The sequence below is a fragment of the Triturus cristatus genome, chromosome 1_2 (assembly GCF_964204655.1).
Source record: "Triturus cristatus chromosome 1_2, aTriCri1.1, whole genome shotgun sequence".
Taxonomy (NCBI): domain Eukaryota; kingdom Metazoa; phylum Chordata; class Amphibia; order Caudata; family Salamandridae; genus Triturus; species Triturus cristatus.
In genome coordinates this window covers 143,121,775-143,193,863 of record NC_140580.1, presented here as the reverse complement: position 1 = coordinate 143,193,863, position 72,089 = coordinate 143,121,775, and positions in this window count along the sequence as shown.

Genomic DNA, 72,089 nt, shown 5'->3' with positions numbered 1-72,089 from the left:
CATGACGTCATGTGCATAAATGACTATAAAATATTGACTTACAGGTATATTATGAGGAATCATAAATTATTGTAAAACATTATAAGACACCATGGATTATTGCATAAGACGCACTGCATTGCATTGTATGGTGTAGAATGCAATAGTAGGATGCCTTGTAGACTGCATTGTAGGATGCAAACACTGAGGACTCAAAACCTAAGTGTTCAAACATTTTATAGGCATTGCATAAGCACATTATAAGGAATTATAAGAGATTAGTGTGCCCATATCTTATGACAAACCATATGGTTTATGGAGCTTATGAGGCTTGTGAAACATTATAGTATTCTGAAACATTATGAAGCATTATAAAGCATTATGAAACAATATAGGATATATTATGAGACATTACAGGACATCCATAGAGTATCCCACACTGCACATTAAATCAGATTGTAGAGTGTAAGGCTTAAGGGTCAAAACCATATATGAGAATGTAAGTATCTGGGTGGTTATAAATTGCATATTGGTTTCATTGTATATTGGTTTCAACCGTGACCACTCTGGGAGTCTTCCATGTGGGTTGTCTAGGAAAATGTAAGTCACTGGGATATGAAAATAGATGAGTCTTGCCACGATAGATGATCTTGAATTTGGATGGGCCTATAAAAGAATTTTGAATTGCACTGTCGATCAGTGGTTTCTTAAAAGTTAGAAAGCCTTTCCTTTTGATGACTGTGTCCATGGCGTAATTCTGGGAGATGTTTATCCTTGTGCCCTGAACTCACAACTGAAGCTGCTCCAAGTACAGTGACCGAAACTTAGGAAGTGTTAAGTTTACAGAGAGCTGGCATCTCACAAAAAGTGAAGGACTGTCCTCACACACCACCTGATGTCATGCTTCATCATCGGCATACCTCGCTCTCTAGAAACTTGGGGGGATAGGTACAATAGAAGTGGCGGAGCGTGTCGTTAGCCTCCTGGACTTAACGACACGCTCCACCACTTCGGAAACGCAAGGCTGCACCATATTTACAAGAATGTGGTTCAGCCTTGTGTTTTCCCCTGCGAAGGCGCTAAGTTTAACAACTTAGCGCCAACGCAGGCACCCTTGCACCAGAGTACAAGGGTGTCGGTGTTGTGTGCAGGGGAGGATTGGTTACGTGTAGGAAGGTGTCCCTTCCTGCATGTAAACAATCCTAAAATGCCATTTTGTAACTTTCATGTGTGCTGCTTCATGCAACACACATAAAAGTTATAAAATGGCAGTTTTTTTAAAAAGGTTTGTTTATGTATAGGAAGGGACACCTTCCTGTACATAAACAAACTATGCCAGTTTGCTTTTGCCGTGTGTGCTGCACAAGGCAGCACACATGGAAAAACCAAAAACGAGGAGAAATAATGCATTTCTCCTCGTTTCACCAACTTAAGACCAGGGTTTTCCTGGTCTTAATTTTGGCGCTGCCTCCTATGTACGCCACCCTTGTGTATAGGAGGCAGCGTCAAACACAATGGGTGTTGTGGTGGAACGCCCACCACAACACCCACTGCACGCCACTTTCACGCTAAACATAGCGTGAAAGGGTGCCTTGTACATAAGGCAAGGCCCCTATCGCCACGGGAACGTCACAAAAAGTGACGTTCCCGTGGCGATAGAAGCTTGTACATATGCTCCTTGGTTTGGTAGAGAGCGGGCCTACACCGGGAGACAGGGAGGCACTTCTAAAACTAAGTTGGGGCCCGTGAACATGAGCGAGTTAAAAAAATCTGTATAATCTCCAGAATGCATTTATTCAGATAGGAAATTATATTATATTAAAAAATACAAGAACAGTGAGAAGGGGAGTTACTGCCCCATCACCATAGTGGTTAATTTTGTCGACATGTTTCTGCCTTTGTGACCCTGGGGGTCCGCGGCATTCATCAGGACTGATAAATGAAAGAGGGCTCCTATCTTACCAAAATATTAGTATGAAGTTACCACTGTGTAGGTTGACCTATGTCATACTCTACCTAAGTTGATTTCTTGACACCTGTAAGGGTGATAGAGAAGAGAGAAGAGAGATTGCCATCAAAAGTATTTGGTCACAAGAAAAAGAATGCTCAACATGCATCATTAATACATATAGATCCTTGTGCCCTGCCAGGAGATTAATTTAGTTTTTTCATATGTGATGAATTCTGTATGGTGGTACCTCAGGGGTTAAAAACATAGTGTCCGTGGGGTAGCCATGTTTTTAAGTTTATAGGGGGTACCCTGGGGGCATGCTCAATTTCAAAGTCCTTGTTGAATGTGATTTCCAGGGTCAGCAGAATACATGTTTTAAGGAAGGCGATCGTAGAAGAGCCATAGTCTTCTCTTCCTTCTGGCAGACCAAATATTCTGAGGTTCCCTGTCCAATTGCAATCGTCCAGTTTGGTGATTTCACGTTTGAGAGTGGAGAGAGTGTTGTTGTTCTTGAGTAGGTGTTTGGATAGCGCTGCAAGGCAATCCTCCATTATGCTTATTCTGCTTTTGGTGGTTGACACTCTCAAGTTTAGTTCTTTGAGGTCCCTTCTGATTGCAGCTACTTCCGTATGCAACATGCCAGTGTTGCTTTTTGTGCTTTAAGCAATGTCGTGGACGCAGTTTAGTTTTCTAAGAATCATTTCAAGAGTGGACCGGCTCTCATGTTTGTCTTTAATAGATGATTCAGGGTTCAAGGCTTCGACTTTTTAAATCCAATTTTGCCTTCTTTATCTTTCTTTGTCTTTGAAGGTTTTGTGATCCCTCTTGTCTGCCATGTTTGCAGTGTATCAATGACTTCTGAAAGAGCAGGTAAGTGACGTATTGAGGCAGTGATAGTGTCAGATTATTAACCAAGTAGGAAACCAGTTAGTTGTTTCACTAGTTATGTGATTGTGAGAGACAAGACCAGAGCTTGCGCCGGTCCAGATGATTCGACAAAATGAGTGACTGTGGCATGCTGTCAATTAGTGGGAATACAAATGATCTGTTATGGTGCCGCATCACAGTGTCTACTATATCAGGGCTACAACTTTAGTGTGTTATAGATATGGGTCGCTCCTTCTAGTACATAAGGGATGGTTCCACTGGTGTGGTTGCTTGTGAGATTAGATTATATCAGGTTATCTGAGCTTACATATCCATCACATATCCATTGTGTATCCATCAATTATCCATACAACACATATACATCAAGGGGTTGGTCAGAGTGTTGGTTGAAACACTAGTAGTGCATTGTGCTACAGGGTGCTCTAAACAGTGGGTTCTCTCCTTAATGAGCTCGTTGTACCTGTGTGTGCCTCAATTTTATTTGTGGTTTGCTGGTTTCACAGGTTTACATTCTCTAGTGTTGCTCTCAACATAAAGCATACTGTTATGCACTATGCACTATTCTCGTATGGGTGTCAGATTGAGCAAGTATTTGGGCTAACAAGTGCAGGTAGAGTAATGATTTTTTATTGCTCGGGCTGAGGACTAAGGTCCATGAAGTTCACAAATTGGGCCAGCAGGGCTCGCATAGTGAAAGAAGGTCAGAGCGTTCCCAGTGGCTCCAGCATAAATCATCACAATCAAAGTAAAGATCACAGTCTTACCGCAGTTGAAGCTCTCGTTGCATTGAGAGTATTTGGGCCAGCGGTTGCCATCTAGGTGTTGAGTCTGAGGCCTATGGGACAAGAGGGCCACTCATCGGGCCGACAGGGGCCACGAAGTGGGAACAGGTCAGGGTGTGCCATGCTAGTTGAAAGCAAGGATTCAATATCTCACTGGGGTGATAAACACATTAGGTATTGATGAAACCGTTGCAGTCGCAGAAACGGCTAGAGCACTCATGTGCAGTAGTGCATTTAGATGCTTCACGCTCAGTCTCCAGGCAAAGAGACAGGTGCCGCCATCTTCTGTCCTTGTGGGTATCGGTGTAGTTGCAAGATCCCCCAGGATCTCGAGACCTCAAATGGCCCTAAATTGTTACACCAACATATCAAGGCACTGATCCTCATGGGAGAGTGGTGGAAAGGTGCTCAGGGCCAAGAAATCAGGCTGGCGATGCGGCAGGTTCGGCGGAGCTTTGCAGGGAACCGCCATCTTGCGTGGATGCTAGCCACACCCCTTCTCTAGACTCCATTTTGAAACCTAATGCAGCCATGATGTGTGTTTTAATTTCTCCTCAGTTCACACGCAGCTAAATGTGTAGTATAAAATTGTCTCTGTTGACATTCTGTTTTTAAAGAACTCCAGAATAAGTCGCCTTGTTACTTGCATCACTCTGGGTTTATTCATTTTGGGAAACTGTTATTGCATTGACTGTAACTATATTTGTACTGACATGTCATTTGACATTAGGTCAAAGGAGTAGTTTTAATATTCATATTATGGGATGGAATTGGCATAGTGCTAAATGATGCTGTATCACATTTTCTCTACTGATTTTCACTGTAAATGTATTATAAAAGGGGCTGAAATTGGAGGGGAGCCAGCCTGGTTTGTTCTGACTCTTTAGGAGCTGAACTGCATCAGTCTGTCTTTTGATTTTTTTTTGCTCTGTGATTTGACTTGACGTCAGGCTCTTTACTGCATCTGAGTGACCCTTATGCTAATTCCCTATATCGATTTATTGATTTACCATGCATTTTGACTATTGTTTTTGCTTTCTGTATTAGACTTTAATTATTTAATAAACCATCATGGTTTGAACTTTAGAAGTCTTGTCTCCATTTTTTGATTTAAGACTTCATTAACTATGCTGATTTATTTGCTGTTAAAACTGTTATCTGCTGGAGCACTTTGCCTCATATACTCTTGAGGTTAACACCCCTCTGATCCTGCATAGGCGTTTAATCTTTAATAATCATATCAGATAAGGCAGAGTGAACACTATCAAGCTCCACGTACAGCCAGAAACTGGCCACTGTACCTGTAACCAGGCAAGGGGTGCAGAGTTGAACTTCACGTTTTTCACGCCGGCCTACGCAATCTGCGAGACAGGCATGCCTATAGCAGAGGACATATCAATGAAATGGACAGCGTCTTTCTCCTTTCATAGGTCCTTCCTCTAAGCATTTATTGGATAGTTGGGTATCTCCTCAAATAATGGCAATGAGTGATCCATGCCCCTAGCAACCACACTGAGCGCTGACCATAGCGACACAGTGCTATGGAGGAACTCTGCAGTGTTCTTGCCCCATATGAAAGTGACCCCATCTGCCTTACTAAGCAGCATACCTCAGAGCTGCAGGTGTCTCTCATATACATGAGCGTTCACAGGGCGTCCTTCGGTGATATACTAACAATAATAAAAATGACGGTGATGATAATAATAACACCAAAGGACATCTCGTTTATTAGACACAAACAGATCATTTAACCCCTTGTGTGCCACGCCCTTTCCCCGCCCTGTGCCGGGCGTTCCATTAGCGGGCGGGGTTCATGACGAGCTGGACTCGTCATGGGCACAGCGCAACCGCGGCCCATGACGAGTCCAGCTCGTCATGGGCACAGAAGGGGTTAAACACTACAAAACATGACTGCAATTTTTCAAGTAATGAAACACATTAATTTGCACAGTTTTAGACTTCATTATTTCTTATAAACAGTGTCCTGTCCACAAAGCAATCTAAGGGGTTTGCAGAGAGACTAATATTTTGTTTGCAAGAGCAACTAAAAGGTGTGGTTTGCACCCTAAAATGGACATAAAAAACACTTTGAGGGGGTCAAGTATTTTGGAAAAATGCAAAGCATTTGGACGAATTACATTATTTACAGCCTGCTCCCTCTCCTGCTAATGGGATTTCATGGTGCCTCCAAGGCAAACCCAATGCCACTCGTTAACAAAAGGCATCTAGATTTAGCATCACGGATAAACGACGGGTAGACTCGTCCCTAACCAAAGATGAAACTTTGAAAAATAAAATAGATTATATTTGTTAGATGTTGCAGAGTTCAGTCCGTAAACAGCAGGTTTAAAAAATAGATTTCTCTAAGATGTTGCTTTGAAACAATCATGCTATGAGGTTGGTGCGCAGAAGAACAAAGACAGTTCATATTTAACACACAGATATAACGAATGCTAAGAAAGGCCATGGTCCAATGTGGCCGAAGGTTCCAAACCAATTTAAAACAAATAATTCCTTTGAAATTTACCAAAGATGTTTAGCCTGAGCATCTGCCTCAGAGTTAAGTGAGTGAACACCCAGCTCGAGCCCAGGGTATTCACCGCCACCCCTTCGGTTCATGGCGGCAGCGTGAGCATTGAGCAGGGGTGATTCACAATAAAGCGCCATGTGAAACTGCTTCCGCTCTGTAAATTGTTCCTTATTCACCCACAGGAGCAAGTTGAACCCGTGACAGGGTGCCTCCGGGTGCCAATAAGAAGAGCTTTCAGCATTAACAGTTTATCAAAGGGCACAGGCTGGAGGTCCTCGTATGCCCTTCCATCTCATGTTGGCGTGGAGTCATAGTGAGCTGTTCATTTATCCTTCTGGTGTCTCCCACTTGGAGCCCTTGGGGAGCGTATTGGTAAGAAGCCGAAATGAGAATGTGGATATCATTTGTAGAGATGGTGCAGGGGCACCAGAGACCTGGAGGGTTGGAAGCCCCCTATCCCTGTTTATGAGATACTTTTGCCATCCAACCAGGGGGGTGAGGGTAATGTGGGGGTAGGCGGTGAATGTCCTTGCTTGCATTAGGGCCAAGGACACCCTTGCTGAGCCAGTGAGCCAGATGGTCGTTCACCAAAATACAATGGATCCAAGAGGACGAGTGCAGAGCCAGCGGTTTTGGGGAGGCACTCTAGCCAGACACAATATGATTAACAACCAGCAAACTGCACCAGTCCAAGGACAACTAGACCAACAATCCACATGAAAGAAAGACAATTTAATAGAAAGAGGAGCAGCAGGCATCAATTCCTACAGTTTTTAGACACTGGATCCGAATTTAGGTTGGGGAAATGTCAATATTTCAATTGATGAAAAGTCATAGCTGGTACATAATTTGTTTAATCTGTTGAAACCTTGGGTTCGCACAGCAAGCTGGTGGCCTAACTCACAAAGATGACGAACAGTTAGATATAGTTTTAGATTGGAACATCACCCTCTGTTGATCCCCCATGTTGATTTTTTGATTCTGGTCAAGTCATGATTTAATTTAGTTTGACCTCAAAATTCTTTCAAGTAAAAAATTACTAAACATGGCATAAATAGGGGGGCGTGGCTAAATCAGCCACGACGGCGGACGTGCTTTCCTGAAGCTCCGCCATCCATCTGCCACGTTGGGGCCCCAAAACCGACCAAAGGGCTCATGCAAGATCCCACAACCGGACCAGCAACCGGAAACGCTGCCTGAGAACGTAGGAGGAGGAGAGCGAACAACAGCATCTAGACAGCCACGAGATCGTCGCGTCTGACCCCAAAATGGCGGCTGCCCGTGAACCACTGTGAGCAGCCTAACAGGGCTGACCACACAGCCATCAATCCATGGCGGTACCAAACAACAACGGGAGTGCCCTACCAGCGGTCGCGGCAGCAGCAGAAGCGACACGCATCCCTCCATGTGAACGACACATTGGTACAGGCAGTGATGCAACCACCATGGAAGAGACTGCAACAGCACCACCACAGAAGGGAGAAAACCGAAACCCGGAGGGAAAACATGCAGCCGATTCGGAAGCCTCACCACAGCACAGCGGGACCGTAACACGCCGGTCCATGGGTGAGTCCTGAGGTGTGGACGAAGAGAACGTAGAGGGAGCACACCCAACAACGCTGCGAGACCTGGCGGCTCCTAACTTGCAGCCGGTGGACAGAGAGGACGTCAACGAACGAGCGAGCAGTGAGGATAAAACAAAGAGGCGAGGATCCACGCGGCTGTTGGCCGGCAGGTGAGCCCCAGCTCTCCCACCTTTTATTCCCCCCGCCTCAAGCATCAGCGAGACCCAATGCCAAATATGTGACAAACACTGGGGGGGGGGGGGTCATTGAGAACTCTGGTGCCGCAAGAAGGGAGGGAAGGGCAGGTTTTTCCCCTTCCAACATTCCAAGCAAGAGCCAAGACTTGCACCAGATAAGACCTCCAAGAGAGTGAAAAATAGCCGCCACTGGGGGTGAACCAACAGTAAAAGCGGGCCTAGAGAACCCAAACTACAGCCACAACCCACCACAGCCGAGCTGAACCAACGGAGGCACTGCACCCGTAAGCGGGACTCCCAACACAACAGGCGCGGGGGAACCAGGATGAAAGAATCACCTTTCCACCCCCAACGGCACCACCGCACGGTGAGAGACTCCCCTCGGGAGCGCCAAAGAGCAAGGAGAGTAAATCAAGGGCTGGCTACTCTTTGGGGAAGGCCCAGCCAAGCAGCCATGGGGCGGAGGGTGTCCCCAAACCCATTGCTTCTTTGACCAACGACCCATCAAATCTACTAAAGAGGCCCACCAACTGTATCAGTGGACATAAATTACCCAAACTAGGTCTTAGCCACAATCAGAACACCACAGAAGCATTGAGGTCCCAAACAACAGACAAGAGCAGCAATCCCACCACCTGCATACGACCATGGGAAGACCACAAGCTACTGGAGGGCCCCAGCCTCCTAACAAGACACACAATAAGTCTCCAAACCCCCGATAATCAGCATCTGACCATAGATCCAGATCTCAACTCCACCATGTCAGACAAGCTCGATAGAGTCCTGGCAGCCACAGAGCACGTGTATGTCATTATAGAAGAATGCTTCGGCACTCTCACCTCCGACCTAATCCTGCTGCGAGACAACCAAAGGAATTTAGCATACAAAGTGGCAGATGGAGAGCAAACCCTCTCCACGCTACAACCCATGGCAAAAGCACAACAAGACTCCATGAAAGACCTACAGACCAGGGTAATGCTACTCGAGGAGAAAGCAGATGACTGAGAGGGACGCTCCAGGCGTAGCAACCTCCGTATACTGAACCTGCCAAAGGGGTGATACATGGAAACCTGGCGCAGATCATTCACACCCCAAGAGGAGCTGACCGCCTTCTTCTCGATAGAAAGAGCGCACCTCTACTGGTCAAACTCCTCCACTTTTGCAACAGAGACATCATACTCCAAGCCACCAGACAAAACGGCCCCATCACTGTGAAAGACAAACAGGTCCTGCTCTTCCAGGACTACTCCAGAGCAGTACAGTGACGAACATCATCGTTTCTGGAAGTGAAAAGATTTGTACGCAAAAAGAACGTCCAATACTCTCTGTTATTTACAGCAAGACTCAAAATAATACACGATGAAGGGACCGTCTTCTTCACTGACCCGAAGGATGCCCTAGATTGGCTAGAACTGAATCTGCAAAATAACCCTAACCCGAGAAATAACCGAAAGCACCAAACAAACACGTCCCGACTCCCACGTGACGGGTAAAGGGCACTCAGAGTCAATCAGAGCCACAATCTCAAAATACAACACTGAAGTTTCCGTACTTAGAGCAAATTATAGCAGAAAGACAAACGGCCCAGCAGGTAGCAGCGGAGCTGGGAGCGAACTTGTCAGCCTCAGAAAATGAAGACGGCCCTGTGGAAATGTGGATTTTCCTGATCAGTTATGTCCCCTATCTTGGACCCCAACGGTTCTATGTGCATGTTACAAACACATGTATGTTCCCTCCAGTTCCAGTTTCGAAGACGCAAACACATGTGCGTCCACCATCAACATGTCCTCTGTCAGATCCGCCATCAATGGGCTGGATATTTGATTCCTAAGTATGAAAGGCCACCGACTTTATATGGCTAAGTTACTCCATTTTTACAGTTCAGGCAGAGTAGGCCCGATTCTGTCCTCAAAGCCTTTCCCTGCTCTCTGCCTCTGACAGCATCAGTTTGAGCCCGCATCTGTATCCATGAACTTTGTCCTATTTCCTGTGCAGCTAACGGTGCCTGCCTCGGCCAGTTTCGCCTGCCTGCCAAGAAGCTGTATTTCACCTTCGAATTATCTACTTTGCTCCTCAGCCGATGCATTCCTGTCTAGTAGTTTGGGTAAACATTTCCTTTAGCTCCCAAGCAAAGGGCTCGGCCTTTCTGTCCTCATGCAAGTAATTCATAGCCCTGTTGCCATGGAAAGTTTCTGCCTCTCGCATCTCATATAGACACTTAGACGCTTGTACACGCACACACAGTCAGTATAGAATAGATTCTGTCCGAGAGTCCTTCCTTGTGGATAACATAGTTCTTTAAACATAGGATGTTAGATATGATTTGGGATTAGGTTGACTTGACCCCCCAGACTTTTTGTCTCCACATGTAGAGCTAAAAGTCAAGTCCCCTTCACCCCCTAGTTGCACGTCAATTACACGTCATGCTGCTGCGCGCGCATCTATGCCAAGTATTATCTTATAGATCCACCTATGCATGACATCATAACCAATCATGTTTCTTTTTACTCCTTATTACGCCCATTTTCGGTTACGCACTTACAGTATCGTTTCTCTTATCAATTGTTACGCCTTCTACATTGGTTTCATTGTAATGTATGTTCTATAAAAGCAATTTCCTGTCAATAAAATATCGTACTTCACTTCCTGAACCCCCGTGGTGACGGAACCTGAAGGCCGCGACTCGAGTCGGCCATTTTGGAATAAAGCCCATTCAGAAACCTCTTATACCACGGATTCTGCCTCTTATTATTCTGAGCTATTTTATTTAAGACTCCGTATGAAATTCAGTCCAGGTAAAAGAATATTTACCACATAATGGCGCCCGAACAGGGACACTTTCTCATCTCACGCGCCGGCGGTGCGTTGCAGGCCCGGTCTCCTGCCACAGCTGGACGGACCATAACGCGTACCAGCAGGATTTCCTGTAGCTCCCTCCGGTCAAGCGGGGGCGACTGAGGCTGCGATCAACCCAGATGAGGCGGTGAGAAGTGCGAAGTATCCCGACCAGAGCCTAGCTGAGAGAGCAAGATCCGAGGTATACAGAGGCCCACCAGGTTTTCGAAGTCCCGATGTCCAGAGGGTCCGATGTCCGCAGTCATCGAGTCCAGTCCATTCTCCGAGGCCTTCCGTTTCAAGGAGCTACCCGGTGAGTACCATCGCCGGGGAGGCGTGTTGACGCGCACATAGGTTGTGCCGGTCAAGACGGATTTGGGTACACAAATCCGGTCTGCACTGTTTAGCAGTGTATATGTACTGTTTAGCAGTATATCAAGTATTCCGAGGTATCTAGTTATTGTCAAGAATTCTGCTTGGTGATTAGTTATGCAGACGATCATCATTGCTGCTTATTTTAAAGGTTAAAAAAAAATGTGTTTAATGTTTAATGTTTAATGTGTTAAACGTCTTGCATATTGTGGTATGAATGGTTGTTCATTAGTGTGCTTTTGTATTAAGTGTGTTCAAAATTAAGTATCGGATCAGTTGTCAATATGCCGCTCTTTTCGAAATTAAGACAGATCACTACTAGGAAAGGGGTACTTGAAGAAGCCGTCCCTATTCCTCCTAGGGATACTCCAGGGCACTTCATGTATCACAAACATGGCTTAGACGCTATATTATTTCTTGATTTATGGGTAGATTACACCAAGGGATTGCCAGAAAGTCAAAGGTGGCCCGCAGCGGGAACCTGGGATGCAGAGTGCATCATGAAAGTCGAGGAAGAATTATGGAAAAGAAAAGTCAGACAGTCACAGAAAGACGCTGTTGAGTTATGGCGTAAAGAATCTCATAGACGTACAGAAAAAGCACGTAGACAGGAAGAGAAGAATAAAGAAAGTTCAAATAAAGTTCAAGAAAATCTATTAATTGAGGAAGGTACCCGAGTGAAATCAGAACAAGTAGATAGACAAAGAAATGCCCTTATGAATGGTATGTATCCCCTTCTAGCCGAAGGATTACCTAAGGCTGCTCCAGAGATACCGAAAGACTTGCCACCCCCATTATTTCCAATTAAGGTACATCCTAAGGGGCACCCTAGAACAGCAGAAGATGTTTTTCTTTCCTCATATTTAGATGACGTAGCTCCCGAGTATGCTAATTCCGCCCCACATAGATCGCATACCAGGGAGATCCAACGCCAAGATCCAGCACTCGTATCCCTACAGCAACAAGTCGAGTCACAAGTTCCGGCAAGCACATCTGTTTCCGCATCTGTCCCTACAGGTACTTCCATGGCTGTGTCCACACCTATAGTTGCTGTGTCACGTTCGACGAATCCATTCACACCCGACGCCCCAGATGGGGCCACGGGAGGTGCTAGCAATACTTTTACGCCACCTAGAATAAATAAACTTGTTTTTCAAGAGTCAGCGCATTCACGTACACCCAAATTCGTAAGTGAACGTGCGCTTAAGGAACTTCTTATAGATTGTAGATATGACCCGGTGGTCGGTAAAGAGGACGAAATGGTCCTGGCATCATTACGTATCAGACGAGCCGCAGGGTATTTAGCGAAGTTACCAGGAATGACTGCGCATCTAGATAAAATATATCATTTTGTTCAAACAGGGCGAGATCCAGAATGTATTAATAGAGCTATGGAATTCCAGAAAGTAGAGATACAGGGGGAACTGTTACGTTTCCTCATAAACTGTGTGATCAGAAATCAAGACCGACCGGGGGTAGACCCGAATGCAATGCATATTCTTACAAGATGGAGCCAGAATATATCAGAAGGGAGACACGATAAGCAAAATTGTATAATAGCCATGTGCCGAAAGATCCGTAAAGAAATAGAACGTATTCATGAAGAAAGATTGGAAACAGACGAGTTCGAGCAAGATGAAGTGTCCGAATCAGGGGATTCCGTAAGACAGTCAGACACCATAGCCTATGTAGGTAGAGGAAGATCCTGTAATAATACTAGATGTTTTTCTGATCCAATACACTCTGTATGTCCAAATAATAGCAGAACGTATCCGACGCCTATAATAAATCTGAAGTCTCCTGAACATTTGTTTCAAGCCGCAGATAAAATACTCCGAGAACGAAGGGGTTACCACCTCCTCGATTCCATGGATGAGCAAGAATTAGCCAGATCAGCCGTCCACTGGATTGACAGTCCTGGAAAATACGGTGATGAGACCGTAGCACACACGTTTTTAAACCTCAGTCCAGATGAACAACGTTTAGCTGGAATCTATATGATTCAGCAACTCCTTATATTATATAAGAGCCAACATGCTGATCCTGGTCCTTTACCTGATATATTAACTGAACTACTCGCGAATAGATGGAGAGGTTCTAGTAACAAGTTAATTAAAGAAATATTAGTGTCACGTAAACAGTACGTCCTTTTTGTAAGCCCAGATCCTTTCTCGCTGCCCAGCAAGGAAAGAATGCCGTATTACATGGATAGACAAAATCCCTTACGAGAAGTGCACCCAATAAAAGGCGAAGACAATCAGTTTCACCGTGTATTTGTATACACACCCATAACAAAAATTGAATTGTTAGAAATGAAGAAAGTAGTACCCAGTCATGACAAAGACCCAGCGGGTTTTCACCGAGAAATTAAAGACATGTTACTGATGGGAGAGTATACCTATCCTGATATTATGACGATATTAAAGGTGCTAATGCCTGCTGGCATTTATGAAAAACTGAAAGAAAAAGAGTGGGAAGTGGGAGACCAAAAAATAGATTGGACAGCATTAGAAGCAGAGGAAAGGGCCCGAACTGCAGGTTCAGGGCTCGGGGATAAAGTTAAAGCATTACCAGGTTTACTAGTACAAGTATTGCCACGTTTATTAACTACGAAAAAGGAAGATTGGGGTGCAATCTCAGCCTGTAAACAAAAGCATGATGAAGACACAAGTGATTATTATGCCCGATTTGAAAAATGTTTTGGTGTAAATAGTGGTATAAAAGCAAGTAGTGAGTCGTATCCACATTTATTTGTGACAAAATTAGTGGAAAATGCATTGCCTCCAGTGAAGAATAGAATATTGAAATTCGAGAGTACCTGGCAAAGTAACACTCCGTCACAAATGCTACAAATGTTACAGTATCATCACAATAGAATTAGAGATGAACAAGAACACGAACAAAGACGTATGAAGGATACAAAAATGAAAATGCTAGTTTCCCAGACAGTACCAACGGATGGTCACAAAAAGGGTGTGACACATTCCGGAGATTCAGCAGTTCCTGTAAAAGGAACATGCAATTACTGTAAACAACTAGGCCATTATGTACACGATTGTCAAGTCCTGAAGCGTAATATAGCTATAGGTATTGCAAAAGAAAGACCACGACCACTCAGACAGGATCAGAATGAACAAGGAGCTACGCAGCATGGACAGTCCATGCCAGCTCAGCAACAGTCTATGCCAGCCTCACAGCAGCCCATACAGTTTGTGCCAGCTGCACCACCGTTGCCTGCTACTGCCACACAAACAACAACACGACAAATGTATCAGACCGCACAATATGAATACCCGGAGTATCAACGTTACGCATGAACCAGCCTAGAGAGGGAAGTTGACTTACCCCTTATTGAGGTCCCAGTAGATCAAGAAGGACCTTATGTGCATAGTGAATTATTAGGTCAAGACAGGAAATTTTTACTTGATACAGGGGCAAGTCGAACAACAATAAAACGTAGTGAAGTTCCAGGGGCACCCCTCTCAGGCTCTCAAAATGTTTCCCTTGGTTTTTCAGGAAAGCCTATTGTTAATGAGGTATCACAGCCACTTCCACTTACGATTGGTCCCTTGACACGAACTACTGATTTATTGCTTACTAAATCATGCCCAGAAAACTTGCTAGGAATAAAAACTCTGAAAGCCTTAGGAGCCATAATATGTTGTTCTCCGGAAGGAGTAAGGTTGTTTTTACGTGATTTTAAAGGTCACTATGTATCTAGAGACATGGATCCCCGACTACAGACTTTACCTACACATCTGTGGGCACAAGGCCCTACTGATGTTGGTTGCATGAACATTACACCATACCGAGTCACATTAAAGGCAGGAGTGGTACTACCACGAATGCGACAATACAAGTTACCGCAAGATGCTGTAGCGGCGTTACTGAAAATCATTGACGAGCTTATTGCCCAAGGAGTGGTTGTGGAAACCGACTCCAATGTATGTAATTCACCGATAATTCCGATTCTTAAACGAACAGATCCTACAGCCCCGCCAGTATATCGATTGGTTATTGATCTGCGCGAGTTAAACAAATGCATTGTGCCACAATACCCTGTGGTCCCAGATATCTCGTCATTATTGACAGCTATTGATTCCGAAGCAACATTCTTTACTGTAATTGATCTCAAGAATGCCTTTTTCAGCGTCCCAATAGATCCGGAAAGTCAATATTTGTTCGGATTCAGTTTAAATGGGCGCAGTTTTAAATTCTCACGCGCTCCTCAAGGATTTACAGAAAGTCCCAGCATCTATAGCCAAGCACTGAAACGAGAACTTGACAGTATACACATGCCAGTTAATACTGCACTGCTTCAATATGTCGATGATCTGCTGATCACCGCCCGAAGCGAACCCGAATGTGAAAAGGCTTCTCTGACAGTTTTACATTTTCTAGCCGACAAGGGGCACAAGGTGTCTCCTTCTAAGCTGCAATTCTGTGTCCAGCGAGTTATTTATCTTGGTCACTCGCTGTCCAAGGAGGGAAGGCAGCTTACACCAGATCGCATTCAGTTAATTGCTAACATGTCAATACCCAAGACACAAAAGGAGGTGCGGGCTTTCATAGGCCTCACTTCATATTGTAGGCAGTGGATCCCTCAATATGCATTCCTAGCAAAACCACTCATTCAGTTGACAACACAGGAGGCAGCCATATCGACTGTCCTCCCTTGGACTCAGGAACACACACAAGCTTTTGAAAGCTTAAAGAAAGCTCTATGTCAAGCACCTGTTTTAGCGACACCATGTTACAGCAAACATTTTGCACTCTTTGTTACAGAACGCGAAGGTACTGCCTTGTCAGTACTCACTCAGGAACAAGCAGGATCACGCAAGCCATGTGCTTATTTTTCCAGTACATTAGATCCCGTAGCTCAGGCTTTGCCTGCGTGCCTGAAATCAGTGGCAGCAACAGCTTTAGCAATCAGACAAAGCGATGCCATAGTGTTAGGACATCCATTGACAGTACAAGTACCACATGCAGTAGAAGTTCTTGTGAACCGAACGCAAACACAACACTTGACCATAGCAAGACTTACCGGTTATGAACTGACATTGTTTCAGCCACACATAGAGATCCGACGTTGTAATACATTGAATCCTGCTACACTTTTACCTGTAATTGGAACAGACCCACTAGCTCATGATTGTGTTGAAGTTATTGAAATAAAGACGAAACCCAGACAAGACTTAACAGACGTTCCATTGTTAGATCCAGACCTGACGTTGTATGTAGATGGATCGTGCATGAGAACAAGTACAGGAGATTTAGTGGCCGCGTATGCAGTCACAACAGACACTGAAGTTATTGAAACAAACTGTATAGATACTTTGTCAGCCCAAGCAGCAGAACTTATTGCTCTAACACAAGCCTGTATTCAAGCCACAAGTAAGAAAGTTAACATATACACTGATTCACGTTATGCATTCGGAGTCGTACATGACTTCGGGGTGCTTTGGCGAGAGAGGGGTTATTTAACTTCTCATGGGACCCATATTCAGCATGGGTCTCTCATTCATGCTTTGTTAGACGCAATCCATCTGCCCACAGCTATATCGATTATGAAATGTAAAGCACACACGAAGGTTACTGATATCATTTCTCAAGGCAATGATTTAGCCGACAGAACAGCTAAACAGACTGCTCAGACTCGCACATCCGACATGACAAAGCCAATAGTTCGGACACCAATACAGTGTATGACGATTAAGGATCCCGCACTTGACATAATTGACATACAGTCACATGCCACAACAGAAGAAATAAAGAAATGGACTGAACTAGGAGGGATCCAGACAGATCAGGGATGGGTAACAAAGGAGAAATCTGTATGGTTTCTTCCTGATTCTATGGTCCAAGCCATTATAGCTACAATTCACAGTCCGGCGCATTTAGGAGAGAAAGCTATGCTAGACAGCATCCAACACATTTGGTTCAATAAACATTTACGAACAGCAGCTAAACAAAAAGTCCGTACCTGTATGATATGTTGTCAGTTCAACCCAGGAAAAAGTGTTCCCGTAGAGCAGGGTGGATTTCAGCCTCCTGATCATCCTTTCGAAGTCCTCCAGATGGATTATATCCAGATGGAACGATGTCGAGGATTCAAATATGTTCTTGTAGTTGTCTGCGCTCTTTCCCGATGGACTGAAGCATACCCAGTATCAGATTACACTGCCCCGACCACTGCCAAGCAGCTAGTTCGAGAATTCTTCCCACGGTACGGTTTACCACGTGTTGTATATTCAGATAACGGCCAGCCTTTCTCATCCGAATTAATGAAACATGTTTCACTTTTGCTGGGATATCAGTGGAAGTTTCATTGTGTCCGACACCCCGAGGCAGCAGGTCTCGTGGAACGACATAATCAAATTTTGAAAATCAGATTGTCTAAAATATGTCAGGAGAAAGGTGTTGACTGGATAGTAGCCTTACCAGTTGCACTATTTTACATAAGAATGGTAGCACACTCTCGAACAGGGCTATCCCCTTATGAGGTGATCTTTGGTAGACCACCGAATATGTGGGGGACGCCTATACCCCGTAAAATAACTGATGTTGATTGTAATATGCTGACAGATTACCTGGCTTCCTTGATGTCTGCACTACAATCTTGTCGTTCACAGGTAGCTGCAGCCTTTCCTGACAACACTGAGGTGAAACCCCATGACGTAATCCCGGGCGATTATGTGCTTGTGAGGAACTTTGACAGAAAGACTCAACTGGAGCCCAGGTGGAAGACGCCCAAGCTGGTCCTGTTGACCACAAGGACAGCCGTGAAGATCGAAGGAAGAAAGGGTTGGATCCATTCAAGCCACATCAAGAAATTTCATGGACTTCCTTCGGATATAAACAGTCCTCCTCGTGTGTCTTCACCCATTGACTCAAAGCTACCTTTGGCTGAGGCCAGTAGCACAGACCTTTATAAATTAAAACTCAGACCCAGGCCGTCGGCCGATTTGATTGTTTAAGTCCTCTCCAAGGTGAAGCGGTTGAATCTGTCCCCGACATGTATCCCTTGGGTCTGAATCATGAACAATCAAGAACAATGTTGAAACGACATGCATACTGTAAAGCACTGCGTAGCCACTGTATAGTGACATTATTAATTTTGTTTTTCTTGAGTTTTATAATAATTACTGCAAGTATATTGTTGCATATGTATTATCCTGTTTCTAAACATATTTTCAATATAACTGATGAACATTCTTTTAGTGACCTACCCCCACATGAATTATCCTATAGACTTGCGCTGCGTAATAACACTTTCATTAGTATGTTACATCATTCCCATCAGACTAGTAATGCCACTAATTGTTGGGTGTGTGGCCGACTCCCTCCCTATCAGAATAACAAAGGAGTTCTGCCTTTCTTCCCCCATCCGTTCACACATAATGGCTCCTGTGGAGCATGGTTTAGTTTACTAAATTCCATAGACTCAGACACAGCAGTTTATCAACACCATTGGATATGGGGAAATCTGAATCTAGTTTTATTCAAAGTCTGTTACCCTGATAAGGAGGGTCACCCCAGTAGAACAGGAACTGATCTAGAAAATGAAGTGTATGGATTAGGTAATTTTACACCTAATCTTATGATTCTGAATGTCGAATCCGAAGTTGAACTAATTCTGCCCACTATGTCAGTATTTCCAGTTAAGGGTGAATTATGTGTAAGAAAAGTTGGTTTCATACATATGGGCCATAGCAAATGCGTTACTACAGTAGAATATAGTGATCAAGGTAAATCTTCATTTAGAGCTTCTCGCCATTCCTACTTTATATGTGGTCAGACCGCACATATGCGTCTGCCTCTAGATTGGGATGGTACCTGTTACATAGCATTCCTTTTGCCACCTGTTTTCCTAGCTCCTCCTGATTATTATCGAAATGTTCATTTAGTACACAATAGAGAGCGAAGAGATCTCCCAGTTGTCGATTATACTGAGACGGCATGGGACAAGTATGTAGATTTCAATAAAGGTATCTTTCCCTATATAGGTACAATTTCAAATAGTAAGCTGATACGTAGACTAACCAAGACTCTTGAAGCTGTAGTGAATGAGACTATAGCCGCCCTAGGCAATATGACAGAGGAGCAATCGGTGATGAGAATTGTTGTTCTTCAAAATCGTCTTGTCCTTGACGTCATCCTGGCCGATAGGGGCGGAGCTTGTAGGGTCATCGGATCCAGCTGCTGCGTATTCATACCAGAAAATTCGCCATCTGTATATAAAGCTATAACACGCCTTCATAAGATTGTGAGCCAGATGCACGAGAATCCAGGCACTTGGACGTGGTCCGGGTGGTTTTGGAGTGTGATATCAGCCTGGGGATGGAGAGTTCTGTCCTTCCTAGGTATTGGCATTCTTATACTATTCAGTTGCTGCTTATGCCTGCAATGTGGACCAGCGATTTGTGGTCTGTGTGCCACATCGTGTATTCCACATCAAGGTTTTCGTTCAAAATCCCGGAAGAAGAAAGAAGAAGAAATGATGCTCCATGAGCAAATCGATGGACTAATGAAGATTGATGTTTCTTGACGGGCAAGTAGGGGACAAGGAGGGAATGTGGAAATGTGGATTTTCCTGATCAGTTATGTCCCCTATCTTGGACCCCAACGGTTCTATGTGCATGTTACAAACACATGTATGTTCCCTCCAGTTCCAGTTTCGAAGACGCAAACACATGTGCGTCCACCATCAACATGTCCTCTGTCAGATCCGCCATCAATGGGCTGGATATTCGATTCCTAAGTATGAAAGGCCACCGACTTTATATGGCTAAGTTACTCCATTTTTACAGTTCAGGCAGAGTAGGCCCGATTCTGTCCTCAAAGCCTTTCCCTGCTCTCTGCCTCTGACAGCATCAGTTTGAGCCCGCATCTGTATCCATGAACTTTGTCCTATTTCCTGTGCAGCTAACGGTGCCTGCCTCGGCCAGTTTCGCCTGCCTGCCAAGAAGCTGTATTTCACCTTCGAATTATCTACTTTGCTCCTCAGCCGATGCATTCCTGTCTAGTAGTTTGGGTAAACATTTCCTTTAGCTCCCAAGCAAAGGGCTCGGCCTTTCTTTCCTCATGCAAGTAATTCATAGCCCTGTTGCCATGGAAAGTTTCTGCCTCTCGCATCTCATATAGACACTTAGACGCTTGTACACGCACACACAGTCAGTATAGAATAGATTCTGTCCGAGAGTCCTTCCTTGTGGATAACATAGTTCTTTAAACATAGGATGTTAGATATGATTTGGGATTAGGTTGACTTGACCCCCCAGACTTTTTGTCTCCACATGTAGAGCTAAAAGTCAAGTCCCCTTCACCCCCTAGTTGCACGTCAATTACACGTCATGCTGCTGCGCGCGCATCTATGCCAAGTATTATCTTATAGATCCACCTATGCATGACATCATAACCAATCATGTTTCTTTTTACTCCTTATTACGCCCATTTTCGGTTACGCACTTACAGTATCGTTTCTCTTATCAATTGTTACGCCTTCTACATTGGTTTCATTGTAATGTATGTTCTATAAAAGCAATTTCCTGTCAATAAAATATCGTACTTCACTTCCTGAACCCCCGTGGTGACGGAACCTGAAGGCCGCGACTCGAGTCGGCCATTTTGGAATAAAGCCCATTCAGAAACCTCTTATACCACGGATTCTGCCTCTTATTATTCTGAGCTATTTTATTTAAGACTCCGTATGAAATTCAGTCCAGGTAAAAGAATATTTACCACAGCCCCCACATCTTCACACCGGAAGAAGACCCCAACGACTCAAGCAGCTCTGACGGGAACTCCGAGACTCTACCAACAGTCACCCCGCAAATAACAGATACACTCATATAGCCAGAACAAGCAGCGGCCTGCACCAGGGCTCACACTTTTAACAATCATTTGGCGCCATCCCAGATGTCACCAAAAATGGACAACTAATGGGTATGACACGTGCATGCTTACTTACACCCACGGCCCTTACAGGACGGGCATGCACGCAGACCCACAGGGCCCTCTATCCCCCCTGTATAGGAGCCCCTGAATCACACGCGGGCCAAACCATGCCCTCCACAATACACTAGAGGGTACTCGTTGGTACCAGTTTGGATGTGCTGTTGGTTGCAGCAGATCCCTAGTATTGGGTCTTCATCCTGTTACAGTTATGGGTCTATACCGCACAACAACCCAACCCCATCCCATCATTGTACACAGGGCCACTAAATCCAGTGACTCATGCAGGCCATGTGCTAGACGCAACAACAACTAACCGTGGGACCACAGTCATGATTCAATAGCCTCCCTCCCTCCCCCACAGGATCCACACACCTCTATGATGCCACCAACGGATTATTAAATTCTTCATATTAAACGCCCGTGGCATACATACCGCACGCAAACGCTACGCAATTCAAGTATACATTAAGCATCAACAAGCGCAGATCATACTACTACAGGAAACACACCTCACTAGTGGGAACGCGACAAACTTCAAAAACGCTGGTGGGGCACTTTTGTGCTACAACTATTCAGCGTTCGCAAGAGGGGTACTGATATGGCTCAGACCGGAAACTCCCTTCCTAGAGACGAGCAGAAGAGTAGACACAGAAGGAAGATGTGCACAGCTGGGAGGCCTATTTGACGACCAGCCAGTGTTAATCAGCAGTATGTAAGTGCCTAACTCGGAACAAGCAAAGTTCTGGGAGGCTCTAACAAAAGTTCTGGCCCAATTCACAACCTCACCGTGGATCATGGGAGGAGACTACAACTGCACACTAGACCTCGTTGTCAACAGATCCCAGCCTCCCATCCCAACCACCCACGTACACGTGCAAACAGCCCGCTTTCGAGCTTGGTCAAATGACTGGTCATTAATAGATGCCTGTCGACATACACACCCGACAACTAAACTCTAGCCCTTCGACTCCATTCCCCACAATCTGCGAGTGCGACTAGATTGGTTCCTACGCACACCTACAATTCTTCCCATGATCCAAAACTCGGACTGCCTGGGCAGAATACTCTCAGATCATGACACACACATCGTAAGCCTCCGATGGCATCCACCCTCACCACCGATCCCTATGTGGCGATTACTGCAGGATTGCCTTAAAACGGGACGCCTTCAAAGTGGTCATGAGAGGAGCCTGCATCAGACAAGTCACTGGGGTGTGTAGGACACTAGAGCAAACCATACAGTCGACAGAGACACGCCTGGCGACATTACCAAAAGACACAGACACCGGCGCGATACCCTTCATACAGCTAGCAGAGGCTAAGACCGAATACGGGGAAGCCTGCGCAGACTTACGTAGATATAACTTTAGAGCATATGCTGTTAGAACCCACAGAGAGGGGAATCGAGCTGGGACGCTGCTGGCCCGGCTAATTTGGCAAAAACAAAATCCGCAACCAGTCACCAGCTTAACCACCTCAGCGGGCCTCATCACTCACACACAAGTAGAGATCATGCAGGCCTTTCATGAATACTACGCAGAACTATATAAAGAGCCGGCACTAGTTAGAGGGGAACACATAAACAAGGTCCTCAGTCCCATCACCATGACCCGCCAAACAGCCTCAGATAAGACCTCCCTAGACTAACAGATCACACCGACAGAAATCAACAGAGCTGCAGGCCACGATGGCCTTCCATTAGAGTACTACAGCACATTCTCATCCCAGTTAGCTTCGAGACTAGAAACAGTCATCAATGAGGGACTTGAAACTGGGGAACTCCCTAAGTCTATGCACGACTCCACACTAGTGACTTTCCCTAAACCGGACCGAGACCTTTTATTCCGATCTTCGTACCGGCCAATCACACTGCTAACATCGGACTGTAAAATCTCGGGCAAGCCTAGCAGACAGGGTCACAGGGACGCTCCCCAGTCTTAAACACACCAACCAAAGCAAATTTGTACCCAGGAGAAGCACCTCTCAGAACATTTGCAGACTCTTTCATGTCCAGGACGGGATGAGGAGCCGCTTTCTGAACACCACGTGCCTCATTCTGGATCTGGTAAAGGCCTTCTACACCCTGGCATGGCAATATCTGATTGCAGTGCTGTGGCGGGTAGGGGTCGGTCACAAACTCATGGCATACACCAAACTACTGTACACGGGTCTCACATCTCGGGTCTGCATCGGCCAACACATCTCATCTCCCTTCCGGGTGACCCGGGGGACACGCCAAGGGTGCCCACTATCCCCTCTACTCTTCGTCCTCGCAATGGAACCACTAGCAATCAGGCCTCACGAGGGAGGAGAACACTGGGGCATCCCTTTAGAAGTCTGCATTCAGAGCTTGTCTCTATATGTGGACGACCTACTAATCTATATAAGAGACATCACCACAGACCTGTCTTCCTTCTGTACCACACTGATGACTTCGGGAAGGCGACAGGGCTGAAAGTCAACTAGGGTAAATCCACTATCTATCCCCTCCTCCCGCGAGAAATACACGCCGGGGCGGTCAGGCTAGCGTGGAAAGGAGATGCCCCAAGGTACCTAGGAATCAGGCTATACCACAACCCAAAAGACCTCCTTGAGGGCAACCACTACAGAGCACTAAGAGGCAGCAGAACCCAAATTAACATTTAGCGTTCTCTACACCTGGCCCCGAAAGGAGAGGTGGCCCTATCGAAAATGGGAGCCTCATCTCCTCTATTTCTTTGTAAATGTACCAGTGATCCCACCACAAGCCTTCTTCCGGGAACTTAACTCCCTGCTAATATCTCTGATCTGGGGGAGAGGGCGCCGAAGAGTAGCTCTGGCGACGTTGCAACTACCAAGGACCAGGGTAAACTGGGCGCCCCGTCCTTTGAAGCCTATTTCCTCGCAGCGCAGCTGCAATGGCTGTGACGCTGGACGGTAGGTCACCCTCTGGAGGAAACGAGCTCAAACTCAGGGTCCCTGACGGTCCCAGCAGTGCACCATAAACTCCTACTGGGTACCTGACCAGACCCAGCTCCTCGATCCATGTGACGGTGGCCAGGTCCTGTATTCAGATGCTCCATTGCCTATCACGCAATACACCTCTTTACTCCCCGTTACTACCACTAGTGGGTCTCCCCCGAGGACATGGCCACTCTGCAGCCAGAGACATACACGTCTGGACAGAATACTCGCTCACAGAGGTGGAGTCCCTGTTTACGGACGGACACCTTGCCTCGTTTGAAAGCCTGACGGAAGGGAGCGGGCACCCGGCCTGTCAATTTCTCCTGCACAGGTAACTTGTCTCAGACTGTAAAAAGACCTGGGGGCATATCTACAAGGTCAGGCGATAATTATCGCTCAACGCTCTTAGCGCGAGGATAGTTATCGCCGGCCAATGCTGAATTTTATCGCGGAGATAGCGTGCTATCACCAACGCTTATCTCCAAAGCGATAAAATTCAACACGCAAGCTGCCAACTGTGCGATTATCGCTGGAAATCCAGCGATAATCACACAACGTTTGGCGAAAGCTTGCTGATAGGGCAAGGCAGACTTAGCCATGATATCCACCTTCCATAGGATATCAGTTGAAAAGCAGGCGTAAGGAAAGCTTGTTAGCGATTCCCTTGATAATTGGAGAAATGTCGGTTAGCGACTTTTCCCAAGTTAGTTCAGGAAGGAAACGCCCACTTAGCTGGGCGTTCAGAAAACAGGCGCTAAGGCAAGGATTCACGCGATAGCGTGACCTTGCTGATATAGCGGAAGCGTCGATAATTTTTTTATCACCGCCTTGTAGATATGCCCCCTGGAACCTAGCGGAAGGAGAACCTAAGACACACCCCACACTACATGCAATACTAAACATGGACACGAGGCACCTCTTATTACATGGCTCTACAGATCCATCATAATGCTCATGGCCACGTCACTCACCCGACTCCGACAAAAGTGGGAGGAAGAATTCAGGCGTGCAACACATGACAAAGAATGACTGACGGCCCCGGAGCACCACAAGAAGGTGTGGCGGAACCAGCGGTTTAAAAGTAGGCCTGGGACAAATTTCCGTTCCGTTCGCGGAAATTGCGATAATTTGGCATTTTCGCGTTCCGCGGAGAGCGCGAAAATGTCAAAATTTCCGCATTCCGCAGCTTTGCGATAATTTTTTCTTGCTTGCGCTGTAAAATAATACATTCTCGCGCGCGCGCGATTGCCTTACCTGAATCCCCGCGTTCGCCGACAAGTTTTCCCGATCCGGTCACGTTCTCCATGAGATGTTGTATTATTTTTAGCCATTTGCGCTGTCACGCGACAGTTCGCGTCCGCAGTGACGTCATGCGTCGCGCGATCACGTCTTTCTTCTCGCGATCATGCACCGCGAGACAACTGAAAACAAGATGGCCGCGCCCGCGAGCAACCGCAGGGGTAAGTTAGCGACCCGCAACCATGCAGAAAATATCGCGAACGGGCAGGAAAAAACTTCCGCATCTTCGCGATATTTCTGCGTGTTTGCGGAGATTTGTGACATTTTCGCGATAATTTGCGAAAGGGAATTTCGCAAATTCCGCCCACCCCTATTTAAAAACATCCAATTTAACATATTGCACCAGGCGTATCTTACACCAGCGAGACTTCAGCAATTCTACCCTGCGACAGTTTGAATGCCCGCGCAGTCACATACCCAGCGCCATATTCATACACATGCTCTGGGCCTGTCCCACCTTAAAGCCCTATTGGTCGGAAATACACAGCACACTACAAGAGGCCATAGACTTAGCGGGCCTTCACACATGGGAGGCCTGCGCTCTAGGAATATTCAGGCATCAGAAAGACAGGAAAATAGAAACACGATTCGCATTGTTAGCCTTGCTGCTAGCAAAATGAAGCATCACATTACATGGGCGCTCACCTATGGGCCCCCGATAGAAGCCTGGAGAGGAGCCCTTATAAAATGGGGCACGGCGGAGGAAGACGCAATTAGGCTCGAAGAAGCAGGAGGGACGCGTCGCCGCCACATCTCCATGGAATTTGCAATGCTCCTCCACAGCTTTAAACAAACAAATAAGACACCCACTGCATCCCCGAGCGCCATCCCTGCGATGCCGGATTCCGCAACTCCCACAGCCCCACACACAAACACAGGCAGGAATCCCCCAACAATCCTCCACCTCTCCCACCATATCTGGATACCACACAATCATTCCCCCACCTCACCCCACCGGATATAGTATACACCCTCAAATATCACAATAATGGGACAGCGCCCAAAAGCCGCAAGGCTTTCCAAAAACAACACACCAACGCCAGCCCTACGTCCCACCCCCAACCGCAAACTCCAAGTTACACCCCCAGTTGAGAACAACCTATGTAATCCATATCTACAGAAGAGACGCCTACAGAAAGAGCCCTACAAATAGAAATTGTGAACATATACTCAGCTAACGTCCATACCTACGTTCTGCTCACGCTAGCCTTAATACATCCAGACATTCAGAAAACCCAATAGCGTCACATACCAGTGACGCAATGTTACTTAAACCTATTTAGTGCAATTGATGTGGCTACTGTATACTCTGTTGGAACTTGAAAATTCAATAAAAAGTTTTACAAAAATAAATAGATAGATAGATGTTATACCTTGCAAGAAAATCATAGGGACTTAACTACTGACGCCCTTTCCGAGATGAAGTGACGTTTGTCACATCAACAACTCTGGAGGCAGCGTGGAGAAAGATGCATCGTGCTTCCCTTAAGTGCACAGGCGCTCACTGACAATCACGATTCCGACGAGGCCGCAGGCTCAGCTGGACCGGAAGTCATCATAAGCAACAGCACAAGGTTGTTCTCTTTTAAGCACCATCTAAAACGGCATCTCTGTTTCGAATCAACTTGGAGATTACTGATCATTTGAACATTTGCACATATAAACCCCACTTTATCAATGAGAATGTTTGTTTAATTGCTTTAATCATATTTATGTAAGCCCTGCTAAATATTATTTTGGTCTGGCATTGTTGCATTTTATATACATAGCTCCAGGTTTTATGCTATTTGGAATTTTTTTCAGTTCTTTATGTATTAATTTATTTCATTTTTTCCATCCTACTAGAACTCTGCAAACGGGGACAAGCACACTCCTTCAGCGCTCGACTTCCAGTAGCAGCACCAGTGAGCAGTAACGAGCGTCTTAGGAAAGCAGTGAAGAGGTGTTTCAAGCTCAGAGCTCAACAATGACCCAGCAGAGAATAACAGATTGTCCAACCCAGTGCTCCTCAATGCACTTTAATACACACAGAAAGCTCAGTGCCGCACGCTACAGGTTATATATGTGGATGCTTCACAGACACAGGGCGACAGTGCTTCCAGATCCCTCCTCCCCTCAATCGCTCCCTTCTCCCAAGATCAAGCTCTGTCTTGGACAGGTATAAAGCACAGACTCATTGCTGGCCCCTCTGTTGAGTTTGTGTGCTTAGTTGCTCTTATTAGTCCCAATTGACCATATCCCACCACTCTGGAGTTTCGTCTGCTCTTCAGCCGTGGGAGGACACACAGCACATGCCTGTCTCTCCCGCTCCCTCTTCAGAGAGAAGAAGCCCTGGCTGTGAGCGCTCCAATACCCAAGTCAAGCCTGAAGAAGGCAGCTGCAGAGGTCACACTGAGAGTCTGTGGAGGTGTGCAGGGTCTGGTGTGGTTACAGGTCTCTACTTGGTTGCAAGCCACTCTGGGGTGGTGGGCTGTGGTGTCAAAGGCGTGGGGCCACCTTGAGGCACTCTTCTTCCCATCGCACAAACGCCCCAGGGTTGCTGTATTAGTAGCACATTCTACTTCCATGCAGTTCAAAGTCACAGTGCCGCAGTCCTCTCATAAACCGCGACACAATGTTGTAGTTGCACAAATTGCTCAGGCTTATTTCCACAATATTGTAGCGGCACAGTTAGCTCAGGCAGAACTTCACAACTCCGCAGCTGCATGGTCTTCGGAAATAACTTCATGATGTCACAGCGGTCCTGTCTGTTTCAGCCCAAATTCTGAAGGTTGTTGCTATGCTGACCATTTGCTGAGAGAGACTATGCACCAGGCCCTGGAGCACACAGATCGCTCTTAATTTGGGTGGACAACCCTCAAGCTCCCCCGTCAGCTGCTTCTGCTTGCCCAGGGCAATCACACCACCTGGAGGGTTGGCATACTATTTCCCCCTCTCAGAAGCCAAGTTGGTATCTTGACACTTCAGAATGGGGACAGCGTCTTCCTTCCAGGTCAGACTTCAGGTGATTTCCCCTCACTTTTAGGAAGTTGGCATCAGCTCTGGTTGCACAGTAGACCACTGAGTATTCTGCAGAGCAACCACTTCCTTGTTCAAAGAGAACCTGAAACTGGAACAAGTTACTCTATGGCATCCACCGGTAAACAGTCACAGAAGAAAGGGGAATGAGGATTCTCTGTCTCTACTCCTAGAACCGGTTTTGGGCAGTTCTTCTTTCATCTGGCCTCGCAGGGCTTTTCTACAGGCATGGCCTTTGTGCCGAGTAATGCTCATCACAGCAGGGTAGTGTTCAGCCTACAGCATTCACAACAGAAGGTTTGTATTTATATTTAATATTTGGAAGAGCATGTATGCTGAAACCTCAAGGCACAAAAAAACAAAATGACAAAACAAAGAAAAATAAAAGATAAGATGTATATACCATGTAGAAAAATTTGCAGGAGGATCCGGGTGCTAGAAAGTACTGCTGCTTGAATAATTACATTTTGAATGTCTTTCGAAAAGTCAGTGTCCATATTGTGTCAATGAGCCTATTCCATTCTATAGCAGCAATTGTATGGAAAGTTCTGTCCCCGAAGGTTTGGTGTGGGTTATTGGGACGGTAGGTGCCCACAGGCTTCGAGATGTCAGAGCTCTGTGTGTATAAAGCAAATTTGTTTTTTAGAAATTGAAAAGCTGGAGGATACGATGTATGATCACCATGGCATTAAATCAAGCTTGCTCCCTTGCCACCAGCCAATGTAGCTGGCTCAAGCAGGTGAAATGTGCTGGAACCTGGGGCTGCCAGTAATTAACCTAGCGGCTGCCTTCCTTACCACCTGCAGCAACCTTGGAGCCTTGTCTGAAATCAAATAACAGGTATTCCCATAGTTGAGGTGTGACAACACTAGTGCGTGGATTACTGGCGCATGATAAATGTGATCCATAAGCAGGAGGATTTTCTCAGTGCTTTAAATGGTTCGGTACTCGCCGGTACTGGGTACCGGCACGTTTTATTTTTGCCAAGCCGAGTACCGGCACTTCTCCACTGTCAAGGAGAGTACCGGTACTCAGGTTCTGAGTTTAAAGTATGGAAATATAGAGAGGCTGAAGGGGTAAGCCCAGATATGGATATGTACGAGATCCAGACAAGTTACAGAAAGAGGTAGAGAGGCACGGAGAGGGCAGATTAGAAATAGAAAGAGTGATGGTAGAGAGAGTGATAGGATACAAATACAATAGGGGACAGAATTAGCTACAAACGGGAGAGAGGTGAGTGTGGGAGGTATCACGAGGTTTGAGATGTAAAGACTGTATGTTTGAGAGGAACAGAATCAGGAGGTATTTGAAAAGAAATGCTTGTTCGTGTGTGCACTCTTGTATATATAAGGATTGTGCCAGTTGCAAGCAAGTAGAAACATTAGAATTATTATTTTAAGAAGTTGTAAATATTACAAAACAAGGAAACATGAACATTTGGCGTTTGGCCTTCATTTTGTGTAACAAGTTAACACATTTTGTTTAGACTGCTACATTTCTCACGTTTTGTTCTGTCCCGCAACCGATGAAAGTGGCAGAGTCTCTCTCACCCTAGAGCACATTGATTATATTAGCCTGAAAGTGCTAAAAGTACTGTTGATGGCTTGGCACATTCAGGGTTTTAGGTATTAATCTACAAAAATGGAAAGTTTGAGACCACTATCCAGGACAATGCAAGGACAACATGAATACTCAACAGAAGTGTTTTTGTATCCTGTCTAACTCCGCCTCTAACCCCGCCCACTAGCCAGGTCCATAGCTCAATTTAATGAGTACCTGCACTTATTTTTTCCCATTTAAAGCACATGATTTTCTTAACAGGGTTTTTGCTGCCAGAAACAACTTCTGGCCACTTGTGTAGGCTGATGTTTAAGTGATAGCTCTGAATTCAGATGGATGCCCAGGTTGTGCACTGTCCTAACAAGGAGGGGGCACAGAACTATGAACCTCGATCACGCCCAGGGTCTATTTAAGCAATGTTATTCCTAGTTATCAACAATTCGTGATAAGCTGGGTTCAAGTTCAGGAAGTTGATAGACATCAATGCCAAATCCAAGCAAGAATGCATGCTAATTTGTTTTGTGTAGTAAAGCTGCCAAGGCAGGGTACTTTTTATTAGTCCAGATTAAATAAATGTTGCAGGTCATCCATTTTCATGTAAAATATGTTCCCCCTTGTTTTTCAAGCAGCTATGGCATGGATGCCAAATAGATATTAAACAAGACCAGTGACAGAATAGCCCCATGGTCAATGATGTTGAATGCCACTGATAGGTCGAAAGGGACAGTGCCCCCCTTATCCACCATACATCTAAGTGTTGTGAGCTTTCTGCACCTGGCTATCAACAGTCAACCTGAACAGTAATCAGGAAATAGACAAAAGACTGGCCTCACCTAAAGGGATCTTCACACTTTGAACAGTAGAAACTATAGTCTGACCTTTCACCCCCACAATCCACAAAATGGTAGTGCTCAGTAAATAATCAGCAGCTCTTTGCTGCAAAAGAACCAATTCAAATTTCTAAAGGGAGCCATGTCTCCTATTTCCCCATTTAAGTTTATTCATCTTGTCCTCCTGCTCCAAGAGTGTCAGGGAAACCAACCTTACTTTCATCTTGTGTACATCAACTGCCCAGGGACTATGAAAATGGAATCCCAAGATGTCATTATTCTGATTCACTCATACATTCAATGTATGTAGCACACAGACCACACATACACATAACATACACTTGGGATGTTGGTTCTAATGTGGAAACTGAACCCAAATATTCATGTGAACCCCAATAATTTATACACCCGGATTTTTACCTTGGCCAGTTGAGCTCTGAGGTCTCTTGTTGATCTAGTGGTAAGAGTCTACACTCCTCATCAAAAACACATTCATTTAGCAGAGTAAAAATCTGAATAAACTAGGACTATTAAATAACTTAGAGGGTAATTACAATGCCGGTCGCACTGCCCATCTGACTGCTACGGCGCATTTTGTTTTCGGCGACGAGTCTGTTGGACCGCCACGGTCGGGTCGTCAGAAACCCACATCATAATCCGGACAGCGGTTGGAGATCCCTGCACTGCTCTATGGCTGCTGTTTTCTCTATGACTGTCATCTCTGCAGTCAGAAAAAAAGTCTGTTGGAGTTGGTGGTCTGTCAGCAGTCGAACGGAGTACACAATGCATGCATAATAATACGGCAGTCGAACCAACTGATTCTGACGAGAATGCAGCAGTCTGACCACCTGTGAAAGGACCACATAAGCCAGTCTGACTGGCATCCTAATGACCCTTTAAGTTCTAGATCAAAAATTGGGGAAAGAAGATTTATTAAAGAATCGTTAATAAGAACAATACAGAAAAATGCATACATTTGCCATGAAAACTCAGTAACAGAAATACAGAATCACAAAACATAGCAAAATCTCTATTTAATCAAATGTAGGAAAATTCTAAGTTTCAAACTCAGAAAGTGCACTGAGAGCATCCCAAGAAAGGAAATGTCTCAAAATATTCGGACAGAATCTTGGGATGAACCCTCAAAATCAGAGGTTTTATATACAATTTAACCATGGATGTCAATTCACCAAAATGCCAGGGGTAGCGAAAGTGACTGCACATGCCCTTGACCTTCACTTTCACTTTCACACACACATACATAGGCTTATACATACACACGCATTCACACATACACATACACGCACACATACAAACACACTCTCCTACACATGCACTCACATTCACACCTACACACACACAAGCTTGTTTGCACATTACCCACAGCTCTGCCAATCCATCTCACTTCTGACAGGATCCAATATGGGATTCTGGGACAGGGCCGTAAGGATGAATGGTGAGAACAATGGTACAAGAAGTAATACAATATGCACAGGTATAATAATAACTTGTTTTATGTATAGAGCTCCATAGCGCTGTAAACTAATGGCGTTAATCATACCCAATTTAATGGGTCTCAGTTTATCAACCTTGAAAGGATGACAGGCTATGACGGCCTTGCCAAGATTCAAACTTAAGTCCGTTAGATCATCTGGGACCGTTCAACTCATCAGCCAACTTGCCACCTAAAAAGAACAGGGGCATACTGTCACATCTTTTTTGACCGTGTCTTGTTTCAGAATCAAAACACCTGTGAGGTTTGTTGTGTGAGGAAGAGGCAGAAACTGTCAGGAAGGATGGAACTAGTGGTCATTCTCTGCTTTTTCCAAGTTTCTGTCTCAGATTCTGTTAAGTAGCATCTCGAGATTGCAGTCACCGAACCATCCATAGTTTTGGTGCTTGGTCCACAGGGTTAGAGAGCTTCCCAGGGCCAGGTTATGCCTGCAAACACACTGAAAATAGGTTTATGCTGTGATCTCTCATAAAGAGTATTGTCAGTGCACATTAAGGCGGTACAATAGAAATCTTCATAAATGTGTCTGAGATTTCAGCTATCTTTGGTAATGGCCATATGCAGGTTGACCAGATGGACCGCATGTGCCTAGTGTCAGCTATTGTATATATTGTGCTAACAACAGACATCATAAGATTATTGTCCTAGCATCCCACAGATCTCTACTCTTCTCTACCTTTGTGTGTGACATGCTGCATTCCCATTCCAGGAATCCTAAGTAATTCTGTCAGTGTACTTCTCTGTGTCTATGCAGTACAATGACGCAGACTGCCTGATCCGTTTCTGTGCTGAAGAGAAACTAATTCTTCTACTTGAAGGCCACATCCCATCTGATGCATCTGTAATACCAAGAGTCCCATAATGATTTCTGTCACTGAATATAGGTCCACCTTAGTGCTGATGAGAAAAAAAGATGTCCTTGTCACATCCCATTTAATAGACCTTAGTGCTGAAGAGGAACTTCATCCGAACTGGTCACTGAATCCTTCTTTTCATCGGATCGATCTTAGGGCTGACACAAATTTCCATAGGTTCCTTGCAAAATTAGACAAGCACTGATACTTCTTGGTGCTGATGACAAACACCATCAGGGGTGTATTATGCATTGTCAATGCCGCAAGCAATGAAAATCCGCCCTATTCCCATATATGTATACGTGTAGTGCCCAGGGCTGCCGCAAACACGTGCTGCCCTGGGGCCAGCGTATTCATGTGAAAACACTCCGTGTTTTCACAGTGCAGACGGCAACCCGCCTGCACTTTTAAAGGGGATTAGAGATCTCCTTGCAGGAGGGGTGCAGTCAGTCAGTCCATAGGACCCCTTTCTCCCCTCCAGAGGCAGTCGCAGCCGGAATTACTCCCGGGTGGGGGGGGGGGGGGGTCGCACGGGGAGGGGGTCATGCGGGGAGGGGGGTTAGTTTAATAATAAATAAAAAAATTAAAACTTACCTTTGCCTCCGGTCCCATGTCACGTCTCCTCTCTCTGTTCACAGGAAGCAGAAGCAGACACCCTCCCTCTCTAAGCCAATCAGAACGCTGCAATGGCAGCGTTGTGATTGGCCAGGACGCCGACCAAACAGGCGTCTATGGGGAGGCCGTTTTCTCCATGCAGGCTGCATGCAGTCTACATTGAGAAAACAAGTGTGCATGACTGGTTTGGTCGGCCCTGGGACCGACCAAACAATCAGCACCCACAACACTGGGCTAGCCACTCCTCCCCAATCCACCTACCTGCCCGTCCCCAACCAAACCCTTCTTCTGCTTTCTCGCAGAGCGAGAAGCAGAGACATAAAATGGTATTTATACCATTTTATGTTTCTGCTTCTCACACTGCGAGAAAGCAGTGGGGTGACACTCCTCTGCCCACGTGGAGGAGCCTCCCTGGCCAGAGGGCTGCTCTCAGGGGGCGCACTCACAGTGCGCCACTTAGACGGTGGCTGTGAATGTGCCCCCTGAGAGCTTCTTTGCCTCTGCGCCCACGTCTGTAGCATGGCATGGGCACAAAAGCAAAGGAATTCCCTCATTTGCATAGGGCACGTCCCTGTGAAAATGAGGGAACGCCCCCTGAAGTTAGCAGTGGTGCTTTAAGTGCGCCAGCGCTATTGGTATTACTGAAGGGGACGCTCAAGTGTCTGCCCCCTCTTCTGTAATACCAAAGTGCCCTGTGGGCGCACAAAGCGGGCACAAAGGTCCATTGCACCCCCGGGTCACTTATTGTAATAAGCCCCAGGTGTTTGGCATTGAATCTACTGCTCATCTGTCACGCTGGAGCTGATAGAACTCACGACAGGCCTTGAAACCCCTCTCATTTTCTGTACCACTTTTTGCTGTTTAGCCATGCCTTTTCCTGGATACCTTAACCTCTAATGATGCACATGAGGGCTGATGAGCAACACTACAGGATTCGTGATCAACACTCATTGATATCGCCACAATGCATCACACTGCCGATGTATGTGTGCATCTGGTATTTGTAAAGCGTAAACCTAGGCAAAAGTTATCGAGGCGCTGTACAGAGTCAAAGGCAATGAGAGTGGATATTGAGGTATTGAGGGTGGAATTGGAGTGTTACTGTTGCTCCAACAGGAGTTGACATTACACAGCACATTGATAGGCACCACCCCACATAGAGGGCGTGGTGCCTTTAGTGGCAACGAAGGGCGGAAACGGATAGAACTCTTCGGGGAGGAGGGGGCAAGCTGACCGGAAGTGTTTAAGGCTGCAAGGACCCGGAAGCGCGTCACGCCGACCAGTGAAACCGAAACTGGCGCGGGGTTTAAAAGTGCAGGGGGGAGGTAGAACCCCCTCTTTGTCCCCTCGCCGTGTTGACGGCGACATCTCGGAGCATCGAATTGCCCACTGTTAGAACCGGCGGTCTCTAGTTGGCAGAGGTATACACTTCTGACAAATAGGGACCTACCAACTCTAGTCAGGGAAAGGGGATTACACACTCAGATAACCCCTGCTACCCCCTTGGTAGCTTGGCAGAGCAGACAGGCTTATCTCAGAGGCAGTGTGTTAAGCATTTATGACCACATACAGTAATAAAGTGAATACACTACAGATGGACACGACACAGAAGTTATTATAAAAATAGTATTTTTATATAAGGCTTAGCACAAGACCAAATAACGACAAAAATATACCTCAGTCTTAATAAATACTCTTTGGAAGGAAAAATAATAGTTCAAGTAAGGTTTCTTCTTGGCAAATAGTTCTTTAGCAAAGTATTCTTCTGAGCACAGTTCTTTGGCAACAATGTAACCCCCACAGGAGTCACACGACGTCGAGTCTACAAGATTCCCAAGGTTCGGCGTCGACCGCGAGGAGCGCTACGTCGAGCCTGGAGTCGCAACAGACCCCACAAGTACAGTACCTTGCGAAACGAAGAAAACGATGATCCACGGCGTCGAGATCGGCGTCGAGGTCGTGCCTCGGAGTCGGGTCAATCCGCAGCGGCGTCGAGGGATGTCGGGCCGGAGCAGCGCTCACGGCGTCGAGAAGGGCGTCGAGTCGATGCGATCAGCAGCGGCGTCGGGACGGGGTCGCTTGGAGGTAGAGCCGATACTCACTCCTCACTGGCGTCGATACCGGCGTCGAGACGGGGTCACTTGGAGCCGGGGCCGATACCCACTGCTCACTGGCGTTGCTGCTGGCGTCGATCGGGCCCGGCGGCGTCGAGACTGCAGATTTTCCCTTGTGTACCGGAAACAACACTTTCCAGCAATTCAGCAAATGGTGAAGTCCTTTGGCCCTGTGACTTCAGCAGGAGACTGGCACTCTTCCAGTCCTTGGAGATTTCCTAGCAAGTGTTCAGAGAGTACACACCAAGTTCCTCTCTCCTTGTTCCTTGGCAAAAATAAAGAAGCGGCTGTCAGGTTCCTCCACAGCAAAACAGCACTCTGGCAGAAAGGGGAGGCAAGTCCTTAGATCAGCAGGCTTCTTGTCCTTGGTACAGGTTTCCTTGTCAGAAGTGATCTGAGTTCTTGGTTCAGGGGTCCGTCTCTTATACCCCTTTTTCCCTTTGTTCCCTTTGTCCAAGCAGGGCGATTCCCACCATCTCAGGTTTGTTGTGGGTGTTGCCAGGCAGAGGCACCTGGCCTATTCACTGAGCAGGGCAGAGTCCTCAGCCGCCCAGCAGGAGGCGGAGCCAGTATTGTCACTGGCAGGAGCAGGGCTATCAGTCGCCCAGCAGGAGGCGGAGCCAGTATTGTGTCAGGCAGGGCAGGCTACTCTTCCCTCACTCTACGTGTAAACGCCCCATTCACCCCACACTGACTCACTCAGACCTCTGGAGCCACCCAGCCCCTGACACACACCAAACCAGCAGAGACCGGTAGATAGTTGGACAAGAAAATAGCCGCTTTCTAAAAGTGCTATTTTCAAACATAGAATTTAAAAACCATCCATCCTAAAGGGTGTGTTATTAAATTCTGAGTTCAGGGATACTAAACTCGACTTGCTACCATGCTCCCTGAGTCAGATAGATTATAATGGAGTTAATAATCAGTCTGCCCAGTCTGGCCTATTGGAGGCAGGTAGCCCTTCAATAGTGAAAAACGAAAATGGCTGTAATTCACTATTAGGTCGTGCCACACACATCAGGGCATGACCTACCTTTTACCAACAATGCACCCTGCCCTAGGGCCTACCATAGAGGTGTCTGAAATGTGGCAAAGTGAAGGTTTAGAGACTGGTAAGTAGGTTTCCTTACCAAGTCGACAGGGCAGTCGGGGACTGCACGCAGGCGCCGCGGTGGCAGGCCTGAGACACATTTTGCACGCTGCTTCTGTGGGTGGCACAACCAGTGCTGCAAGCCCACCAGCAGCAGTTAACTTACACGCCCTTGGCACGCGCAGTGCACTAGACTAGGGTCTGAACAGTAAGTCAACCAAGCCAATCATGGTAACACCAATCAATGTAACAATTTAACATAGGGAGCACTTGCACTGTGGCACTGATCAGCAGTGGCACAGTGCCCAAAGCAATAAACCAGCAAAAACATCGTAACCGGAGGAGGCAAACAGAAAAAATGGAGGAGAGACTCATGCCAATGATGCCAGGTCTAACACGTGTCCCCTCCAGCTGAAATGTGGGGAGAACTACCCTTCACCCAGGGAGTCCTCATCACTAAGGCGGAAAAATCTGGACAGACCATCAGCATTGGCGTGATCTGTACCAGGGCGGTGTTCCACCGTAAAGTCCATCCCCTGTAGGGAAATGGACCACCTCAACAGCTTTGGGTTCTCACCCCTCATCTGCATTAACCATCTGAGGGGTCTGTGGTCTGTCTGAACCCGGAAGTGAGACCCAAACAAGTAGGGTCTTAGCTTCTTCAGCGCCCAGACCACAGCAAATGCCTCACGCTCTATCGCACTCCACCTTTGTTCCCTGGGAAGTAACCTCCGGCTGATGAAGGCTACAGGTAAGTCTCGGCCCTCCTCATTCATCTGTGCTAGAACAGCCCCCACACCATGCTCTGAAGCGTCCGTCTGGACAATGAATTCTTTTGAAAAGTCGGGTGCCTGGAGGACCGGTGCTGTACACATTGCAGTTTTCAGGGTGTCAAAGGCTTTCTGACAGGCGTCAGTCCAGATCACAAGTCTCGGCTGCTTCCTGGAAGTCAGCGAGGTCAAGGGGTGCACAATGTTGCCATACCCCTTGACAAACCTCCTGTAGTAACCCGTGAGACCCAAGAAGGCTCTCACCTGAGTCTGGGTTTTGGGCGGTTCCCAAGCCAGGATGGTATCTATCTTGGGTTGCAGGGGGGCCACCTTGCCACTCCCTACTTGGTGCCCCAAGTACACCACTGAACCCTGCCCAATCTGGCACTTACTAGCCTTGATTGTGAGGCCTGCTCTGCGCAGGGCCAACAACACTTCCTGGAGGTGGCGCAAGTGTTCCTCCCAGCTGGCGCTGAACACTGCTATATCGTCCAGGTAGGCGGCGCTGAAATCTTCCAGCCCGGCCAATACCTGGTTAACCAACCTCTGGAATGTGGCACGGGCATTCTTCATCCCAAAGGGCATCACACGGAACTGGTAGTGCCCATCTGGTGTGGAGAATGCAGACCTCTCTTTTGCCCCATCAGTCAAGGCGATCTGCCAGTACCCAGACGTTAGATCAAACGTACTAAGGTACCGGGCAGCCCCCAACCGATCGATGAGCTCATCAGCTCTGGGGATGGGGTGCGCGTCAGTCTTGGTGACCGAATTGAGTCCTCGGTAATCCACACAGAACCGAAGTTCTGGTGAAGCACCAGGCGCTGCAGCCTTTGGGACCAAGACCACTGGGCTGGCCCAAGGACTGCTAGAGGACTCAACCACCCCTAAGGCAAACATCTTGGAGACCTCTTCCTTGATGTATGCTCTGACCTTGTCAGTCACCCTGTAGGCCTTGTGCCTCACAGGAGTGCTGTCCCCGGTGTCCACATCATGGACACACCACTGAGTGACACCAGGGATTAAGGAGAACAGATCAGGGAATTGTACCAACAGATGGCGACAATCTTGCTGCTGCTCAGGGGTCAGTGTGTCAGAGAGGACAACACCATCCACTGACCCATCTTTTTCTTTTGCACACAGGAGGTCAGGAAGAGGCTCACTCTCCTCCTCCATCCCAGCATCTGTGGCAAGGAGCATGCCCACTTCGGACCTTTCTAAGTGGGGTTTTAACCGGTTGACATGCAGGACCCTTAAGGGGTTCCTGGGAGACTTCAAGTCCACCAAGTAGGTGACATCGCTCTTTTTCTCCACAACCTCAAACGGTCCAGTCCACCTGTCCTTGAGCGCACAAGGTTCCACAGGGGCCATGACCCAAACTTTCTGACCAGGTTGAAGCTCAACCAGAGTGGCATTCTGATCGTACCACCGCTTCATCTCTTCCTGGCTGGCCTCCAGATTTGCCTGAGCAAGATCTCTGAAGCGCCGAGTCTGGTTCCTAAAGGCCAGCATGTAACTATATACATCCTGGGGAGGTTTCCTGGGAGATTGCTCCCAGCCTTCTTTGACCAGACTCAAAGGTCCTCTTACCGGGTGACCATACAAAAGCTCAAAGGGGCTGAACCCTAGAGACTTCTGTGGCACCTCACGGTAAGCAAACAGCAGGCATGGCAAGAGGACGTCCCATTTACGCCTCATTGGTTCTTCAAGACCCATGATCATGCCTTTTAGGGTCCGGTTGAATCTCTCAACCAGCCCATTACCTTGAGGGTGGTAAGGAGTGGTAAACTTGTAGGTTACCCCACACTCCTTCCACAGAGACTTCATATAATTCGAAATGAAGTTGGTGCCCCGGTCTGACACCACCTCTCTGGGGAACCCCATGCGGGAGAAAACACCCATCAGTGCCCGTCCCACCACGGGGGCCGTCACTGTTCGGAGAGGGATGGCTTCCGGGTACCGGGTGGCATGGTCCACCAAGACCAGGATAAACCTGTTGCCCATGGCTGTCTTGGGGTCCAGTGGCCCCACAATGTCAATTCCCACTCGCTCAAAGGGGGTACTGACGACGGGAAAAGGTTGGAGGGGAGCCTTCTGCTTCCGCCCACTTTTCCCACTTGCCTGGCAAGTCTGGCAGGTCCTACAATGGATATCTGAATCCCTTCTCATCTGAGGCCAATAAAAATGGGTGACAAGCCTGTCATAGGTCTTGTCCTGCCCCAGATGTCCAGCTAACGGAACGTCATGAGCCAACCCCAGTAGGAAGGCTCTGAAGCGCTGGGGTACCACCAGCACACGGGCTGACCCAGGTTCAGCAGCCTTAGGCTCGCTATACAGGAGGTCGTTTTCCCAGTAGACCCAATGTGATCCTGACTGATCACCTGTCGTTTGGGCTGAGGCCTGCTGCCTCATACCCACAAGAGAAGGGCACACTTTCTGTTCAGCACAAAATTCCTCCCTGGAGGGACCACCATCCTGCTGCCAATGGGTCAGCTCGGGCAGGTCTCCCAGTTCGGCCACTTGTTCTCCTGTCGGTTCCAGGGCATCCCCCTCAGGGTCTGCTCCCTCCTGGACCGCGGGAGCGATGGGGGACGGTTTCCCGCGCCCCCTGCCTCTTCTCTTCACGGTTGGGACCTGGGCCATACTTTCAGGCTCCGGGCCCCCATCAACACCCTTACTGACTGACATGGACCGGGTGGTCGCACACACCCACTCAGGCAGACCCAACATTTCCAGATGCGCTTTTCTCTCCACCTTAGCCCAAGGGGAGTCCTCCAAATCATTGCCCAAGAGACAATCAACAGGCATGGCGGGCCTCACAGCAACCTGAAGAGTACCTGAGACCCCCCCCCACTCAAAAGGAACTTGAGCTACCTCACACTTACTCTGTGAGTTGTCAGCAGCTACAACGGGGTAGAATGCATGAGGGACCACCTGCTCTCTGGACACCAAGTGACACTTGACAGCTGTCACACTCGCTCCGGTGTCTCTGAGAGCTTCCACCCTATGGCCATTAATGGTCACCCACTGCCTATATTTCTTAGTGTTACTAGGCAGAGGGGTTGGAGGGACCATTTCCACGTCTCCTAAAGAGATCAGGGACATTTCTGCGGGACCCCGCCCACCGGGGGCACCCATCTCCTCCCCTCCCAGGGCTACACTCGCTACCTGACGAGGGGGTGCACGCGGCGGTGCATTCGAATCCTTCATGGGACACTGGGGATCATAATAACGGTGTCCCACCTGCTTACAGGCATAGCAGGTCATGGGGCCCCTGTGAACAGGTTTACCTGTCGGGGCCTCTGGTTTCTTTACAGGGGGAGGCTGGGAACCCTTCCCTTGGTTCCCTTGGGGACTACTTTGGGGCCCTTTCTGAAACTCCCTCTGTTTACCCCTGTCCCCCCCACTCTTCTGCTGGGGACCCTGCCCACCTTTGGCTGAGTCTCCCACTGGACCCTTGTGGACCCTGGTACTGACCCAGCGGTCCGCCTCCTCAGCAAGTTTTCTAGGGTTAGATAGCTTGCTGTCAACAAGGTGCTGGCGTAGCTCTGGAAAACAGTTATTAGACAAGTGCTCCCAAGCAAACAAATCATAAAGAGCATCATAACTATCAACCTTGCTACCCTTTATCCAACCATCCATGGTTCTGCAGAAAAAAGACACATATTCAACCCACGTAGTACCAGGCAACTTCTTACATTCTCTAAAGGTTTGTATGTACTTTTCTGGGGTTAAGCCATATCTCAGCATTAAAGCATCTTTCATATGAGTATAAGACATCCTATCCTCAGCAGGAAGGCTCAACAAGGTATCTCTCCCCTCGTTTGTAAAGCGGCTCCACAACCCCGTTCCCCAATCCTTCTCAGGGACCCGGTGGGCCAACAATGCTAACTCATACGCTTTAAACCATTGGCTAATATCTTCATTCTTACTGTAATCTTTGATCACATCCTTAGGAAAATAAAACCTACTTTCTGCAGGCACGGATGGAGTGCTGCCACCAGAGGGATTCAACTCTAAACTCTTAGTTTTAAGCTCCATCTCCCTCACCATCTTCTCACGTTCAAACGCTAATTTCTCTCTCTCAAAATCTAATCTTTTGCTCTCCATTTCAGCTTCTCTCTTGCTTCTCGCATTCTCTAATTCCAACTGCCCTCCTAATTTAAGTTTTGCCATTTCTAACTTGTACCCCCTCTCCTTCTCCCTGTCTTCTAATTCTTCGGGGGAAAGGCTCCTAGAGGACGCACTACTGCCTGGAGATGACGCTGGCCCACCTGTGGGCTCTTCCTCTTCCTCTTCTTCTTCCTCTTCCGGTACCACCACCGGATCAGAGGGATTTCTGGCCTCTAACCAGGCCTTCAGCGCTTTGAGGAAGCCCTCTTTCTTTGAGACACCTGTGGTAGGAACTTTAAACTGCTTGCAAAATCCTTTTAGATCTTTTAGCGTGTAGGAATCTATCTTCTCCTTATCGAATTCCCCCACAACATTCTCCACAGGTGTAGCAGCTCCGGCATTCTCCATGGTCAAAACTGGCAGTGTTTAAGAAAATAAGCTCCAGGAAAGCGGAGAACAAAAATAGGCAATCCTACCAAACAGACTGTGGCTGCGTTATGGTCTGCTTTCACTATGTAGCGTACACTAATCACTGCACATGAGTCATAAATGCAAAGTTCAAATCCTCACCGCTGACCACCAATGTTAGAACCGGCGGTCTCTAGTTGGCAGAGGTATACACTTCTGACAAATAGGGACCTACCAACTCTAGTCAGGGAAAGGGGATTACACACTCAGATAACCCCTGCTACCCCCTTGGTAGCTTGGCAGAGCAGACAGGCTTATCTCAGAGGCAGTGTGTTAAGCATTTATGACCACATACAGTAATAAAGTGAATACACTACAGATGGACACGACACAGAAGTTATTATAAAAATAGTATTTTTATATAAGGCTTAGCACAAGACCAAATAACGACAAAAATATACCTCAGTCTTAATAAATACTCTTTGGAAGGAAAAATAATAGTTCAAGTAAGGTTTCTTCTTGGCAAATAGTTCTTTAGCAAAGTATTCTTCTGAGCACAGTTCTTTGGCAACAATGTAACCCCCACAGGAGTCACACGACGTCGAGTCTACAAGATTCCCAAGGTTCGGCGTCGACCGCGAGGAGCGCTACGTCGAGCCTGGAGTCGCAACAGACCCCACAAGTACAGTACCTTGCGAAACGAAGAAAACGATGATCCACGGCGTCGAGATCGGCGTCGAGGTCGTGCCTCGGAGTCGGGTCAATCCGCAGCGGCGTTGAGGGATGTCGGGCCGGAGCAGCGCTCACGGCGTCGAGAAGGGCGTCGAGTCGATGCGATCAGCAGCGGCGTCGGGACGGGGTCGCTTGGAGGTAGAGCCGATACTCACTCCTCACTGGCGTCGATACCGGCGTCGAGACGGGGTCACTTGGAGCCGGGGCCGATACCCACTGCTCACTGGCGTTGCTGCTGGCGTCGATCGGGCCCGGCGGCGTCGAGACTGCAGATTTTCCCTTGTGTACCGGAAACAACACTTTCCAGCAATTCAGCAAATGGTGAAGTCCTTTGGCCCTGTGACTTCAGCAGGAGACTGGCACTCTTCCAGTCCTTGGAGATTTCCTAGCAAGTGTTCAGAGAGTACACACCAAGTTCCTCTCTCCTTGTTCCTTGGCAAAAATAAAGAAGCGGCTGTCAGGTTCCTCCACAGCAAAACAGCACTCTGGCAGAAAGGGGAGGCAAGTCCTTAGATCAGCAGGCTTCTTGTCCTTGGTACAGGTTTCCTTGTCAGAAGTGATCTGAGTTCTTGGTTCAGGGGTCCGTCTCTTATACCCCTTTTTCCCTTTGTTCCCTTTGTCCAAGCAGGGCGATTCCCACCATCTCAGGTTTGTTGTGGGTGTTGCCAGGCAGAGGCACCTGGCCTATTCACTGAGCAGGGCAGAGTCCTCAGCCGCCCAGCAGGAGGCGGAGCCAGTATTGTCACTGGCAGGAGCAGGGCTATCAGTCGCCCAGCAGGAGGCGGAGCCAGTATTGTGTCAGGCAGGGCAGGCTACTCTTCCCTCACTCTACGTGTAAACGCCCCATTCACCCCACACTGACTCACTCAGACCTCTGGAGCCACCCAGCCCCTGACACACACCAAACCAGCAGAGACCGGTAGATAGTTGGACAAGAAAATAGCCGCTTTCTAAAAGTGCTATTTTCAAACATAGAATTTAAAAACCATCCATCCTAAAGGGTGTGTTATTAAATTCTGAGTTCAGGGATACTAAACTCGACTTGCTACCATGCTCCCTGAGTCAGATAGATTATAATGGAGTTAATAATCAGTCTGCCCAGTCTGGCCTATTGGAGGCAGGTAGCCCTTCAATAGTGAAAAACGAAAATGGCTGTAATTCACTATTAGGTCGTGCCACACACATCAGGGCATGACCTACCTTTTACCAACAATGCACCCTGCCCTAGGGCCTACCATAGAGGTGTCTGAAATGTGGCAAAGTGAAGGTTTAGAGACTGGTAAGTAGGTTTCCTTACCAAGTCGACAGGGCAGTCGGGGACTGCACGCAGGCGCCGCGGTGGCAGGCCTGAGACACATTTTGCACGCTGCTTCTGTGGGTGGCACAACCAGTGCTGCAAGCCCACCAGCAGCAGTTAACTTACACGCCCTTGGCACGCGCAGTGCACTAGACTAGGGTCTGAACAGTAAGTCAACCAAGCCAATCATGGTAACACCAATCAATGTAACAATTTAACATAGGGAGCACTTGCACTGTGGCACTGATCAGCAGTGGCACAGTGCCCAAAGCAATAAACCAGCAAAAACATCGTAACCGGAGGAGGCAAACAGAAAAAATGGAGGAGAGACTCATGCCAATGATGCCAGGTCTAACACCCACCCACCCATCCCTAAGCTTATAGTTCCTAGTGGCGGGGTCCTGGACAAGAGAAATGACAGGGACTCCGGTTGACAGTGGCTGCTTGGCCCCAGAACAGGACGCGCAGTCCATTGTGGGCTCCGGGCTGGCGGGAGAGGGGGCTGACCTGCTGGTGGCTCTGGACTCTCTGGCCCTACCCAGGAAGCCGGCGCTGGTTATCAGCAGCGATGAAACTACCTGCAGCTCCTTTGGCCGGTGGGCGGTCAGCACGAAGGAGAGCAGGGTATCTTGGTTGTGGCCTGCTGGCACAACACGTGGCAAAGGCTCTGTGGAGAGTCAAATGTAAATACAAATAATGGGGAGATGTAAAGTATATAATCCTGATATCCCCTGGGCGTGCTGTGGTGTGTTAAATAAGCAATAATAAATTGGTCAAGAGATTAACAGTGAGTGAGCCAATAGGGAGATTGGCGATATCATGTTGAAATTAATAAAGACTACGCTGTGAAGACCAACTACCGTCTTACTAGTTGTTACTGGGTTGTGACCTGCATGGCAAGGAGGGTGGTGAGAAAGGCGGTGGTGTAGTGAATTGCACGTTGTATGCCAACTATGCTTCCAGTCTCGTGATGCCGCACATCCCAGGGAGACAGCTGGCAGCTAGTGGATTCAAATACGTCTCCTTTGTTGCTGCTTACACTCTCTTTGGAAGGCTTCTCAGCACTTCTGATTTAAGGGAAAGCCCAGTGGTGCTGCCTGTGGCCATGACAGATTTCCGTTTTTAATGTTTTTTCTATTTTTATAACATCACTGTCATTGGATGCACTCCGGTGGTGAAGTTAGGGTTGCTGTTTTGAGTGTTGCTCCACTGCCACTGGCAAAAACAAAGCTATATTTGTACCGAGAACGCTTTGAGGCAGATCTGTGCTGTGATATGTGTCCAATCCAGGTTAATAACTAGCCAGTTGATGGTAATATTTCCTCATTTGCAAAACAGGGCTCTGCATGTTACATTCCGCCTGGAATTACAGAGCTTAATTAAATGGAAACAAATGACAAGAAGAAGAACACACTGGTGCAAGTGGCAGAGCGCAGTAAATGAATTAAAAATACTCTTCTTGAGAAAGCTATCTTGCTGCTATATGACGAAAGCATTTAACTAGCTTGAGAGCAATAAAGAGGCATATCAAATCCAAATTAAGCTTTTCGTACACTATAAGGAATCTAATGAAGGTGTTTATCCTTTTTTTTTTACATTCTGATAAATGTCCAGATGCATTTAATTTATTTCAAGGCAAAGAAGGGCATCTAGTAAATAAATAGCTAGCTAGCTCAAAGGAACCTGGCCATCGTGTTATTGATCACTGGCTTTCATCTAACAAACCACTGTATTCCAGCTGTTGTAGTTTTTGTTTGCTCTAAGTAAACAATACATTTGATAACAGTGATTTGTAAAGGGAAGGTCCAGTACTGGGGACACAGTAGTCGATAGAGATGGGGTGATATGTGAAATACAAGTGTGGCATCTGCTAGTATTAATTACAGTGCTAGGTATTTATAATTATAGCACAGAGGCAAAGTATGAAATTGGTACCCAGAGTGCATTGCATTATTACAGCTGATCATTCGGAAAGAAGGCAATAATTGAATTGTGTTGCACACTGAAGCATCACCGAGTAGGTTCTTTGGGTATGGATCTGCTTGAACCTGTAACTGACTAGCCGGTGGTCCTGACCTTCTAGCTCTACCTCTGGTGCCCATGATTTTTCTTGGGGCATAGCCAAATCATCACGGGTTGCCCCAGTGGGGACAATGTGCTTATAGAGACTGAATGTGTCATTCCCGTGAACGATGCATTTATATTTAAGAAACTTTCTTTTTGTTTAAAAAAAATCTGTGTTTGCTGGGCCCTAGTGCCCTGCCTCCCCCGAGGTGGGTGTAAATTAGAAATGCATGTTCAGTTGAAGTTAGAAAACTTATATCTGTCGTAGGATGTTCATCATGAAGCAAGTCTTGCTAATGCTTTTCTGCAGGGGCATTGCACAAGCTACCGACTAGTCTGTGGTACAATTGGCACTGAACAGCCTCAGTGCTCAGAACATTTGTTCTCCTATTTTCGTCTGCGCTCTTTTTTAAGCGTTCACTATTTTATAACCAGAGTTTGAACAAAACACCCTGCTTTTTCATGGTTCAATAAATAGGGAAATCGCAAAAACAACTCGCTAACATTTTTTTCCACCACACAAGTGAGTCCAGAGGTTGAGATAAACTCAAAAAACAGGAAGCTTCTTTGTCTATTTTTAAGAGCCTCCAACAGTTCACTGAACACACCCACTGGCAAAGTTTCACGATTTGTGGTTACACTTATGCAACTCTACATAACATTCTAGTTAAAGTGTCGTTTTAATAACAAACGTGTTTGGTGAAAACGAGAGCCAGCGACTTGATACTGACTACAACTTTCACACTAGCTACAAAGGGTCCCTTGGTGGTGGTCTACAAAAGTCTACACACAAAACTGGTCTCAAGCTCTTGGCTGTAGACAGTAAGTGAATCAATCTGAGAATGAATGGAAAAAGCACGAGTTTCTCTTTTGGAAAGCTCACATTTGTGGAATGGAGTAAAGCTGGATTCTTGCTCCCGGGGTCCAGGTGGGGTTAAAGAGCTTACGTTTGGAGGCTAGAAAATCAGGTGCAAGATGATTAAATATGTGAACACCAGGTACCGAAACCTGAATTGAATGCGTACAACCATTGGTGCCCATTGAAGGGCTATGCGATAGGCCGTCTCATTTGCACAAACCAAAAAGGCGTAAACTTTGTTTGTGGCTATACGTAACTAATTAATTCAGGAAGCTGGAAGACCAACATACAGAGCATTACGATTGTTGAGAATTTAGGAGTTCTATTGGATAACACTCCTAAACTCAAGATGGTTTTCTAAAATGATAATGCTTAAAAAAGGTTTTGCCTTATCTTTCTTACGGTTGCTGAAAAAGCGTCCAACAGGTGATTATTCTCTCTAGATTCGAGTATTGTAATGCCCTATGCTTAGTGATCTCCAAAGATATTGATGTACAGCGTACAGCTGGTAAAAAACTGGGCAGTTTATACCATTTTGAATCTGTCAAAAGAATCTCCAGTCTCTCTTTTTAAGGTTCATGCGCGCTGGCTCCCATTGAGCCTAGAATAATATTTAAGTTACTTTGGATTACTCACTGAGCTTTCCATCAGCTGTGACCCAGATACATTCAAGCAAAATTGACTCACTACGTCCCAGCTAGATCCCTTAGATCGATTTTGTTGCTTAAATTGTTAATCCAATACTAAAGAAAGAAACATCAGGGATGCCAATCATTTTCACTTCAGGCACTTAAGCTTTTGAACATTCTTAATAACGCACTTAGACATATAGGCTCCTCCGCCAGGGCGGAGGAGCGTCGCCCCACTGCTTTGTCGCAGTGCAAGAAGCAGAAACATAAAAAGGTAATAACTTCCTGTTATTACCATTTTATATTTAGTTGCGGGCGGGTGGCTGTGCGGGGCTGCTCTGCGAGCAGGGAGGGAGTGGTGTGCCCATTCCTGAGGGAGCAATGACTGTTTGATCGGCCTCTGGGCCGACCAAACAGTCATTACGCCCTCAGCCCTTTCTCCTTTTTTCATTGCGCACTCTGCCATTTTTCCATGCAGGCTGCAATGCCTGCCTACATGGAGAAAATGGCCTCCTCGTAAGCTCCTGGCTGGGCGGCATCCCCACCAATCACAATGCTGCCATTGTAGTGTTGTGATTAGCTTAGGGGAGGGGAGGGAGGCTGCCTGCTTCCTGTTTCCTGCAGAGGCAGAAGAGCAGGAGCAGGTGCTGAGAAAAAGAGGAACTCGGCCGGTGGACAGGTAAGATTTTAATATTTATTTTTAAATTAACCCCCCTCAACGCGACCCTCCCTGTGTGCCCCCCCCCCCCACAATGAATGCCGGCCGCGACTGTCAGTTTACCTGAATTTTGGGAGATCTTTGAAGACATTTATCCTTGCCTAAACAGCTAAGTAGTCACAGGTCTTAAAGAGCCATTAAGTTAAATCGGCAACATAGCACCCTGTCAGGGTAACAGATGTGCTCCAAAAAAATTATCAAGATTAGCATTAGCAATAGTCGGGCCATACTTTGGACTCAAGAAGATACTACCAACTCAACAAGCCAGGTCTCCAGCCCTTGAAAGAAGGGTTACCCAAGCTACATATATATGTAACCCTTGACAGAAGGGTTACCCAAGCTACATACACATATACTGGGTAGGTTATATATAGATACTCACTGAAACAACAAAATATAAAGAAACGTTATAGTTACGTGTAATAAAAATAACTCTTTTCGTTTTTTTTAAAACCTTAGAAATTCACTGAAAAAAACGAAGATTAAAGCAACATTATAGTTAGGGGAATTTCTCAGTGACAGCGTTAATATTTTAAACAAAAAAACACGGAAACCTAGCAGTTATAGTTAGTAGCAGTAACTATAACTTGTACCACCGCCATGCACTGCTTATGACCTTACATATGACATCACTCATGACAAATCAATCAATCAATCAATCATAGGCATTTATAAAGCGCACTACTCACCCGGAGGGTCTCAAGGCGCTGGGGGGGGGGGGTCCGCTACTGCTCGAACAACCAGGTCTTGAGCTTCTTCCTGAAGGAGAGGTGGTCTTGGGTCAGGCGTAGGTCGGTGGGGAGGGCGTTCCAAGTCTTGGCGGCCAGGTGGGAGAAGGATCTTCCTCCTGTTGTAGCTCTGTGGATGCGGGGGACGGCTGCGAGGGCGTGACTGGTCGAGCGGAGGTGGCGTTTGGGAGCGTTGAAGTTGAGGCGGCTGTTGAGGTAGGCCGGGCCTTGGTTGTGTAGGGCTTTGTGTGCGTGGGTGAGGAGCCGGAAGGTGATTCTTTTGTTGATCGGGAGCCAGTGCAGGTCTCTCAGGTGTCTGGAGATGAGAGTTCGTCTGGGGACGTCGAGGATGAGTCTCGCCGAGGCGTTCTGGATCCGCTGGAGTCTCTTCTGGAGCTTGGCGGTGGTACCGGCGTAGAGGGCGTTGCCGTAGTCCAGTCGACTGGTGACGAGGGCCTGGGTGATCGTTTTCCTGGTCTCGGTGGGGATCCACCGGAAGATCTTATGTAGCATGCGCAGGATGTTGAAACAGGACGAGGAGACGGCGTTGACTTGTCTGGTCATGGAGAGGGAGGAGTCCAGGATGAAGCCCAGGTTGCGTGCGTGGTCTGTCGGTTTTGGTGCGTTGCCCAGGGCGGGGGGCCACCAGGAGTCGTCCCAGGCGGAGGGTGAGGAGCCCAGGATGAGGACTTCCGTCTTGTCTGTGTTCAGTTTCAGGCGGCTGATCGTCATCCACTCGGCCACGTTTTTCATCCCTTCGTGTAGGTTGGCTCTGGCGGTGGCGGGGTCGTTGGTCAGGGAGAGGATCAGCTGGGTGTCATCGGCGTAGGAGATGATGTTCAGGTTGTGTTGGCGTGCGATGGCCGCAAGGGGGCTCATGTAGACATTGAAGAGGGTGGGGCTGAGCGAGGAGCCCTGAGGGACGCCGTAGATGACTTCCGTGGCTTCTGATCTGAACGGGGGCAGGCGGACTCTCTGTGTTCTTCCGGTGAGGAAGGAGATGATCCATTCCAGTGCCTTCTCCTCGATCCCGACGTTGCTGAGGCGCTGCACTAGGGTGCGGTGGCAGACAGTGTCGAAAGCCGCGGAGAGGTCCAGGAGGATGAGGGCCGCTGTTTCTCCGTTGTCCAGCAGGGTTCGGATGTCGTCGGTGGCGGCGATGAGGGCGGTCTCGGTGCTGTGGTTGGCCCGGAAGCCTGACTGGGAAGGGTCGAGGGAACCAGTCGTCTCGAGGAAGGCTGCCAGTTGCTTGTTGATGGTCTTCTCGATGACTTTGGCTGGAAACGGGAGGAGCAAGATGGGGCGGTAGTTCTTGAGTTCGGTGGGGTCCGCCGTTGGTTTCTTTAGTAGAGCGCTGAGTTCGGCGTGCTTCCAGCTCTCAGGGAAGGTGGCGGTGTCGAGGGAGGTGTTGATGATGTCCCGCAGGTGGGGTGCGATGACAGCGTCAGCCTTGTTGAAGATGTGGTGAGGGCAGGGGTCGGTTGGGGATCCGGAGTGGATGGAGTTCATCGTGCTGATGGTGTCTTCGAGGTTGATCGGTGTCCAGGCGTTGAGGGTGGTGGTGGGGGGCGTTGGTTTGGTCGTGGGGAACGTTGGTTGTGTTCTGAAGCTGTTGTGTATGTCAGTGATCTTGTTGTGGAAGTAGGAGGCGAAGGAGTTGCAGAGGTCTTGCGATGGGGTGATGTCGTTGGTTCCGACGTTGGGGTTGGAGAGCTCTCTGACGATGTTGAAGAGTTCCTTGCTGTTGTGTGCGTTGTTGTCCAGCCGGTCCTTGAATGCTGTTTTCTTGGTGGCGTGGATCAGTTGATGGTGCATTCGGGTGGCGAGCTTGAGGGTAGTCATGTTGTCCGGCGTTGGGTCTCTTCTCCAGGCTTTCTCGAGGGCTCGGCAGTTCTTCTTGGAGCTCTTGAGTTCGTCGTTGAACCACGGGGCCTTCTTGCTTCCGGGTCTGCTGGGTGGGGTCCTCAGAGGGGCGAGCTCGTCCGCGCAGGTGGAGATCCATTTCGTGAGGTTGTCGGCGGCTTGGCTGGGGTTCGGTGAGCTGGCGGGAGGGTGCTGGCTCAGGGATGCGGTGAGTTGTTCGGCTGTGATCTTGTTCCAGCTTCTTCGTGCAGCCTGTTGCTGGTGGTGGTGGACCGTGGTTCTTTTGAAGGTGAAGTGGATGCAGCTGTGGTCCGTCCAGTGGAGTCCTGTGGCGTGGCTGAAGGAGATGTCTTTGCTGGACGAGAAGACGGCGTCGAGTGTGTGTCCGGCGAGGTGGGTGGGGGTGGTCACCAGCTGCTTGAGTCCGAGGGTGGCGAGGTTGTCAAGCAGGGTGGTGGTGTTGCGGTCGTTGTTGTTCTCCAGGTGGAAGTTGATGTCCCCGAGGAGGATGTAGTCGGCAGAGGGGAGGGCGTGCGGGCTGATGAAGTCGGCGATGTCTTCGCTGAATTGAGTGCGTGGTCCCGGGGGTCGGTAGATCAGGGTGCCTCTGAGGGTGGTCTTGGGGTCGGTGTGGATCTGGAAGTGCAGGTGTTCGGCGGTTGTCAGGGTGTTGTCGGCGTTGGTCGAGATACGGATGGTGTCCCTGTGGATGATGGCGATGCCTCCTCCAGTCTGGTTGTCGCGGTCTCTCCGGATGATCTTGTAGCCCTCTGGGATGGCGATGGCGATGTCGGGCGCTGAGGAGTCGTTCATCCAGGTTTCCGTGAGGAAGGCAACGTCAGGAGCTGTGGTGTCGAGGAGGTTCCAGAGTTGAACGGCGTGTCTGTGGACGGAGCGGGTGTTGAGCAGGATGCACTTGAGGTGGTTGCTGCTGGTGTTCGGCTTGGCGGGTGCTGGTGTGGGGCGGGTCCGGATGCAGGTGAACTTGCAGGTGCGGCAGCTGAAGGGTCCGTGGGTGCGTCTCGGAGTGGCTCGGTAGCACCCGGGGGTTCGGCCGGTGTTGAGTGCGTTGAGGGTGGCGGCATCGTAAGTCCGGCGGGTGGGGTGGCCTCTGCGGGGGCCAGGGGTTCTGGCGCTGGGTGCGGTCCAGGCGCGGACGGGCGCAGACGGGCTTACCTTTGGCGCACCTTCGGCGCTCATTCGGTGCTCCCGCTGCGCGCGTCCGCTGCGCGGTCGCTCTGGGGGCGTCATAAGAGGGGAGCCGGGAGGGAGGGTCTGCGGGGAGGCGGGGAGCGCGGGATCCAATCGGCGGGCGGGGTCTCGTGGGAAGCGGCGGGAACCTGGGGGCTCGGTGGCGGCTGGGGCGGCGCTTGGCGGCCCTGTGGCGGCTGGGGCGGCGCTCGGCGGCCCTGTGGTGGCTCAGGCGGCAGGCGGCAGCAGGAGGCCCAGCAGGTAAGGAGCAGCCATGTTCTATGACATCATTTATGACCGCACTGATGACATCTCAAATGACATCTTTGATGGCATCACTGATGACATCATCCAATGAGTGTGCTAGTTTGTTTTACAGTTTACATAGTAGCAGGTAGCTTTCATATTCCTTTCATACTTAATTTTGTACAGTTTGGATTCAACTAATGCGGGTAATTGTCTACAAAATATATGTGCTCCTAATTGCACCCTAGCTGTGTAGAGGTATTGAACACATTATCACATTTTTATTTAAAGATTAACTCTGTGTGCAGGTGACAGTTGATTTTTGTTCATTATGCTTCAGACAAGTTTTTTAGTTCTCCAAAAAAATTTACTACAATCAATCAATCAATCAAAGCATTTATATAGCGCACTACTCACCCAGAGGGTCTCAAGGCGCTAGGGGAGGGGGGTCCGCTACTGCTCGAACAGCCAGGTTTTGAGTTGCTTCCTGAAGGCGAGGTGTGTCAGGAGGGAGTTCCACGTCCTGGCGGCGAGGAAGGAGAAGGACCGTCCCCCTGTGGTGGCTCTTCGGATGCGGGGGACGGTGGCGAGGGCGTGGCCGGTCGATTGAAGCTGGCGTTTGGGAGCGTAGAAGTTGAGGCGGCTGTTGAGGTATCCTGGGCCTTGGTTGTGTAGGGCTTTGTGTGCGTGGGTGAGGAGACGGAAGGTGATTCTCTTGGTGACCGGGAGCCAGTGCAGGTCTCTCAGGTGTCCGGAGATGTGGCTGCGACGGGGGATGTCCATGATGAGTCGTGCTGAGGCGTTCTGGATCCGCTGAAGTCTTTTCTGGAGTTTGGCGGTGGTTCCGGCGTAGAGGGAGTTGCCGTAGTCCAGACGGCTGGTGACGAGGGCCTGGGTGACCGTCTTCCTGGTCTCGGTGGGGATCAAGATCTTTCGTAGCATGCGCAGGATGTTGAAGCACGACGAGGAGACGGCGTTGACTTGTCTGGTCATGGAGAGGGTGGAGTCCAGGATGAAGCCCAGGTTGCGTGCGTGGTCTGTTGGTTTGGGTGCGCTGCCTAGGGCGGGGGGCCACCAGGAGTCGTCCCAGGCGGAGGGTGAGGATCCCAGGATGAGGACTTCCGTCTTGTCCGAGTTCAGTTTCAGGCGGCTGTTCTTCATCCATTCGGCTACCTCTTTCATCCCTTCGTGGAGGTTGGCTCTGGCGGTGGCGGGGTCGTTGGTGAGGGAGAGAATCAGCTGGGTGTCGTCGGCGTAGGAGATGATGTTGAGGTTGTGCTGGCGTGCGATGTCTGCGAGGGGGCTCATGTACATGTTGAAGAGGGTTGGACTGAGCGAGGAGCCTTGAGGAACGCCGCAGATGACTTCGGTGGCTTCAGATCTGAACGGGGGGAGGCGGACTCTCTGTGTCCTTCCGGCGAGGAAGGAGATGATCCACTCCAGCGCCTTCTCCTGGATTCCGACGTTGCTGAGTCGCTGCACTAATGTACGGTGGCAGACAGTGTCGAAGGCCGCGGAGAGGTCTAGGAGGATGAGGGCCGCTGTTTCTCCGTTGTCAAGCAGAGCTTGGATGTCATCGGTGGCTGCGATCAGGGCGGTCTCGGTGCTGTGGTTGGCACGGAAGCCAGACTGCGAGAGGTCGAGGGATCCGTTCGTCTCGAGGAAGGCGGCCAGCTGCTTGTTGACGGTCTTCTTGATGACTTTTGCAGGAAATGGGAGCAGCGAGATGGGGCGGTAGTTCTTGAGGTCGGTGGGGTCGGCTGATGGCATCTTTAGTAGAGCGCTGAGTTCGGCGTGCTTCCAGCTCTCCGGGAAGGTAGCGGTGTCGAAGGAGGTGTTGATGATGTCCCGCAGGTGGGGTGCGATGACAGCGTCGGCCTTGTTGAAGACGTAGTGAGGGCAGGGGTCGGTAGGAGATCCGGAGTGGATGGAGTTCATCGTGCGGACGGTGTCTTCGGTGCTGATCGGGGTCCAGGCACGGAGGGTGGTGGTGGGGGGCGGTGGTTCGGTCGTGGCGTGCGTCGGTTGAGTGCTGAAGCTGTTGTGTATGTCCTCGATCTTGTTGTGGAAGTAGGAGGCGAGGGAGTTGCAGAGGTCTTGTGAAGGGGTGATGTCGTTGTTACCGGCGTTGGGGTTGGAGAGCTCTTTGACGATGTTGAAGAGTTCCTTGCTGTTGTGTGCGTTGTTGTCCAGTCGTTCCTTGAATGCGGTTTTCTTGGTGGCGTGGATGAGTTGGTGGTGTTTTCGGGTGGCGAGCTTGAGGGCAGTCATGTTGTCCGGTGTTGGGTCTCTGTGTCAGGTTCTCTTGAGGGCTCGGCAGTTCTTCTTGGAGCTCTTGAGTTCGTCGGTGAACCATGGGGCTTTCTTGCTACCCGGTCTGCTAGTCCGGGTCTTCAGAGGGGCGAGGTCGTCTGCGCAGTCGCTGATCCACTTCGTGAGGTTGGTGGCCGCTTGGCTGGGGTTCGTTGCGCTGGTGGGTGGGTTCTTGCTCAGGGCGGTCGCGAGCTGGTCGGCTGTGATCTTGTTCCAGCTTCTGCGTGCAACCTGTTGCTGGTGGTGGTGGATCGTGGTCCTTCTGAAGCTGAATTGGACGCAGCTGTGGTCCGTCCAGTGGAGTCCGGTGGCGTGTCTGAAGGCGATGTCCTTGCTGGATGAGAAGACGGGGTCGAGTGTGTGTTCGGCGTAGTGGGTGGGGGTGGTGACCAGCTGCTTGAGTCCGAGGTTGGCGAGGTTGTCCAGCAGGGTGGTGGTGTTGCGGTCGTTGTTGTTCTCCAGGTGGAAGTTGAGGTCCCCGAGGAGGATGTAGTCAGCGGAGGGGAGGGCGTGCGGGCTGATGAAGTCGGCGATGTCTTCGCTGAATTGTGTGCGTGGTCCCGGGGGTCTGTAGATGAGGGTGCCTCTGAGGGTGGTCTTGGGGTTGATGTGGACCTGGAAGTGCAGGTGCTCGGCGGGTGCGAGGGTGTCGTCGGTGTTGGTCGTGATGCGGATGGTGTTCCTGTGGATGATGGCGTTGCCTCCTCCGGTGTGGTTGATGCGGTCCCTTCGGATGATCTTGTAGCCGTCTGGGATGGCGATGGCAATGTCGAGCGTTGAGGAGGCGTTCATCCAGGTTTCCGTGATGAAGGCGACGTCTGGGGCTGTGGTGTCGAGCAGGTTCCAGAGCTCGACGGCGTGTCTGTGGACGGAGCGGGTGTTGAGCAGGATGCATTTCAGGTGGCTGCTGATGTTGCTCGTCTTGGTCTTGGTTGGTGCTGGAGTAGTGCAGGTCCGGATGCAGGTGAACTTGCAGGAGTTGCAGCAGAAGGGTCCGTGGGTGCGTCTCGGGGTGGCTCGGTAGCATCCTGGGCTTCGGCCGGCGTTGAGTGCGTTGAGGGTGGCGGCGTCGTACGTCCGGCGGGTGGGCTGGGGTCTGCGGGGACCAGGGGTCCTGGCGCTGGGCGCGGTCCAGGCGCGGACGGGCGTAGACGGGCTTACCTTTGGCGCACCTTCGGCGCTCAATCGGTGCTCCCGCTGCGCGCGTCCGCTGCGCGGTCGCTCTGGGGGCGTCATAAGAAGGGGGACGGGAGGGCGGGTCAGCTGGGCTGGGCGTGCGGGGCGGCCAATGGGCCGGTGGTGGGCGGGGCCGCTCGGGGGGCTGGGGGTCGACGGTGGCGGCGGCAAGGAGGCTGGCAAGGAGGCTGGCAAGGAGGCTGGCTGGCGTAGGCAGGAGCAGGAGGCGGTGGGAGCAAGGGGGTGACCCGGCCTTGTGAGAGGCACAGCGGTCACCCCCGCTACAGGAGAAAGATTCTACATGGTAGCTATTAAGTTTTGTAAGCTGCCTTAACTTGATAATTTATACTTAAGATAGAAGCCTGTGCGGACCAGTAACTAAAATATGCATGTGTGCTAGCTGTGCTAGAATAGATGAGCTATCTCTAAAGTCACCACAGTGGGAAGGTGTAGCTAGAATGTTCTTTGGCATCTTTAGATTATGTTTTTTTTATAGCGAATGGTGTTCTTTTTACAACTGTGTTTTTAATACTCTTTGTTGCATTTCTCATGAGAGTTTTACTGTCTGCAAAGTGTGCTACAGAGTAAACTCTCTCTATAGAGAAAAAAACTGTTTAGAGTACCTACTTTTCAGCCCATATCAACTTCATTTTCAATGTAGGTTTGGTGAGTGTCAAGGGTTTGATATAGATGAAAGCTGGCCATAGTAGGCCATGATTTGAACTGGCATTCACTATTTTTGCTTTCTGTCAATAATTGTATAAATATTGAACTCTGCAGACAATGAGTGTTTCTCGTATATCTTAGGTCGATTGTTAGTTTGATCTATGCTACCCATAAAGTGTATTCTATAGGCTCAATGTTACAGATAATGATTGTTTTCAACATGTAAGTGAGTTTTTATGTGTTGACAGTAGTAATGGGTGATTTTCTCCTGAGCTATTTTGAACTTACTGTCAGGTCTCTAATGTTATACTAAATTTGTCGAGCAATATATGTGAAACTGAAGTTAGGATGATGTCATCAGTGATATCGTCAATGATGTCATTTGAGATGCCATCAGTGGTGTCATATATGATGCTATAGAACATGTTATGAGTAATGTCATATGTAAGATCATAAGCAGGGCCATTGGAATATGTGACACTGGAGGCCAAATATTTGCAGCTGGTTTGATTAAATTATGCATCAAGAAAAGGCAAATTATGCAGAGCAATGCAACATAGTTTGTGATAGGGGAGGAGTCTCGAGGGAACATGGCGGCCAGCTAGTTGCCGGTCGCGGGTCGTTTGCCCTCAAGCCTCGGCTATGCGGTTTTGATGCTGTTTTGATGCCGTAATCCCAGAATTTCCCCTAAACAGTTTGTGCCTACCAGTTTTGCCATTCTGCTGCCTTTATCCTCTGTCCTTCCTGTGAGGGTGCGTTTGCCGCGAGCTCGGTGTTTGGAGCCACGTTGGGACCGTGTTAAAGCTCGCGGGCTGCCGTTGGAACTCCTGTGATGCTCTGTGTTGCTGTTAGTGATTCCGGGTGATTCCGGAGCGAGGGGAGCCAAAGTGGCAGTGCGGTCAGCAGGGCGGTGCCTCTTGTTTACTACGACCAAGGCAGTGCGCGGTAGAGGCAACGCGAGGTCGGAGACGCTGCCTCTGTGCGATGCGGTGAGGGACGGGGGTTCTCCATTGAATCCTTTTGAATCCTTTGGTTGGTGAGCCCCTGGATGGCTGAGTGCCGGCGTGCCCAATGTTTGCCTCATGTTCAGCTGTTCAATTTCTGCTTGGACTATTGTAGAAGCAGTAAATGTGGTGTAATTCACCCAGAAACAAAGCCCCCCAACGCCAGGCACCATACGCCATACGCAACTGGATTTAGGTGCTAAGTTTGGGTCTAGAGTTGACCCAGAAGAAAGTTATTTAGCAGAGAGCCTGGTGGCACGTTGTGATAAATCACTCAAATTAACTATGGTATTTAAGTTATCTAAGTTAAGGAATGAGACTGCCCCTTGCTCTATGGAGTTAACCACACAGCAATCTGGAAAGCTTGGAAAAAGAGGGGATCAGCCTATTGAGGGGGACCTATTAAAACCAAATAAATCAGAGGTTCCTCTAGGCAAAAGGTATAAATTAAAATCACGAGCTCTTGTAGGAGGGGAGGCTTTTGCACAACAACCTGAACAATTGCGCTATAGTATCGTAGATACTTCAGTAACAAATCATAAACATAGGAAACCGCTTAATAAACCTGGGAAATCCACTCCTGTGAAGAGTCGGAAGAAAAATCAAGCCCCTATTAAAGTGACTAAAGTGACTCCCTCACTTAGATCATATTTCATGGCTAATCCTCAGGGTGTTGGGAGAACCGTCAAACCGTCAAGTGAGACTCAGGAGTTAAAGATTGCCATTCCTCTTTCTAAACGTTTTTCTTCATTAAGTGAGACCACAATGACCTCTATGGCAGGGAGTGCCAGCCAAGCCGAATCAGATGAGCCATGCGATACGTCCCCAATCCCAGTAGCACAAAGCCCGGATACATTACACGGGATGTTAAGGCGGTTATCGGTAGAGATTGGGGTTCGTTTCTCCACTTCTGAACCTAATCAGAAGAAAATTCAAGATACCTCTAACAGCCTAGAGGGAAATCTGTCGGCACTGACGCACCGGATGGAAGCCCTTGAGAATAAAGTGGGGGAACTGGGCGTAGAGGTTAATGGTAACACCCAAGAAGTGCTCAGATTGAAAGAAAAAGAGCGAGATTTAACAGAATGGCTGGAGAGGCTTGAAAATATTTCAAGAAGAAACAACATTAGGGTCTTAGACCTGAAAGAAGGATTGGAAGGTGATAATTTAAAAGCGTATGTTATTGACAGTTTAGTTAAAGCCTTCCCCCAGATCGCTGCAGCCCATGTTTGGGAAACTGAGATCCAGAGAATCCACAGGGACCCTTTTAAGTTGAATCCTGCTCAGAAAAAAACCAGGAAAATCCTAGTTTACATTCAGTCCTATCTTCTTAAGGAGCAACCACTGGGAGCGGCTCTTAAACTTAAGTCTATCCAGGTCCAGGATGTCTCCTTCAGAATATGGTCTGATATTTCCCCGAGTTACAGAGGATAGAAGATGGGAATTGGGTAAGAGAATGGATGCATTAAGGGACCAGGGAGCACAAGTCCAGCTGTGATTCCCTGCCTTTCTAAAAGTTGTATGGGCTAACAAGATGTTCAATTTCTGGAGGAAGTCGACAGTTTTTTGGCACAAACTAAATCTAGCATATAGTCTTTAGTCTAAGGAGATTCAACATTTATTTGAGTTTTCTTCTTTTTTTTTTCTCTTTGGAGGTTGAGGGCTCTGACCCGAAAGGCAATAGTTTATTGCCAATGGGTAGTCAGGGAGGTTTCCCGGGATTGTGTGACCAGGGGGGTGATGGATGCTGAGGGGTTTCACGGTAGTTGGTGGGGAACATTGGGAACAAAACAAAAAAAGGTGTAACAACAATCTCATATGACATAACAACCTCCAGTAGTTGTAGCAGAGGGTGGAGCCAGGATAATGATGGGGGATAGACCTGCTCAGTGAGGGAAGCGGCATCTCGAATTCCTAAATTGGAATGCAAATGGTTTAAGGGTTAAAGCGAGACAGCGTCTGATTCTGCAGTACTTAAAAAATAACTCAGCTAGGATCCTTATGATCCAGGAGACCCATCTTTTACAATCGGAGTCTAAGGCATTATTTGGAAAAATAAGGTGGGTTGACAAGGTCATAGCCACAGACCAGCAACGCTGCTCAAAAGGGGTTGCAGTCATACTTAAAGTGAATTCGGGAGTCGAGCTCATTAAGTCCCAGGTTGATGATAAAGGGCGTTGGGTTATTGCGGAAATCAAGTGTCAGGAGTCTAAATATACACTTGTTAGATATTATGGGCCCAATGAGGATGATATAACTCCTCTGAATAATCTCTGTCTTGCCCTGGCTGACTACGAGTCTCCTTTCATTTTGGAGGAGATTTTAATGTACTTTTAAATAACCAACTTGATAGGTCCTCCCCTAGAACAAAGATAGCAGTTCCGCCTGTTAAAGCCCATCTTTTGACCATATTAAAAAACTTTAATCTCTGTGACGTATGGCAGAAAAAAAATGGGAGAGAGTAGGGAATACTCTTTTTATAGCAACAAGAATTCCCACTACTCTAGAATTGATTATATATTTATGGAACACCCAGATCTTGAAAAAGATAGCTCAATTGAATACCTGTCCATACACCTATCTGACCATGGTGCAATAGCTTTTAATCTAGAACTCCCCCTAGCACTCACCCAGAGGAGGTGGACTTTAAATAGGAGATTTCTTCTGCAGTCTTCAACTCCTGGTTTTTAAAAATCTGAAACATTCAACTTCTTTTGGGATAATCTGGGGTCAGCCCCCTTGCACGTGGTTTGGGATACTTTCAAGGCCTGGCTGAGAGGGATACTAAAGGGGTGGTTGTGGGGTGGGCTAGGGTCGAGAGGAAAGATCTGGCCGATTTAGAACTACAGATAGCAGGGGCAGAAGCAGATTTAAAGAAGAGCGGTTCCCTCGGCACGAAAACGATAACCTAATAAAGAGAGTTGAGGAGTTGCAGTTGGAGTTGGAGTTTAGACTGAAGTCTGAAGAGATCTTACTCCGAAAATGGGAGGCAAGCAAAATGAGGGATTTTGAGCAGGGGGAGAACTGTGGCAAACTTCTTGCCATGAAGAGTAGGGTTGATAGATCTAACAACTATATAGCCAAGATTAAAGTAGGCGCACAAACCATAGAAGATAAAGAGAATATAGAACAAGCTTTTGCGCAATTTTTTCAGGAGTTATTTCAAGAAGATCTTCAGGTGGAGGAGGAACGCATAGATAGGTGGCTCAAAGGGAAACAACTTCCAAAACGAACCGAGGACAATCAGGGAAGTCTCAACCCAGAAATAACAGGGAGCGAGATATTAACAGTATTAGATTCAGCCAAGAAAGGGAAAGCGGCAGGTCCTGACGCGATCCCAAATGAGGTTTTCTCTATTTTGAGGGAGGAGGTGATCCCTGTCTGGTTGAAAATGTACAATGAAATCTTGGATGGTACATCTCCCCTGCCTGACTCTAGGAATAATGCAGTTATTGTGTTGATCCTAAAGCCCGGCAAGGATTCAACTCAGTGCCAGTCATATCGTACGATTTCGTTACTAAATGCTGACTATAAGGTCTTTGCTGGAATCTTGACTAATCAGCTTTGTAAGATCATTGGGCCAATAATCCATGAGGATCAAAAAGGTTTCTTCTCGGGACGGCAGATTTCGGATCTGGTACATACTTTAATTCGGGCCATTGATTTGGCTTCATCACAGGCTCTTCCTCTTTTAATCATTACCGTCGACGCAGCCAAAGCCTTTGATTGTGTGAACTGGCACTTCCTGGATAGGACCTTGAAGATCTTTGGCTTCGTTGACGGTTTTAGGGAGGTTCTTAAAAAGATATATAAGTTCCTCCGGGCGCGGATTTTTGGTTAATGGTAGCCTTTCTCTTGTTGTCAAAATAGGGCGCGGTACTAGGCAGGGTTGTCCATTGTCCCCCATTTTGTTTGATTTGTATATAGAACCATTAGCCCAGAGTTTAAGACTAAACCAGAAGTTCGCCTCTTTTCAAATAAATGGGTTTGTGAAATTAGCGCTATATGCGGATTATTTGATTTTATTAATCTTTAACGTTAACTTTACCCTCCCGGACCTTCTTGTGGAAGCTCAGATTTTTTGGGAAATTGTCGGACTATGAAATAAACAATGACAAAACTGAGATTATGGCTTGGAATATCATAGATCAGGAGGGGATCTTTTGCTAGGGAGTTCAGATACTTGGGAATTATAATAACGCAGGATCTTACTCAAATCCCTAAAGTTAACCTAGCTAGAGTCTCAAAAGAGGTTGATCTTTTATTAAAAAGATGGCAGAACATCCCACTTTCCCATTATGGTCCGGTTAACCTGATCAAGATGTGTGTCCTCCTGAAATCTACCTATCTGTTTAATAATATTCCCCTAGAGTTCACGAGAGCTGATATTCTTAAAACCCAGGGTAAGATATCCTCTTTTATCTGGGCAGGCAAAGGGATCAGACTGTCCTGGAAAAAACGTAGTCACAAATTATTACGAGGGGGCATGGGCCTACCATATCTTCAGTTGTATTGTTGGGCCTACCAATTAAAAAATTGTAGGATGCTGCTGCTCACTCCAGACGATTCATTGATAGGCGGTATGTTTAAAGCTATGCTAGTGGGCATAGTGGAACAAGGATTCATGTATAAATTCGGCTCTCCTAATTATTTTTAAAAAGTCCATCTGAAGACGCTGCGTATGGCGGCCAAGTTATGGTCGGTCTGTCGAGACTGCCTGGGACTTTCTTATTACAGTGAATGGGCCCCAGTGTGGGATTCTCGTGGAACGGAGTGTCTTTTGGACGTTCTAGCTTATCCATTAAAAGAGGCTGGATTCTCACACTGGAAGGATCATGTAGCGGATAATGAATGTCATTATTGGGATTTTTGGGCTAAAATCACGAGTTTTATCAACTTTCGTCTTGGTGTAATAGCCAACATTGGCCCCTAATGGAAAATGAAAAATGAGCTACAAGAGTTGGCCCCAAGGAAGAAAGAAGTGGCTCAATGGTATAATCACCTTCTGGAAGCAGGAGACAGAAAGATGGAACAGCCATACCGGGTCTGGGAGAACTACTTGCCGAGGGATGAGCTGAAGAATTTATGGCAAGTATCTCTAGACATTCTTTACCCACTGGTTAAGTCTGCTGCACTCAGAAGAAACCATTTTTTCACACTCTACAGGATTTACTGGTCAACTCTTAAGATATCCAGAATAAAGGGCGGTGGCGAAGCTAACTGTTTGAGATGTGGCTGCCAGAATGAAGATGATGTTAACGTTTTTACTTCTTGCTCAAAGATGCAAGAATTTTGGAGAAGTGTGGGTAAGACCATCTCAAGGGCCCTAGCTTTTGTCGTGGAGGTAAGCCCATATCTTATACTATTTGGCATTATACCTAGGCCGGGGGGAGTGCTAGGCCCATTGGCGGTGCATGATAAAGTGGTATTTTATCTGATCCTGCTGGCCAGGAGAGAGATTTGTAAATTGTGGCATCAGACGGTACCTCCTACTTTGAATGCTTGGTGGAACTCTGTAAGATATTTTAGAGCTTTAGATCAGAGGGTAAATGCACATAGAGAAAGGTCAGATATGGGGTTGTTTTGGAATTTGTTGGATGATCCTTCAACTGGATGAGCCATATAAGGGTCAGGATAAGTTCCAATGATTAAAGCTTCTGGTCAGCTCAGGTTGTGTGTTACGGGTATTTCCTGTAAAGGACATTGGCTGAGAAAGTTATATGCACCAGAGGGGGAACAGGTCGAATGGTTGCTATAGCTACGGAGGTCATATGAGCAAAAACAAAAGAAAGAAAAAAGGACATAGTTTGTGATAGTTTTACTTCATTTTTTCAAATGTTTACACTTGTTAGAACTGACTGACCTTAGATTGCACCTCATTAGTACTGGTTTAGCCCACAAAATGTGCAATTAGTAAGAGAAAAGTGACCAGTTAACTTTTGCAAAGGTAGTCCCGCTGCGTGTCAACACATCTCAGTGTTTTTAGTACATTTCTAACCGTTTGAGCTAAAAACAAAATCTTTTTGTAGTTAAAAGCTGCAGATTATGCAGCAGATGATGGATTATGTGGCAAATGTGGCAAATCCATATTGATTCAGAAGTCACTGTGACCGCTCGATGGCATAATTCCAGGGGCCCTGGTCATAAGCAGTGCATGGTGAGGTACAAGTTATAGTTAGTGCTACTAACTATAACTGCTAAATGTCTTTTTTTTGTTTTTTTAGCTTAAAACATTATCTTTGCCACTGAGGAATTCACCTAACTATAACATTATTTCAATTTTTGTTTTTTTCATTGCATTTCTAAGGTTTTTTTTTAAACAAAAACAAATATTTTTATTACACCTAACTATAATGTTACTTTAGCCTTTAGTTTTTTTCAGTGAATTTCTAGTCTTTTTAAAGTAAATTTATTATTTTTGAGTGTATGTATGGCAGAATGACTTCATAATATATGTTGTGTTCAGGCATTATGTTTGTAAAAGAAAGTTTTTTTATTGTAACAAAACTGGATATGGCTCACAGTTTGCAAAATCTTTGTAAAATGTGTATACATATTAAACAGATAAATATCCAATAGAAATAGTTTATTTGCTCAGTTATTGTAACTCTGATATCTGGACATGTGATCAGCAATCTTTTTTTGAGTCATTACTCTTGCGAGAGGATCACAAGACACCCACGGGACAGTTGCAAGATTGGAAAGGTCTGAATTTCATTGGCATAGATTGTATATGGTTCTTTATCATGTTTTCAGTTAATATTTAATGCTACTTTATTATAGAGTAGTGAATAAAAGATAGTTGGTTTTATTTTATTTAAAAAAAAAAGTGATGACTCTCACAAGATGGACACGGGAGATGGATACACAATCCCCTCCGTGGACTCTGAGGGGGCTTTACTTCCTGTTCGCCTCTCTCACAGCACTTGCGAGATCATACTTTTAAAATTAAGTTAATTACATTGTTCTACTGTAATTTTGAACAAACAGAACATGTTGTTTAAGGTAAAAAAATGAAGTGCGTACTGTTCTATTGAAGATGTAAAGAAAGTATTTTTAACAATCTCGCGAGATGCCCGCGAGACACTCGTGAGTGGTCCGGTAGAGAAAGCATACCCTAAGAATGGTTCCTCATTGGTTCATATTGATGTCTTTATTTGGAAGAACAAGATTCCATCCTTTTTTACTTTATTTCACTATTGGACTTTGGTAAGAGTAGACATATTTAGCTTGCTCTCTTATTCTGTTTCCCTGTCAGCAAAAAGTTGTCTTACTCAGATTCAGATGAACAGTCAGGAGCTTCTGCACCAGCTCAGTCATGTCAACCACCCAAGGAATTCTTGGTGTGGCAATTCTTTTAAATGAGGCCAGGTGCCAAGAAAGTTTCCAAGAAGTATGTTACCTGTAAACTTTGCAGCAAAGGGTTCAGCCGGGGGAGCTGAAATAAACAATATAGCAGGAGTACCACTGGGAGGTAGAGACACTTGAGGTCCATGCATCTGCCAAGGATTGCAAGGGCAGAGTTGGCTCGTGCGGTGAAGATAGTCAATTCTACAGAGGCTTTAACACCATTTACTCCAGGAGATACTGTGCCTGTACAGGTTCTGAGTGCACAAGCGGCATTAACCCTGCTTTCTTTTAATGAAGCATTATTGTGCTCCTTGTTGCAAGCAGATCATTTTTTTTTCATAGAGTCAAGCAGGTCTGCCCAGGAGAAGCTTGTCCAAGTATTTCTTTTTTCTTTTACAATTTTTTGGTAAGTTTTTCTCCTTTTTGTTTTTAGGGAGATGCAGTTGGTGTTTGATTAGCACTTCAAGTTGTAAGTTTTTGTCATACCCTTTTAAAAAAAATACCCCAAAATATAAAAAATGTTTGAAAACACAATTTTTTATATAGGTGTTGAAAACTGTTCACAAAAATGGCTCATTAAAGAACTACCCTCTACTTTAATATTCTATGTTGTTTTCACTATGTTTCCCTTTTTTCCCTTATTAAAACCTCTCACAAGACTCTCACAGTAGCCGTTGAAGGGTACTAGAATAGATGAGTTCACAAGAGCTCATGAGAGCCAGGGAAGCAATCCCTCGCATTCAGTCCGAAGGGGCAGTGCTTCCTGGCTTGCTCTTGCGAGCCTCCCACGAAATCCTACTCTTTATAAGTAAAATGTGTTTATACCAGAATACTAACAGTGATTTTAGTTTAATGAAATGTAATCCATTATATAATTGTGGGGGAAAATGTTTTAAGAGCATGAGACCAACATTGGTACATAGCACACATTGATACTCATTTATTTGCTTTAAGTTCATTTATTATTATAAGAAAAAGATCCATCACTACCTTTTTTTATTACCCCATGAGAGTCTTGCAATATAATAAACATTATTTTAGAGTAAGAATTTACACTATCCTTTATTACAGGACTTATGCTTTTTAGTCCCCATTAGTAGGTTGTGGGGCGAAAGTAGACTCTCAAATGAGACCTTTTCACAGTATTACAACAGTGCACAGTATAGTGTAAGAAGACACTGGCATCTCACTGACACCTCTCCAAAGCCTAACATCTGTGTATAGTAAACTGTGGGGAGAGACTGGCCTCTCCAGTGAGACCTTGCATGAAGGTAACCGGTGTGTAGAGTAGGGTGTAAAGAGATACTCTCTCTCGCCTCACACCGTTCCTAGGCTCAGTAGTATGCATAGTAGGCAGTAGTATGCATAGTAGGGTGGGGAATGTATTCACCTCACATATGAGACCCCACTATTCCATAGTAAATTTAACAAGTACTGGCCTCCCAACTGAGACCTCTCTCCAAAGAAATAACCATATATATTATGGTGTGGGAATGGATTTGACTGTCCAGTGACAGCTTTCGCCTGCATGGCAGACATGTACATTAGTGTGTAGGAAAACATTGTGTTCTTCACTAACACCTACCTCCAGGACAACATTGAAGTACAGTACGGTATGAGCAAGCAATGGCCACTGTCCTGACACCTCTCCCTACAGCAACAGTGATATGCAGTGCAGTCTGAGAACAGGGTGAGCTGTCCACAAACACATCTTACCAGGGTGAGGGGTGTTTGTAGTAGGGTTAGAGAAAAATGTATCTCTCTGGCCATATCTCTTCCCTTGCTGACAGGTATGCATAGAAGACTCTTTGGAGGAAGTGCTCTGTGTGCTGATTAGGCCTGGGCGGAAATTTCCGGTCCGCTCGCGGAAGTTGCGTAGTTTTGGCATTTCTGTGTTCCGCGGAGAACGTGGAGATGTCGAAACTTCTGCAACCCGCTGCGAAAGCGGAAGTATTTTCTTGTTCGCGCTTTAAAAGTGCATGCTCGCGTGCGCGGTAGCAACTTACCGGATTCCTGCGTTCGCCGACAAGTTTTTCTATCTGTTCGCATGCGCCACGAGATGTTGGATTGTTGATAGCCGGTCGCACTATCCCGCGAGAGTTTGCGATCGCGAACACGTCATTCAACCCGGAACAGGAAATAAGCATCGCGAGCAAGATGGCCACACCCATTAGTGACTGCATGGGCAAGTTAGAGATATATTTCCCCGCGAGCACGCAAGAACACATCGCGAACGGGCAGGAAAAGCAATCTCCGCGTCTTCGCGAAAGATCCGCGTGGTCGCGGAGATTTGGAGCAATTTCGTGATAATTTGCATAGGGCAACTACGCAAATTCCGCCCACCCCTAGTGCTGATACATCTCTCTTGCATGGTAAGTCTTTCTAGAACAGTATGGGGAGAGACTGTCCCCTCTCCTGTGAACTGTGTCTTGAAAGATGGGTGTGGAAATTAAGCTGTGAAAGCTAGCCTACCTCTCTGGTCACAGCTCTTCCCAGGTTGACAGATGTACAAGTAAGGTGTGACGATGAAATTACCTTAGAACCCTGTTTTGCATAACAACTATAAAGATTATAATGTTAACTCTATCCTGAGAAGCCTGCTTTGCATAACAGCTATAAAGACTATGATGTGTAAACACACTGCCCTGTCATCTGAGACATCTCCCTAGAGTAATATATGTGCAAAGTAGGCTGTGGGTAGTAGGGTACTGAAATGGAGTATCCTCTCTGCTGAGAACTGTGTCTTCGTTCATTTGTGTGGTTAGCTGAATGTGGGGATACACTCTCTTCTCCTTCGGACCTCTCTCCATGGGGACAACGAGGTGTAGTAGGGTGTACACAGGGGCAGACTTCTCCACTGAAACTTCTCTTAGGAGTCACAAGCATATATAGTAACATGTGCTAAAGAACGTCCCTCTCCACTATTATATCTCCATCAGCTGATAGCAGGGCGTACTAGAATATGGGAATGCACTGGCCTCTGTGCCAAAACGTCGCTCTTGTAAGAGAGGTCTGTATACTGCAGTGAGCACAAGGACTGATCTCTTTAGTGAGATCTCACTATTTCACGAGAAGCCACCACAGTTAGGTATTCAAATAATTGGCTTCTCCATTAGAAATTCTCAGTAGCATAAAAGATGTGCATAGTGCTATAGAGATATATATACATCCAGAAGCACATCTGCACTCCATGAAGATAGAACTGCCAGTGTTAGTCAACATTCCAACACTGTAATAATATTCAAATATGTAGAAACTATTAAGCAAACAAACCAGTCCTAACTTTAAACATTTTTATTACAAAAAAACAATTTAACAGCATTAAAAAATGACAACAACACAACTACATTAACAAACTATATCAACAATTATAAAACAAACAAAACAACCAACTTTACTACTTTATGATGTCTTTATCACATTATGAAGAGCAGTCTGGTGTAGTTGCAAAACCTCAGGCACCTCAGCCTGACAGAGTCTTTGGTATGGCAGTTTTTTGCTTTTTGAGGCCAGCTAGCAGAAAAGTCTTAGCAAATGTTCCTATGCACAGTTTTTTAAAAGTAATTCACAAAGACCAGCTCAGAGGTAGTTAGTTGGTGCTGCTGAACTGCATAGTTCTTTATGTGCTTCTGCATCTTTTCAACCTGAATACACTGTGCCTGCTAAAGTACTCACTGATGAGCAAGACAAAAGTAATACTTGACTTAACAAGGCTCTTTTTTGTTGCTTATGTAAGCAGATCATTTTTTCATCAGAGATAAGTAGACCTACACAGGACAAGCTTAAGCATGATCACAAATGTCCCCCTAACAAAATACAAATATTATCACTTCTCCAATTAATAGTTTTCCCCACCCACTTTCCACAGAGTAATTATTTCCTGTTTTATCAAAAGAGAACAAGACTTAATTTTCTCTTCCATATATTTTCTCACATGGTTGTTTTGTTGTTCACAATGTCTGTTTTCCATTTTCCTCCTATAAAAAGAGAAAATACCCACAAAACAAAAAGGTTACATACTAATCAATAAATCATAAGTCATTCTTCACAATATTCTATAAAGTTTTCTACACCTTTAACCCACAATCACAAATGTATATGTAGTGTACCACTTTCTCCAGAAACATTCTATACCCCCTCCCAGTGTATTTATTTCACAAATAAATGATAGCATGCTGTCAAACCTGATTTCATAAACGTTTATAAAGTAACACATTCCTCAACATACCTTTGTTAAATCTAAGCACTTTGTTTCACTCTAGAAATAGCAATACTAGCACTCAGAAATCGCATAGGGCTAAAGTATATGTTTAGTGAGGTTAAAAAAAACACTAGGTCTTGTATTACCACATTCCATATTCTTTTTTTTAATGATTTGAGTATTACAAGTAAATACAGTTGGAACACTTAATTTTTCAACCCAATCTGCAGTACTTGCTGATATCTCTCTACATTATAATGTCTACCTCTTAAAAGCTATATTAAGAGATCTACACCTCTGCAAACAGCTTTTCACTATGTAAATTTGCTGTAGAATAGGTTTACTAACCTTAGTATAGTTAGTGACACTTCACAACAAAGTTTATAAAATATATTATTAATTACCTGAACTAGGAGTTCTATCTTAAATGCAGATGAAGACTCCAGTCTCTTTCAACTCGAAATAAATTCTCTTCTGATGAGCACAACTCAAATAGACTTCAATCTCCTCCAAAGCACCAAGAACAACCTGAGTGAACTCTGGTTTTGCACCCAATCACAACACAGCTTCTTCAACCATGTAATAAAAATGGTAACTATTGGTTGAGCCTTGTTCCTTTTTATTTACTTCTTTCCATCTCCCCACGATCTCGCAAAACTCTCACGGGATCATAAAAGACCTGGTGGCAGGCCTACAAATTTACTATGCAGGTCTCATATTATCAAACGAACGTCATGCGGCAAGCTTCAATCCTTGAAGCTTGCACATTCCTCTCACAAGTCGCTCACTGGATTGCAATACATTGTAGGACAACAGAAGTATATGGGATGACTAGCCTCTCCACTGAGAACCCTCTCTTGAATAATAGTTGTGCATACTAGGGGGTGAGAAGAGACTACCCTCTCCTTTCAAAGCTCTCGTCTTGGATTACAAGTATGCATAGAAGTGTGGAAAGGTACTGTCCTCTCCTGTCACATCCCTATCTCAGATGATTGGTGTGCATAGTATACTGTATGGATTGACTGGACACTACTTTCAGATCTCTGTTTCAGATAACAAGTGTGCATAATAATGTGTGGGGAGGGGCTGTCCTCTCCTTTCAGACCTCATTCTTAGTTAAAGGGTGGGGATGGTAGGGTGTGTAGATGGCCTGACCTCTCCTGTCAGATCTCTTTCTCAAATGACTGGTTACCATAATAAGGTGTAGGAAGTGGAAGGCCTCTTATGCCAGACCTCTTTCTCAGATGATGGCTGTGCATCATAGGGTGCGTGGAGAGAAACTGGCCTCTCCCCAAAGACCTTGTTTTTAGATGACAGGTGTGCATAGTAGTGAGTAGATAGGGACTGCTGTTTCCGGTCCGACCTATCTCTCAGAAGATGGGTGTGCATATTGAGGTGAGTGCATTGACTGGCCACTCCTGTCAGACATCTCTCTCAGATGATGGGTGTGTAGTGGGATGTGTTCAAGGACTGCACTCTCTTTTGACACCTCTTTCTGAGATGATGGGTGTGCTTAGTAGCATGTGTACATGGACTGGCTTCTCCTTACCTCTCTCTCAGATGACGGGTGTGTATATTAGGGTGTGTACATGGATTGGCCTCTTCTGTCAGACCTCTCTTTCAGATAACGGGTTGGCGTAGTAAGGTATGTGCATGGACTGGGCTCTCCTCTGAGGCAGGCATCTTAGATGATAGATGTGTGTAGTAGTTTGTGGGGAGGGACTGCCCTTGCCTGTCAGACCTCTCTCTCAGATTAACGGGTATGTGGGAGTGACAGGCCTCTGCTTCCAGACCTCTTTCTCAGATGATGGGTGACTTTAGCAGGCTGTATGGATAGACTGGCCTCTATTTTCATTTCTCTGTCTCAGATAATGGGTGTGCATAGCAGTGTGTGTATGGAGGAACGACCCTCTCCTTCCAGACCTCTTTCCCAGATGACAGGTGTGCACAGTAGAGTATGAGAGGAAAGAATGGCATCTCTGCTGAGACTTCTTTCACAGATGACGTGTGTGCGTAGTAGTGAGTGCAAGGGACTGCCGTTTCCTGTCAGACCTCTCTCTTAGATGACAGGTGTGCATAGTAGTGAATTGAGAGGGACTTGCCTTTCCTTTCACACCTTTCTCTGAGATGACAGGTGTTTATAGTAGGGTGTGTAGATGGACTGGCTTCTGCTTTCAGACCACTCTCTCAGATGATGGGTGTGCGTGGTAGGATGTTTGGGGATGGGCTAGCCTCTTCTTTGAGACCTCTCTCTCAGATGGCGGGTGTACATAGTAGTGAGTGGGGAGGGAATGGCCTCTCTGCTGAGACCTCTCTCTCAGATGAAGTGTGTGCATAGTAGGATGTATGCATGGACTGCCCTCTCCTTTCAGACCTCTCTCTCTCAGATGACGGGAGGGCTGTCCCTCTCCACTCAATACTATGCACACCTGTCTTCTGAGAGAGAGGTCTCAAGGGAAAGTTTACTCCATCCAGACACCCTACTATGCACACCTATCATCTGAGAGAGAGAGAGACGGGTGAGGCCAGTCAATCCCCACTGATTACTTTGCGCACCCATTACCTGAGAGAGAGGTCTGAAAAGAGAGTTCAGTCCCACACACCATACCATGTGCACCTGTTATGCAAGAGAAGGGTCTCAATGACGACCCCTGTCCCTGCACACACCCTACTATGCATAGTTGTTATTTGAGTGAGAGATTAGAAAGCAGTAGTTAGTTTCTCCTCATACTCCAGTAGGCATACCAATTATCCAACCAAGGGTTTTTAGTGGAAAGGCTAGTGCTTCCCATATACTACAATTTCCCTGCAATTATATTGCGATCCCGCGTTTCTTGTGAAAGTAGAGTGCAAGCTTCAGGGTGTGAAGCTT